General features: G+C 37.5%; 1 protein-coding gene across 1 annotated transcript; it reads right to left on the bottom strand.

The window, feature by feature from the left end:
* Positions 1-47,626: 47,626 nt before the first annotated feature.
* LOC128647613 (beta-1,4-galactosyltransferase galt-1-like) lies at positions 47,627-48,898 on the bottom strand. The gene has a single exon (XM_053700369.1). The coding sequence runs from the start codon at positions 48,896-48,898 to the stop codon at positions 47,627-47,629; it is 1,272 nt and encodes a 423-aa protein (XP_053556344.1).
* Between the last annotated feature and the right edge of the window lie 23,191 nt (positions 48,899-72,089).

The raw sequence follows: 72,089 nt of genomic DNA, 5'->3' as shown, positions 1-72,089 counted from the left end.
GGCACTTAAGGGCATAGACTACGTATGTAGAGTTACATGTAAAATACCCTGGGATCTTAAATTTCTTGCCTGTGTATGGGTGAGATATTTCTCCACCTTTAATTACGCTGTTACATTGTGCACACCCCAGACATGGAAAAGTTCCATTCCTAGGGGTACCCAAAAACGTTTGACCCTTGGTAGAGGTATTAACATACGCATGCACCAATTTTTTACCCATAGTATTGCCTTTACGATAAGCTGCTTGTGGGAATTCTTTAAATTCTGAAATCTCTGGACAAGCCTCCTTCAGCACAAACCAATATTTTTTAATTATATGAAAAATGCTCTTACTCATGGTACTGAAAGTACTCACAAAAGAGATCCTATTTGAATACCCTGTGTTTTAGCTACAGGATCAACAGTAGGATCTACCTGGATCTGATTAAGTTCATGTGGGCTATACCCTCTCTTGATGAATTTCTCCACCATTTGACCTGATCTTGCCTGACGTTTCTCTGGGTCACTGACAATTCTATTAACTCGTATGAGTTGGGACTTAGGTACGCTTTTGAATGTTCTAGGGGGATGAAAGCTAGATCTATGCAACAAAGTGTTGCGATCAGTAGGCTTTGTATATAAATCTGTGTCTAATTTACCTCCTGAGACATATACCATGGTGTCAAGGAACTCAATATTAGTGGTACTAGCTTTTGCACTAAATCTTAAAAATGGGACTTCCCTTTCTATATCACCTTTCAATATATCGAGTTCCTCTTGGGTGCCCCGCCACAAGATGAAGAGGTCATCTATATAGCGAATCCACCCTAAACACCTTTTCTGGAACAACGGATGAGTGTAAACATACTTTTCTTCCACCCAATTCATTGTTAAACAGGCGTAAGATGGGGCCACATTTGACCCCATCGCCGTCCCTTTCTTTTGTAGATAGAAATAATTGTCATACATAAAGTAATTGTTAGTTAATACCAGCTCAAGTAGCCTGGTCAGAAAATCACATTGTACATCACTGTAAAGACCACATTTGGATAGTGCATCATGTACACTCTCAACCCCCACACCATGGGGGATGACAGTGTACAATGATGCCACATCCCAAGTTGACAACAAAACATCTTGTAAATCATCATATTGTTGAATTTTAGATATAAAATCCAAGGTATCTTTAACATAGGATTTGCCAGAACTAACTAGAGGTGACAAAATCTTGTCTAGAAACTGGGCTGTAGGACTTAATACTGAGCCTATGCCCGCCACAATAGGGTCAGTTAAGCTCTTGTGAATTTTGGGCATCACATAAAAAACTGGAGTGACAGGATTCTTAATAAGTAAAAACTGGGCCAGTTTTTGACTGATGATATCATAACGAACACCCATTTCAATCTCTTAAGTATTTTAACAATATCTCTAAGGGGGTCACTATCCAGTCTTTTGTAGACATCAGAGTCACCCAACTGTCTCAGTATCTCAGTATTATATTTTGTAGTGTCCAGAATGACCAAGGCTCTGCCTTTGTTGGCCGGCTTGATGGTAATGTCTCTGTCATTCTGTAGAGATCTAAGGGCCTGATATTCTTTTCTGGTCACATTATAATTCCTTTGTTTCTGTTTGTGTTTGTCAACCACTGCTTTAAATTCAGTCTCCACAGTCTTAATGTAGGTCTCCACAGCTGGATTGTCCCCTGAGGGGTCAAATGTACTTTTACTATGCAGTCCCAGGTTACTGATATCAAAAATCTCTGAGTTGGAATCGAATGGGAGATTCATAATTGGCCTGGTGGGATTATTAAAGAAGGCCTTCAATCTAAGTAAAAGAAAAGAGAATGGTAGGAAACAGAGATTGAGGCAAAAATAATAATAATGAATATTGTAAATAGTATAGGCACAGTTCAAATTACAGATACTGAACTTAGGAGGAGCCTGTGGCCGGAGTTAATGCCTGCATTTATATTATAACATAAAAGTCATTATAGTAACAGTGTACATGAACAGACGATACCCATTAACATTCTAAAAGCCTTCAAGCACTCCGCCAAAACATGGGCGTGCAGAGCCGCTATCAGCTGCCAGTCAATAATATTTTAAGATTCCAATGTAGCAGCGTCTTTTTGTCCTATTTGATTCCTTCAGATCTTGGTTGGGGGTCTGTGAAGGTTTGAGCACCTATTTCCTGCAAATCCTGCAGTGTTACATATGGAGGGGATGACCCAGGAGTGCTGATCCTAACATCAACTCTATCTATGTGTTTACCCACCTTGGGATTACAGGGAGTGCAGAATTATTAGGCAAGTTGTATTTTTAAGGATTAATTTTATTATTGAACAACAACCATGTCCTCGATGAACCCAAAAAACTCATTAATATCAAAGCTGAATATTTTTGGAAGTAGTTTTTAGTTTGTTTTTAGTTTTAGCTATTTTAGGGGGATATCTGTGTGTGCAGGTGACTATTACTGTGCATAATTATTAGGCAACTTAACAAAAAACAAATATATACCCATTTCAATTATTTATTTTTACCAGTGAAACCAATATAACATCTCAACATTCACAAATATACATTTCTGACATTCAAAAACAAAACAAAAACAAATCAGTGACCAATATAGCCACCTTTCTTTGCAAGGACACTCAAAAGCCTGCCATCCATGGATTCTGTCAGTGTTTTGATCTGTTCACCATCAACATTGCGTGCAGCAGCAACCACAGCCTCCCAGACACTGTTCAGAGAGGTGTACTGTTTTCCCTCCTTGTAAATCTCACATTTGATGATGGACCACAGGTTCTCAATGGGGTTCAGATCATGTGAACAAGGAGGCCATGTCATTAGATTTTCTTCTTTTATACCCTTTCTTGCCAGCCACGCTGTGGAGTACTTGGACGCGTGTGATGGAGCATTGTCCTGCATGAAAATCATGTTTTTCTTGAAGGATGCAGACTTCTTCCTGTACCACTGCTTGAAGAAGGTGTCTTCCAGAAACTGGCAGTAGGACTGGGAGTTGAGCTTGACTCCATCCTCAACCCGAAAAGGCCCCACAAGCTCATCTTTGATGATACCAGCCCAAACCAGTACTCCACCTCCACCTTGCTGGCGTCTGAGTCGGACTGGAGCTCTCTGCCCTTTACCAATCCAGCCACGGGCCCATCCATCTGGCCCATCAAGACTCACTCTCATTTCATCAGTCCATAAAACCTTATCTTGAGATATTTCTTGGCCCAGTCTTGACATTTCAGCTTGTGTGTCTTGTTCAGTGGTGGTCGTCTTTCAGCCTTTCTTACCTTGGCCATGTCTCTGAGTATTGCACACCTTGTGCTTTTGGGCACTCCAGTGATGTTGCAGCTCTGAAATATGGCCAAACTGGTGGCAAGTGGCATCTTGGCAGCTGCACGCTTGACTTTTCTCAGTTCATGGGCAGTTATTTTGCGCCTTGGTTTTTCCACACGCTTCTTGCGACCCTGTTGACTATTTTGAATGAAACGCTTGATTGTTCGATGATCACGCTTCAGAAGCTTTGCAATTTTAAGAGTGCTGCATCCCTCTGAAAGATATCTCACTATTTTTGACTTTTCTGAGCCTGTCAAGTTCTTCTTTTGACCCATTTTGCCAAAGGAAAGGAAGTTGCCTAATAATTATGCACACCTGATATAGGGTGTTGATGTCATTAGACCACACCCCTTCTCATTACAGAGATGCACATCACCTAATATGCTTAATTGGTAGTAGGCTTTCGAGCCTATACAGCTTGGAGTAAGACAACATGCATAAAGAGGATGATGTGGTCAAAATACTAATTTGCCTAATAATTCTGCACTCCCTGTACAGCACCCACAATAAACAAACATTTTCTTCAAGGATACTCACCTTATTCCATCAATATGGCAAGTGAAACTGGTGTGTTTGCTTACACAGAGGAAGAGGCAGCACGTATTGCTACGCTCACAGTGGGACCCAGGGAGTTTCTCACGGCTCCTGACAAAGAGATACAAAAACGGGAACTTGAAAAATTGATTAAAAAACAGATTAACTTACAACTCCATTCGACAACACTAGCGGAATACTACAGAGTCCGCCGGATACCTAGAGGTATGCGCTCACCACTCCAGCCCACCTTCTTTGCTGACAACCCTGAGTTCTGCATTAAATATCAGCAGATTCTCAATAAATCCTCCATGGACATTATGACCTTAAATATTGAATTTTCCAATATGGAACTTAACACATTAGTACCCGCTATTGTCACACAGTAGAATAAGCTCCGGGAAACAACCAGTGAAGCGGAGTATGACAAATTCCTTACCGACATCAAAGACACGACCGATACCTTCAAACAGGAAGTGGAGGAAAGAAATCGCTGGAAGTTCAGGCGCGACGAACAAGATTACGCTACCGGAAGCATTTACAGGTGGAACCGCGGCAGGAGGAGATCAGGCAATACGTTTGCCAGGAGACCCAATTATTACACACGGCGGAATGCCGGATCCAATACTGGATCATCATCGGGGTCTGAAGGATCGATGACAGAGCCAAGTAATGCGGTTAACACTTCCACCCAGTCCGCTCCTTTTTTAGGGGCAGGGACAAGTACTGCAATCGGCGGAGGACCAGGAGAGGCAGTGGTGGGCTGAGGAGTGGACACCCGAGCGAGATCTTACCAACAGCGCAGGAAGAGGTAAATGTTGTTAATCTGTCTTCTAGGACATTAACTGTTCATGACATTTCTGTGCTCAATAAGGGGTTATCGTTTTGCCCCACTGAGGAACCTGACCCGTTTGCCCTGATGATTGACCTCACACGATTCTTTAGGTTACTTAGATTGAAGGCCTTCTTTAATAATCCCACCAGGCCAATTATGAATCTCCCATTGGATTCCAACTCAGAGATTTTTGATATCAGTAACCTGGGACTGCATAGTAAAAGTACAATTAACCCCTCAGGGGACAATCCAGCTGTGGAGACCTACATTAAGACTGTGGAGACTGAATTTAAAGCAGTGGTTGACAAACACAGACAGAAACAAAGGAATTATAATGTGACCAGAAAAGAATATCAGGCCCTTAGATCTCTACAGAATGACAGAGACATTACCATCAAGCCAGCCAACAAAGGCGGAGCCTTGGTCATTCTGGACACTACAAAATATAATACTGAGATACTGAGACAGTTGGGTGACTCTGATGTCTACAAAAGACTGGATAGTGACCCCCTTAGAGATATTGTTAAAATACTTAAGAAAGAGATTGAAAGGAGTGTTCGTTATGATATAATCAGTCAAAAACTGGCCCAGTTTTTACTTATTAAGAATCCTGTCACTCCAGTTTTTTATGTGATGCCCAAAATTCACATGAGCTTAACTGACCCTCCTGGCCGCCCTATTGTGGCGGGCATAGGCTCAGTATTAAGTCCTACAGACCAGTTTCTAGAAAAGATTTTGTCACCTCTAGTTAGTTCTGGCAAATCCTATGTTAAAGATACCTTGGATTTTATATCTAAAATTCAACAATATGATGATTTACAAGATGTTTTGTTGTCAACTTGGGATGTGGTATCGTTGTACACTGTCATCCCCCATGGTGTGGGGGTTGAGAGTGTACATGATGCACTATCCAAATGTGGTCTTTACAGTGATGTACAATGTGATTTTCTGACCAGGCTACTTGAGCTGGTATTAACTAACAATTACTTTATGTATGACAATTATTTCTATCTACAAAAGAAAGGGACGGCGATGGGGTCAAATGTGGCCCCATCTTACGCCTGTTTAACAATGAATTGGGTGGAAGAAAAGTATGTTTACACTCATCCGTTGTTCCAGAAAAGGTGTTTAGGGTGGATTCGCTATAAAGATGACCTCTTCATCTTGTGGCAGGGCACCCAAGAGGAACTCGATATATTGAAAGGTGATATAGAAAGGGAAGTCCCATTTTTAAGATTTAGTGCAAAAGCTAGTACCACTAATATTGAGTTCCTTGACACCATGGTATATGTCTCAGGAGGTAAATTGGAGACAGATTTATATACAAAGCCTACTGATCGCAACACTTTGTTGCATAGATCTAGCTTTCATCCCCCTAGAACATTCAAAAGCGTACCTCAGTCCCAACTCATACGAGTTAATAGAATTGTCAGTGACCCAGAGAAACGTCAGGCAAGATCAGGTCAGATGGTGGAGAAATTCATCAAGAGAGGGTATAGCCCACATGAACTTAATCAGATCCAGGTAGATCCTACTGTTGATCCTGTAGCTAAAAACACAGGGTATTCAAATAGGATCTCTTTTGTGAGTACTTTCAGTACCATAAGTAAGAGCATTTTTCATATAATTAAAAAATATTGGTTTGTGCTGAAGGAGGCTTGTCCAGAGATTTCAGAATTTAAAGAATTCCCACGAGCAGATTATCGTAAAGGCAATACTATGGGTAAAAAATTGGTGCATGCGTATGTTAATACCTCTACCAAGGGTCAAACGTTTTTGGGTACCCCTAGGAATGGAACTTTTCCATGCCTGGGGTGTGCACAATGTAACAGCGTAATTAAAGGTGGAGAAATATCTCACCCATACACAGGCAAGAAATTTAAGATCCCAGGGTATTTTACAGGTAACTCTACATACGTAGTCTATGCCCTTAAGTGCCCATGTGGTCTATTATATATAGGCGAGACCACCCAGAAGGTCAAGGACGGCTTCTGTCAGCACAAGTCCAGTATTGGCAATGAGAAATTGTCTTATCTTCCTGTCCCCTCACATTTTCTGGATAAAGGCCACCAAGCCAATCAATTAAGATTCATGGTGATTGACCATGCAAATAAAAAACCCAGAGGAGGAGACAGGTTGAGAGACTTATTGTATAGAGAGGCCAAATGGATTTGGCAATTAGACACCATGACACCTAAAGGACTCAATAGAGAGTTTGATCTCTTGCCATTAATTTAAAATACTTTTGTTTTTTAAGTATTCTGTTTTATATTTTTGTTTAACATTTTTATTTTTGATCCTATTATGCTATCTCTTGGCTCTGTGTAATTGCTTTTGATTTACAATTGTATTTAGTTGTTGGATCAATCCTCCAGTTAGTCTCTAATGGGTTAACAATTGAATTTTTCTTTGCAAGTGTGATGTCATATTGCACACGCCCCTTGTGAGCTTGGGGATTGGCCCTCCACTAATTGCCATGTGAATAAAGTCTTGTTCACTTTTCAGTATGTGTAAGCTTGAGAAAGAGGCAAGTACCCTCGAAACGTTGCTACTATTAAAGGTGTTTTCCTGTTGCTAAGAGTGCTACCTTCATCTTTTTGTCCTATTTGATTCCTTCAGATCTTGGTTGGGGGTCTGTGAAGGTTTGAGCACCTATTTCCTGCAAATCCTGCAGTGTTACATATGGAGGGGATGACCCAGGAGTGCTGATCCTAACATCAACTCTATCTATGGGATAAGCATAATGAAATCATAGGTACTAATTAATGTCTGGGATACACATAAGGCTATCCTACATACTAATTAATACCTGGAATAAGCATAAGGCTATACTAAATACCAATTAATGCCTGGGATAAGAATAATCCTATCCTGCGTACTAAATAATGTCTGAGAAAAGAATAAAGGCTATCTTACGTACTAATTAATGTCTGGGATATGCATAAGGCTAGACTATGTACTAATTAATGCCTGGGATAAGCATAAGGCTATCCTACATACTAAATAATGCCTTGGATAAGCATACGTCTATCTTATGTAAGCATACGTCTATCTCATCTTTTGAAGTTCACACTTCCGCCTCTTCTCCCCTATAGAGCTTCGTGTTGCAGTTATCTATTTGCCCCCTGGCCAAGCATCACAATTTCTGGACCACTATGAAGCCTGGCTTCCACATTTTCTCTCTTGTAATGTCCCTTCTCTCATTTTAGGGGACTTCAACATACCCCTTGATAAGCCTAACACGCCTGCTGCCTCTAAACTTCTATCCCTTACCACATGTTTAGGCCTGTCCCAGTGGACAAAATCTCCAACACACTGTGAGGGCAACTCCATAGACCTGGTCTTCACAAATGTCTGTGCTGTTTCCAACTCCCTTAACTTCCCCTTTCATCTCTCTGACCACCATCTACTAACTTTCTCTCTTACATTATCTGCTTCATCTTTGCAAGCCCCCAAAAAACTGCTACCTTACAGGAATTTAAATGACTTGGATCTCACAGACTTTTCCACTCAACTGAGTCCTCTGCTCTCTGACATTTCATCCCTCTCTTGTCCAAACCTCGAGACTCTACAGTATAATTTGGCACTAAAATCAACACTTGACAAAACTGCACCCTCCACTCTTCGACCTACATCAATCACTCGATGGCAACCGTGGCACACTAAACAGATAAGATATCTTCAGCGATGCTCACAGGATGCTGAACGGCAGTGCAGGAAATCACGCATCTGTGCTGATTTCCAACATTATAAATTCACCCTTAAGTCCTACAACTCTGCGCTCAGCCTGGCCAAACAAGTCTATTTCTCCTCCCTTGTGTCATCTCACGCATCCAACCCCAGAAAACTTTCCTCAACCTTTAACTCCCTTCTACGTCTGCCTGCCCCCCGTCCACTACCAACCTCACTGCTCAAATTATTACTGATCACTTCAAAAATAAAATTGACACCATTAGAAAAGAGATCTGCACCTCACACCCCTCAAACCCAGCAATCCTACCCACCCCTTCTAATAACAAAAACCTATGCTACTTCCCTCCTGTAACAGAGGAAGAAGTCTCTGCACTCCTATCCTTGGCTCAACTCATAACCTGCCCACTTGACCCTATTCCTTCATGACTTATTCCCTCTCTCTCTGCTTCACTACCCCCTACCCTAACTCATCTCTTTAACCAATCTCTCACTGCTGGCACATTTCCTGACACATTCAAGCATGCATCAATCGTACCAATCCTAAAAAAAGCCCTCGCTTGACCCTTCCACGCCTTCTAACTATCGACCGGTCTCCTTACTTCCCTTTGCTTCAAAATTATTGGCACAATTAGTCTATAATCGCCTAACTCAATTTCTCACAACAAACTCCTTACTTGATTCACTACAATATGGTTTCCGCCCTAAACACTCAACAGAAACTGCTCTTGCTAAAGTAACAAATGACCTGTTATCAGCTAAAGCAAAAGGCCATTACTCCTTACTAATTCTCCTTGACCTGTCTGCAACTTTTGACACAGTTGACCATCCTCTCCTCCTAAACATACTACATTCATTTGGCATCCAAGACGCATCATATCTTTCAAACCGCTCGTTTTCAGTTTCCTTTAACAACATATCTTGTGTTCCTATGCCTCTCTCAGTTGGGGTACCGGAAGGCTGTCTTGGGCCCCTTGCTTTTCTCTCTTTATACATCCTGCCTTGGAAAACTTATAGCCTCCTTTGGATTCCAGTACCACCTATATGCTGATGATACCCAAATCTATCTTTCCTCTCCTGATATCTCTCCCTCTTTACTCAACCAGATTTTTGACTGCCTCTCTGCAATTTTCTCTTGGATTTCTTCACACTACCTACAACTCAATCTGTCCAAAACTGAGGTGCTTCTTATCCCCCCCTCTTCGAGACATCCAACACCTGACATTTCTCTGATGGTTGGAGACTCTATTCTCAACAACTCACCCCAGGTCTGCTGCCTTGGGGTCACACGAGACTCAGAACTCACATTCAACCCACACATACAAGCGCTTACCAAATCCTGCCGTTCACATCTACGTAACATTTCCAGAATTCGTCCCTTCCTTACTCAAAAAACTACAAAAATACTTATTCATTCCCTCATTTTGTCACGCATTGATTATTGCAATCTACTCCTAAATGGCCTTCCAAAACACTGCCTCTCCTCCCTCCAATCTATTTTGAATGCTTCTGCTAGACTCATCCACCTATGTCGACGATCTACATCAGCTGCTCCGCTCTGCCAGTCTCTACACTGGCTCCCCATACACTCCAGAATACAATTTAAAGTATTAGCCCTAACCTACAAAGCACTCAACAGTCTAACTCCCAACTATATTTCCTCTCTCATCGTGAAATATTCCCCATCCCGTCCTCTTCACTCAACCTCTGACCTACATCTCTACACTCCTGTTATCTCTACGTCCCACTCCCGCCTCCAAGACTTCGCACGTGCTGCTCCTGTCCTCTGGAACTCTCTACCCCGCTCCATAAGACTGTCTCCAACCTTGTATAGCTTCAGTCGATCCTTGAAAACTCACCTATTCAGAGAGGCTTACCATCTCTCCTCCATCCCACATCCGAACCAAACTAATACATGTACATGAACTGCCTGACTCACTGCTACAAATACAACCTATGTAACAAGCTACCCCAACCTTATGTCTCTGCACCCTAAACCTATAGACTGTGAGCTCTCCGGAGCAGGGCCCTTTTCCTCCTGTACTAGATTTGTTTTTTTTTGTTATGTTTTGTATTTTATCACAAATCTTTGTCATTGTATACCCCTATCACTGTACCCAGCGCTACGGAATTTGGCGGTGCTATACAAATAAATGATAATAATAATAATAATAATAATAAAATATGTAATAATTAATGCATGAGACAAGCATAAGGCTATCCTACATTCTAATTAATCCTGGGATTAGGATAAGGTTATCCTATGTACTAATTAATGTCTGGGATAAGCATAAGGCTATTCTATGTACTAATCAAGGCCTCGGATAAGCATAAGGCTATCCTACCTACTAATTAATGCCTGGGATAAACATACGTATATCCTATATACTAATTAATGCCTGGAATAAGCAAAAGGCTTTCCTACATACTAATTAATGCTTAGGATTAGCATAAGGTTATCCTACGTATTAATTAAAGCCTTGGATAACCATACGGCTATCCTACGTACTAATTAATGTCTGGAATAATCATAAGGCTATCCTAAATACTAATCAATGCCTGGGATAAGCATAAGGCTATCCTACATACTAATTAATGCCTGGAATTAGCATAAGGCTATCCTCAATTTTAATTAATGACTGGGGATAAGTATACATCTATCCTACATACTAATCAATGCCTGGGATAAGCATAAGGCTATCCTACATACTAATTAATGCCTGGGATAATCATAAGGCTATCCTACATACTAATTACTGCCTATGTACTTATAAATGACTGGGATAAGCATAAGACTATCCTACTCCCAAATAATGCCTGTGATCAGCATAAGGCAATCCTACGTACTAATTAATGCCTGGGATAAGCATAAGGCTATTCTATATACTACTTAATTCCTGGGATAAGCACAAGGCTATTCTATTTACTAAATGAAGGGAGACTGGTGATCCAGATAGAGCATGCAATTTTAAGCAACTTTCTAATTTACTCCTATTATCATTTTTTCTTTGTTCTCTGGCTATCTTTATTTGAAAAAGAAAGTACAGAACCTTGGACAGCACTTGTTTATTAATGGATGAATGTATCCACTAATCAGCAAGAACAACCCAGGTTGTTCACCAAAATGGGCCGGCATTTAAACTTACATTCTTGCTTTTCAAATAAAGATACCAAGAGAATGAAGAAAATTTTCTAATAGGAGTAAAAGTTACTTAAAATTGCATGCTCTGCTGGGGTTCCGGTGGAGGAGGAGCAAAGCTCATGCTGCTGAGCTCTCTACTCCAGTCCCATAGCACCTGGCGGTAGGATTTTCGCGCCTCCCCATTCTCTGGGGCTGCTACCTGGATAGTTCGTGTCACCACCTCCGGGGCCCGCGCAGTGGAAATTCAACCCACTGACAAGCTGCTGAAAAGGACCTACAACCCGATTTTAGTCATTACAGCAATTGGGTTTATCATCAGCAATACCATTTATGAACAACCATTCCTCCCCTGGGATTGTTGCATAAAAAGAAAACGAGAGAGAGAGAAGTGTCTAATCTGCCTGAAACTTCTCTGGACCTGCTTACGCTTCTGTGTGTCACTACAAATCGCCCTGTTCCAAGTCTCCCTACCCCTCCGCTCCCGCCACGCCTGTTAAACTGCACTTGGTGTGCTCACCTTTAAAACTGGAAAGAAGAGGGACCGGCGGCTTGCTGTGAGAAGTACCTCTGCCCCCCGGTGATCGCATTCCGACCGCATTGCCTCCTCCCCCACCGGTGCTGCGTGGGAGGAGGCGCTGAGACTTGCGGCAGACAGGAGCTTGCTGCGAAAGGGCTCTTGGCACTCCTCCTTCCTCCCCCTCTCCCACCGATGCTGCGCGAGAGGGGGTGAGGGGAATTAAGGCTGCATATAGGTCCTCTGAATACCGTGGTGTCTGGTAGGAGTCCTTTTCGGCATCTTCCTGCCTCTTGGATCTACAACCTCGCTGGTCTCCCTCATCGGCTATTTACATAAGGAAAACCGGGCAGCGGAGGAGAAGGTGAGTCTCTCTAGATAAGGAGATAATTCTCCAGGTGGAAAGAGGAACTTGGGCCTTATAGAAGGAAGCAGGCTTATCTCACTTCCACATAAGAACGGGTACATAAATATTCCAATATAAAGAAAGGGAAGACAGGGGAGGAATAATACATCTGAGGATAACAAAATTATTTCTGTGTTAGCCTGAACAACCTTGTGCTGGGACATATCGAAGCAAAAAGGAAAAAAAAAGAAAAAAAAAAGGTTCTTTTGGTATTCATACAAGGGGAAACACAGAGGCCTAGATTTGGAGTTTGGTGTTAGCCGTGAAAACCAGCGTTAGAGGCTCCTAACGCTGGTTTTAGGCTAACTCCGGTATTTGGAGTCACTCAAAAAAGGGTCTAACGCTCACTTTTCAGCCGCGACTTTTCCATACCGCAGATCCCCTTACGTCATTTGCGTATCCTATCTTTTCAATGGGATCTTTCTAACTCCAGTATTTAGAGTCGTGTCTGAAGTGAGCGTTAGAAATCTAACGACAAAACTCCAGCCGCAGAAAAAGTCAGTAGTTAAGAGCTTTCTGGGCTAACGCCGGTTCATAAAGCTCTTAACTACTGTACTCTAAAGTACACTAACACCCATAAACTACCTATGTACCCCTAATCTGAGGTCCCCCCACATCGCCGCCACTCGATTTATTTTTTTTAACCCCTAATCTGCCGACCGCAAAGCGCCGCCAGCTAAGTTATCCCTATGTACCACTAATCTGCTGCCCCTAACACCGCCGACCCCTGTATTATATTTATTAACCCCTAACCTGCCCCCCACAACGTCGCCGCCAGCTACCTACAATAATTAACCCCTAATCTGCCGACCGCAAAGCGCCGCCACCTACATTATAGCTATGTACCCCTAATCTGCTGCCCCTAACACCGCCGACCCCTATATTATATTTATTAACCCCTAATCTGCCGCCCTCAACGTCGCCTCCACCTGCCTACACTTATTAACCCCTAATCTGCCGAGCGGACCGCACCGCTATTATAATAAAGTTATTAACCCCTAATCCGCCTCACTAACCCTATAATAAATAGTATTAACCTCTAATCTGCCCTCCCTAACATCGCCGACACCTAACTTCAAACATTAACCCCTAATCTACCGACCGGAGCTCACCGCTATTCTAATAAATGTATTAACCCCTAAAGCTAAGTCTAACCCTAACACTAACACCCCCCTAAGTTAAATATAATTTAAATCTAACGAAATTAATTAACTCTTATTAAATAAATTATTCCTATTTAAAGCTAAATACTTACCTGTAAAATAAATCCTAATATAGCTACAATATAAATTATCATTACATTGTAGCTATTTTAGGATTAATATTTATTTTACAGGCAACTTTGTAATTATTTTACCCAGGTACAATAGCTATTAAATAGTTAAGAACTATTTAATAGCTACCTAGTTAAAATAATTACAAATTTACCTGTAAAATAAATCCTAACCTAAGTTACAATTAAACCTAACACTACACTAGCAATAAATAAATTAAATAAAATACCTACAATTACCTACAATTAAACCTAACACTACACTATCAATAAATTAATTAAATACAATATGTACAAATAACTACAATGAAATAAACTAACTAAAGTACAAAAAAAAAAGAACTAAGTTACAAAAAATAAAAAAATATTTACAAACATAAGAAAAATATTACAACAATTTTAAACTAATTACACCTACTCTAAGCCCCCTAATAAAATAACAAAGACCCCCAAAATAAAAAATGCCCTACCCTATTCTAAATTACTAAAGTTCAAAGCTCTTTTACCTTACCAGCCATGAACAGGGCCCTTTGCGGGGCATGCCCCAAGAAGTTCAGCTCTTTTTCCTGTAAAAAAAAACATACAATACCCCCCCCCAACATTACAACCCACCACCCACATACCCCTAATCTAACCCAAACCCCCCTTAAATAAACCTAACACTAAGCCCCTGAAGATCATCCTACCTTGTCTTCACCTCACCAGGTATCACCGATCCGTCCTGGCTCCAAAATCTTCATCCAACCCAAGCGGGGGCTAGACATCCATCATCCGGTGGCTGAAGAGGTCCAGAAGAGGCTCCAAAGTCTTCATCCTATCCGGGAAGAAGAGTAGATCCGGACCGGATCTACTCTTCTTCCCGGATAGGATGAAGACTTTGGAGCCTCTTCTTTTCATACAGATAATATACCTGTATCACTCTCTATAAATCACACTACCAACGGGCCTTGAGCTCTTTGCACTTTTTGGGCCCTTGGAGCCTCTTGACACAAGTCTCCCACTTCTCTTGCACTGGCACAACCTCACTCTCTTTTAATTAATAATCTTAACACTACATATCACACTTACAATTCCCCTTCCCCCTTTTTTTTTTTTTTTTTGTTTTATTGAACTTCACCCTCACTCCCAATCACGTGGTACATGGATAAATTTCTTTCTAACTCTCTTAAAACCCCTTCCCCAAATATGGCAGGGAGGCATAGAGACAGGAAACTCAAGAATACACAGGACCCAGTTACTGAACATCAAACAAACCCTATTAATGCCGCAGCAATACCAGAAATTCTTAACATGCAGACACTAGTGACTAACATCGCGGAGGCACTTGCTCCTAAATTTGAGTTACTTAAATTTGAAATTAAACAAGATATCTCCTCCTTAACTCAAGAGGTAAGGCAATTCTTGAATAGACTGCAGGAAGTAGAGCAGAGGGTCTCGGATTTGGAAGATCAAGCAATTTCACATTGTGCTAAAATTGAGACCTCAACTAAAAATTTACAAAAAATGATGGATAGGCTAGAGGATCTTGAAAACCGTTCCAGACGGAACAATTTAAGAATAATTGGCCTCCCTGAAAGTAAACAATTTGAAAATCTTGATACTTTTATATCTGACACACTCATTAAAGCTTTAAAGATCCCATCCACACACCCACCGATTATAGTTGAAAGAGCCCACAGAATAGGTGCTCCCCGCTCAGACAGTAATAATAGTAGCAGACCTAGACCTGTAATCGCAAAACTACTTAACTACAAAGATAAAAACTTACTACTGCAGTATTTTTGAAAAAATCAACCAATTACTATAGAGGATAATAGGATCTTGATCTTTCAAGATTTTTCGGCAGATACAGCCTTAAAGAGAAGAGAGCTGGCCCCGATCTGCTTTAAATTCATCCAACGGGGTACAGAGCGGCCTTGATCTATCCCTCTAAAATTAAAGTGGTAGTAAAGGGGACAACACATATTATTGAGAATGGCCAAATTGCAGAAAATCTTTTTAAGACCCTAGACACATAAACACATGTTATAACTTCGGCTTATTTTTTTTTAGCATCTCTGAAGATAGGTGTATGGCGAAGGTAGCTATAGGACTGGGGATTGGGAATCCCCTGTTTCTTTTTCCTGTGGTTTTTTTTTATTATTATTTCTTCTCCCACCCGGTTCTCTCCCCCCCCCCCTGCTCCCCTAGCCTTCTTTATCTCTTTTTATGTCTTAGAGAAATATGACGCATAAACTAGATAATCTTAAAATTGTATATTGGAACGTAGGGGGAATTTCCTCCCCCATTAAACGGAAGGCAATTTTGACTCATTTACGGAAAGCCCATGCTGATATTGGTCTTATACAGGAAACTCACTTAAATTTAGAGGAATCACTAAAATTAAAATCATCCTGGGTAAAAGAAGTTCTTGTGGCTCCGAGTTTTGGAAAGAAAAGGGGGGTCGCAATACTTATAGGTAAAAGAGTCCAAGTGGAGATTTTACACTCTGAGGCCGACCCCGGGGGGAGGTAAGTCGTGGTTAAACTGAAAGTAGGTCAGGCAAAATATACTTGTAATTTGTAACGTTTATGGTCCGAATAAAACTGATCCTGAGTTTTGGGATCTACTACAAGTCAAGCTCCTTCTTAGCAGCGAAGGCCACCTAATCCTGGGGGGGGACTTCAATATGGCCCCCAATGTCCTATAGACAGACTCAGAAGAGACACTATGCTTTTGAAACAAAAGAAAGATAGCCTTGATTTTAAAATGATTAATAAAATTAAACAGATCCTTCCTTTACGAGACATCTGGAGATCTCAGAATCCTGATACCCAGGATTTCACATGTCTATCTAAGGCTCATAAAACTCTATCTAGGATTGACCTGTTTTTAAACGACGATCGTCTAAGTTCTGCAAAGGTAAAATCAGAGATAATGCCAATTTTTCTGTCAGATCACAGGCCTATTTCCCTCTAACTTAATTTTGCTCAACCGAAACTAAAGACCTTGCGATTCTTTTTTCCTTATTATTTTTTCACTGATTTGAAATTTAAGGAGTGGCTTAGGAATAAATTTAAGGAATATGCTCAATTTAACAATAACTATGGAACGTACAGATATCTTCTGGGAAACTGCTAAAGCAGTCCTCAGAGGGGAAATTACTGCATATTCTGCTATACAAAATAAGAGAAGGAAGGCAAGAGAGAAGGAAGTTTGTAACTCAGTGATCAATTCATATAATCTTTATTTACTTGAAAGAATTCCCTTAAATTGGGCAAGATATATACGTGCCAAAGCCGCAAGAGATACTTTCTATTTAACTCAGGAAACTCACAACGAGCTTAGACTGAAAGCCAAATTGCATAGATTCGGTAATAAGTCTGGTAAAATGTTAGCCAAATTAATCAAGAACGAGAACAAAAAACCCAATATTGACAAAATTCAGCATAGTGGGAAATATCTATCTAAGCCTGAAGAAATCTCAAGTACGTTTCATCAATATTTTCAAGAACTTTATACTAGCAAGGAGTTTGACATAGAGAAAGCGACTGAATTTTGGAGTAAAATCACATTCCCTATGGCTACTTCTGAAGCAATTGACAGACTTAACTCCCCCATTACAAGGGAAGAAATTGAAAAAACAATCACCAAACTCTCTCTTAACAAAGCGGCTGGGCTGGATGGATTGCCCAATGAGTTCTACAAAATTTTATCATCAGAGATAGTCCCTTATTTGGGTAATTTGTATAATGATATCTTTATTAATAATAAACAGGCTACATCTTCTTTCTCGTCTTCATTTACTACTTTGATTTTAAAAGAGGGGAAGGACCCTACACGCAAAGAGTCTTATAGACCAATTGCACTGTTAAATTCGGACTACAAAATCCTTTCATCAATCCTAGCAACTATGCTTCAGTCTATCCTATCCAAAGTAATCCACCCGGAGCAAGCTGGCTTTCTTAACAATCGCAACTCTTCAGCAAAAATTAGGTAATTACTTGTTACTATGGAATATATCCAGGGAGTGTCTCCACAGGGGGCGGGAGGGAGGACTTCCCGGATCTGGCCATTTTGTCAATTGATGCAGAAAAGGCTTTTGACTTAGTAACCCATAAGCATATAATCTTCTCCCTAACAAAGTTTGGGATTGAGGGTAATCTCCCTAAGTTTGTGGAGAATTTATATAACCAATCTTTTGCAAGCCTGATTATTAATAATGACATCTCTTCCCCAATTGCATTGAATAGGGGCACTCGCCAGGGTTGTCCTCTTTCCCCGCTCCTTTTCAATGTAGCCATAGAACCTTTAGCAATTATGATTAGGAGCTCTCTGGAGGGTATAAAAATCTGAAATTATGAAATGAAAATCGGACTATACGCAGACGATTTACTTGTCTACCTTTCCAACACGGCGCAAAATATCCCAAAGCTCTTGCAGATCACTGATCATTTTGGTGCATTTTCAGGGTATAAAGTAAATGCTACAAAATCTGAATTAGTCTGGCTTAGAAAAAACACTAGAAGTAACATATTTATTTACCTTTCAGAGTGGTTACGGAATCAATGAAATACTTAGGAATCAATATCCCAATCAGTTTAAGGGATCTATATAAAGTAAATATAACCCCAATGTTAGAATATTTTAAAGAAAGGCTCAAGGCTTGGCAATATCAGGTCGGTCAGCTTTACTCAAAATGGTACTCCTTCCAAAGCTGCTTTACATCCTACAGAACGTCCCAGTAATCCTATTCAAAAAAGATGTACGGTCAATGAATTCATCAATTGGGCAATTTATCTGGCATGGGAAAAGATCTAAGATAGCCCTTTCTAAACTGGCAGTGCCAAGAGAGCTGGGAGGCTTGGCATTGCCAAATTTAAGATCCTATAATTTATGTTTCCTAGCCCGCATAGTAGCGGACTGGATTTCTTCCAAGAACTATGTTCTAAACAATGAACTCGAGCTAAACATATGTGAACCATATTCACCAATAGCTTTGGCGCACTTGGAACCTAGAGATCCCCCAATAAGCATTAAAGAACTTAAATTCATTTTGAATCCGCTTAAAGCATGGTTCAAACTAACCAAATCTTTTTCAATAAGCTGTATAGCATCAAAATACCTTCCTTTAACCAGAAACCCGAATTTCCAACCAGGCCTTGACTCTTTGGTATTCAATAGATGGTACAATAATGGTCTGGATAGGGTTATTTACTTAATTGTATAAATGTAGTGATGAAAGACAGCACCTTTTTCTATCTGGGGCACAGGAAAGGGTTAGGCAGACCCCAATGTAAATTTCAAAGAAGTAATTTTCCAGCCTCCAGTAAGATTTAAAAGACCTTTATTAATCTCTTGCAGGGTCCATCATATAAACAACGTTTCAAATCTATACTCGGTTGTTAAAGGGACATTATACACTCATTTTTTCTTTGCATAAATGTTTTGTAGATGATCTATTTATATAGCCCATAAAGTTTTTTTTTTAAATAAATGTATAGTTTTGCTTATTTTTAAATAATATTGCTCTGATTTTCAGACTCCTAACCAAGCCCCAAAGTTTTATGTGAATACTGTCAGCTACCTTCACCAGCTTGCTCCTGTTTGTGTAAAGGGTCTTTTCATATGCAAAAGAAGGGGGAGGGGGGGAGTGTCTTATTTGCCACTTGCAGTTGGCTTTCCAGCTGCCTTTTCAACAGAGCCAAACTGACAGCTTCTAAGTAAGTTTTTAAACCGTTTTATACTGTATTTTTATATCAGTATCTGTGCATCTTATTCTTTATAGTAGTGTCTATTACATGCAGTTATATGAAAATGAGTGTATACTGTCCCTTTAATCTATGTCTATTGAATAGTGTACAGGTGTGCCTTTTATACCTGTCCAACATCTATTAGATCACACAATAGCGCCATCTTGTGGTTAAAATTTAAAATTACCATCCCTCCCCGACCCACTCTATCGCGGGTCTCTTGGGGGCCTTAGCAGACTCACATCCCCTGGAGTGGAAGGCACTAAAGATTCGGACTGTAGAGGATTTGATCTCGGATACGGGTTTACTCTCAGTCACTCTTTTTCAAAGCAGATTTTCCCCCTCACCCCTGATGAGTTTTGAGTTCTTTCGATTACGAAACTTTCTGCGTGTTTGGGGCTTTACCTCAGGACCTCTAAGATCCCGAACTTTGTGGGAGAAGCTTTGGGATGCAAAATATCTCGCCCCAAGGGTGTTCTCTCTGGCTTACTCCGCCCTCATACAAGCACCTATATATAACAAATCTTTCTATATCATGCATTGGGAGGGTGCTTTACATTTTAACGCTTCTGAAGAGGATTGGAGGTCTGCAACCCTATTAACTAAAAATGCGGTTCATAGTACTACCTATTTTGAACTTTATTTTAAGATCCTGACACAATGGCATTACACTCCCTTATGCTTATTTCAGATCTCCAAAACAAATTCTTCTATGTGTTGGAGGGGATGTGGCAAAGTGGGATCCCCTGCCCATATGTGGTGGGAGTGTCCTAAGATTCAGAGAATCTGGACCAGGGCATTCTATTACTGCACCAAACTAGGTTTGGTGGAATCTAATCGGCCAGCTGTAGCACTATTTCATTTATTCTCTGACACGATACCTCGACACTTAAAATACCTGTGTATATATATTTTCATGTCTGTTAAGCTAAATATCGCTAAGGCATGGCTCCAATCTAAGGGCCCTAGATGGAGCCAGATTAAGTCTACAATGGCACATATTGAAACTATGGAATGCGCGGTCTTTGCAGCTAACAACAAAATCCAGATTCACTGTTTATGTTGGGAAGCCTGGCGACAATGCCTAGAAGGAGAGATTATCACATGCTAGCAATGCTTTGTGCCTTATGTAGTAGGATTATAGATGACACCAGACATAGGGTGTGGAAGCCAGTCGCCGGTGGGTTCTCCTGTAGGGATCCGGAGCTTTTGGGACATTTAGAACTAGAGACGGGGAGTCACCCTCCCACCCGCCCTCCTCACCCTTTTTTTTTCTTTTTTTTTGTTGTCTTCCCCTTCCTTCCCTTCTTCTCTTTTCCTAAACTATGTGCTATACATTTGTTGAGTTGCTCTTTTTCTCGCTTGATATTAATAACCAACTCGTTAATTCATGTCTATATTATATAGTGTTGTCTATTGACTGTTAATGAACCGTTGTGTTCAGTACTACAAAAGTAAAAAATTGTATGAGGTTTGTCTTATTTTGGAACTCTACACATGATATAATATCGTCTAATTTTATTCTGTCATTGGAAACTATTATATAATATGCTACTAGTGACCTGTAACTGATAGCTACTGAGCTCTTACTGTATAATGATGTTTCCCGTTGTTACATGAGTTTAGCCTGTAATTGTATTTGCATGTCATTTTATCATAAACCTCAATAAAAAATTATTTAAACAAAAAAAAAAAAAAAATTAAAATTACATGTGATAAAACCAAAAATAAAGTACTCAGTGTTTTTCAATTTTTATGTTAAGAATTTTTTTTAAATCTATTCCTCTAAATTTTTTTGTATTTATCACATGAATGTTAAAACCAAAAATGTTATACATATGCAAATAAAACCTATACACGTAATTAAATCAGAATCAAAATTGCTACTACAGATAATGCTACAACTATCAATCAGAAAAATAATGACCATTCAAATTCTTTATTGAGACCTTCAGGTATCATTGTGTTTAATTTATTTATCAAAAACATCTCCCTTCTTTTAAGTAATTGGTCCCTGTCACCTCCCCTCCTGGGTCTGTCAACTTGTTCAATGACTTGAAATCTAAGTTGACTGATGTTATGACCCATGGAGAGGAAGTTACAGGAAACAGGAGCTTCAGTATTATTATTTCTGATATTGGATTTGTGTTCAGTAATTCTAGTTCTTACTTCCCTACTCGTTTCTCCTATATAAATCCTGGCACACGGACATTTGATGAGATATATAGCATATGTGCTTCTACATGTCAGATATTTCTTTATTGGATATTTGGTCCCCTTGGTGGGATGAAAGAAATTCTTCCCCTTTATTATGGAGCTGCAGTGACTACAATGTAAGCAAGGATAACAACCTTTATTGTCAGATCCTATTGTTGTTTGTAACGTTTTCTTTTTACTACCTATGTCTGCCCTTACCAGTAAGTCTCTCAAATAATTAGTTTTTTTGTAGGCCACCATAGGTATATTTTTGAAGTCCTCAACTTGGGGATTACAATCTCTGAGTATGTGCCAGTACCTATTTATGATGTGTGATATTTTTGATCCTAGGGTATTATATTGAGTTACAAATATCATTCTATTTTCTTTTGTTTTGTGTTTTGTGGTATTGTCTTCCTTGTTTTTGAAATACTTTAGTTGTTTTGTAATTAACTCTTCTTTTGAATTTATCTGCCATTTCATTTAGTCTTACATCACATTTCTTTTCATCTGTTACTATTCTTTTCACTCTTTCAAATTGACCTTTAGGTATGGCTTCTATTGTCTTTTTCGAATGGAAACTGTCATATTGTAATATTTTCTTTTTGTCTGTAGGTTTCACATACAAATCAGTTTTTAAAAAGCCTTGTTCAATATATACAAAAGTGTCTAAGAAGGCTACTCCTGTTTCCTCCATGTTGAGTGTAAATTTTAGACCAGCAACAGATAAATTGAGATGTTGAACAAATTGCAATAGGCTACCAGTGTCACCCCACCATATGCCAAATATGTCATCCACAAATCTCCACCATGCTGCACCATATTGTAAAAATAATGGATGTGAGTATATAAATTTTTCTTCTATGTGGGACATAAAGATGTTGGCATATGTTGGGGCGACACTGGAGCCCATTGCAGTGCCTTGCTTCTGCAGAAAAAAGGTGTCTTGAAATAAAAAATAATTTTGATATAAAATAACAGATAATAGATCTATTAGAAATTGTATTTCTTTCTCATTGTATTTATTATTAACTCTTAATGTGTTAGTTACAGCCTCAATGCCACTGGTGTGCTTAATTGATGTATATAAGCTGGTAACATCTAATGTGTATAGAATACATTTGTCTCCAACCTGTCCAATATCTTTAAGTTTGGTGAGAAAATCATTAGTGTCTTTTAAATAAGATGATGTATCTAACAAGAAGGGCTGTAATACCTTATCTAAAAAAATAGCAATTTTCGAAAAAATAGAATTTACTGCTGCCACTATTGGGCGGCCTGGGGGGTGAAATTTATCTTTGTGTATTTTGGGTGAAAAATATATTACAGGTCTGACTGGTTTTTTTTCAATTAAACATTCTTTGAATTCAGTTGTAATGATACCATTTTTAACTGCTACATTGGTGATATATGTTCTATTTCCTTACCTATTTGTTTTGTGGGGTCTCTAGTTAAAGGTTCATATACTGTGGTGTCGTTTAATTGTCTTTGTATCTCATTCACATAATCAATTTTGTTTAGTAACACTACCGCCCCGCCCTTATCTGCATCCTTTATTATAATTTCATTGTTGTTTTTTAACTTGTTAATGGCATCTTGTTGTTTCCTATCAATTTGCACTAGTTCTCTCTTTTTGTTTCTTTTTAATAAGTTTTTCACTTCTTTTTGAACTAATTTGGCAAATGTGGCTACACTGTGTTGTGTGGGCGGATTGAATTTGCTCTTTCCTTTAATACCAAATGTTTTGGGATTATTGAATCTTATGTCCTTTTTTGTATCGTCAATTTTAGTTACTACAGATGTTTCTGTCATATTCTTAAGTGTAGAAAAATGTACCTTAAGTTTCAATTTCCTGAAAAATCTCTCTAAATCTTGTTCTATAATAAATTCATCATGCATGTTGGATAGGCAATACGATAAACCTTTGTTTAAAATTGTATATTCTGTTTCTGACAAAGTATAATTGGAAATGTTGTGAACCAAGTCATCCTCTATGGCTTCTATATTACAGTGCAACTCAGTATTACTATTAACCATAGTGTTAGCATTTAAATTAGTATGTACATCGTTCAAATTTAAGGTGCTAATATCATGAGTAGTGTTGCTTATTAAAGTGCTTTTCAGATTTAAAGTGCTAGTGTCATTAACAATGTTGTTAGTCAAAGTGCTTTTCAGTTTTAAAGTGCTAGTATCCTTTATAACATTATTTTCTAAAGTGCTTTCATTGACAAAATTTATAGTGCTTCCTTCATTATTTACATTCAATATCAAATTTTTAGTGTTAGTGCTCATATCACCATTGTGAGTATTTATGCATGTTCGATAATGAGAGTCTTTGATTGCATTTTCTATTTCGTTAAATTGTCCATCATTTCTTTGGTGAGTTTTATCTTTTAAATGTCTATACACTATGTGTTTAGGTACATTTACTTTACCCATATTGGCTTCATCTTCGTGTGTTATATTCTTACTGTGCCTTGTTTGTTCGTTGTCTGCGGTAAGAATAGTGTGCCTTTGGTTTTCGAGTTCCGTTTTTTCGATATTTTCTTTTTGTTGGGGATGTTCTGTCTGCCATATATTATTGCCTCCTTCCTCTGGTGTATCCTGTGGCTCCACTCCGCTGCTCAATAGCGGTATTGCCCCCGCTGGTATCCTCTCGTTCGCCGGGCTCTCTGTCGCACCGGTTGTGACGTTGAATGGTATGCGCCTCTTCCGATGCTTGCGCCCGGCGCGGTGTGATCTACGTCTGAATCCTCGGTTAAAAAACCGACAGACGATTCTGAACCACTACCGCTGATGTCATCCTGAGCCGGGCGTTTTCTTGCTTCTCTCCTTCGGTCTCTAGTTTCGGCGTTGGGGGGTCTTTGATTGCTGCTTCTCTGTCGCCACTTGTAAACATTGCCGGATGAATAATCCTGCTCATCTCGTATGAATTTGGATCTTTTGCGGCTCTCCAGTTGTTTCCGGTAATCTTGTGTTGATTTCTCCACCTCTTTAATTAATTTGTTATATTCATCCAAAGATATATTGTGAATTAGTTGTTCTTTTTGTTCATTTATGATTTCTTTATATTTGTTGATTTCTTTTTGTGCATATTCAACAGTCCATGTAATTAAATCATATGAACATTTGTTGAGGATACTTTCAAATTTTTCACAATAATCTTTTCTCTCTGAAAATAGTGTGGGGCAGGTAGACATCCTCAATCCTCTAGGTATCCTTTGGACTTTATGATATTCACTCAATGTTATGGCATGCAGTTCTAAAATCATTCTTCTCTTGCTATTTTTTCAAAGTTTCTGCTTGTTGCTTCCCCAGATATAATTTGTAAAAAGTCTCTGTTACCTGATACTGTAGCATATACCTGTTGAGCTGATTCCTCATCATAAGCAAATGTTTTAGGAACCACTTCAGTTATCTTTTCAACATTTTTTTCAGCCATTTTGCTTGATTATTCCTCTGTAGATGCAGGTACTTTCAAGGCTCCAAAGTAGTATAAATGTAGTGATGAAAGACAGCACCTTTTTCTATCTGGGGCACAGGAAAGGGTTAGCCAGACCCCAATGTAAATTTCAAAGAAGTAATTTTCCAGCCTGATGGGTCATAACATCAGTCAACTTAGATTTCAAGTCATTGAACAAGTTGACAGACCCAGGAGGGGAGGTGACAGGGACCAATTACTTAAAAGAAGGGAGATGTTTTGGATAAATAAATTAAACACAATGATACCTGAAGGTCTCAATAAAGAATTTGAATGGTCATTATTTTTCTGATTGATAGTTGTAGCATTATCTGTAGTAGCAATTTTGATTCTGATTTAATTACGTGTATAGGTTTTATTTGCATATGTATAACATTTTTGGTTTTAACATTCATGTGATAAATTCAAAAAATTTTAGAGGAATAGATTTAAAAAAAATTCTTAACATAAAAATTGAAAAACACTGAGTACTTTATTTTTGGTTTTATCACATGTAATTTTAAATTTTAACCACAAGATGGCGCTATTGTGTGATCTAATAGATGTTGGACAGGTATAAAAGGCACACCTGTACACTATTCAATAGACATGATTAAGAACCGAGTATAGGCTTGAAACGTTGTTTATATGATGGACCCTGCAAGAGATTAATAAAGGTCTTTTAAATCTTACTGGAGGCTGGAAAATTACTTCTTTGAAATTTACATTGGGGTCTGGCTAACCCTTTCCTGTGCCCCAGATAGAAAAAGGTGCTGTCTTTCATCACTACATTTATACTACTTTGGAGCCTTGAAAGTACCTGCATCTACAGAGGAATAATCAAGCAAAATGGCTGAAAAAAATTTTGAAAAGATAACTGAAGTGGTTCCTAAAACATTTGCTTATGATGAGGAATCAGCTCAACAGGTATATGCTACAGTATCAGGTAACAGAGACTTTTTACAAATTACATCTGGGGAAGCAACAAGCAGAAACTTTGAAAAAAAATAGCAAGAGAAGAATGATTTTAGAACTGCATGCCATAACATTGAGTGAATATCATAAAGTCCAAAGGATACCTAGAGGATTGCGGATGTCTACCTGCCCCACACTATTTTCAGAGAGAAAAGATTATTGTGAAAAATTTGAAAGTATCCTCAACAAATGTTCATATGATTTAATTACATGGACTGTTGAATATGCACAAAAAGAAATCAACAAATATAAAGAAATCATAAATGAACAAAAAGAACAACTAATTCAAAATATATCTTTGGATGAATATAACAAATTAATTAAAGAGGTGGAGAAATCAACACAAGATTACCGGAAACAACTGGAGAGCCGCAAAAGATCCAAATTCATACGAGATGAGCAGTTATTCATCCGGCAATGTTTACAAGTGGCGACAGAGAAGCAGCAATCAAAGACCCCCCAACGCCGAAACTAGAGACCGAAGGAGAGAAGCAAGAAAACGCCCGGCTCAGGATGACATCAGCGGTAGTGGTTCAGAATCGTCTGTCGGTTTTTTAACCGAGGATTCAGACGTAGATCACAACGCGCCGGGCGCAAGCATCGGAAGAGGCGCATACCATTCAACGTCACAACCGGAGCGACAGAGAGCCCGGCGAACGAGAGGATACCAGCGGGGGCAATACCGCTATTGAGCAGCGGAGTGGAGCCACAGGATACACCAGAGGAAGGAGGCAATAATATATGGCAGACAGAACATCCCCAACAAAAAGAAAATATCAGAAAAACGGAACTCGAAAACCAAAGGCACACTATTGTTACCGCAGACAACGAACAAACAAGGCACAGTAAGAATATAACACACGAAGATGAAGCCAATATGGGTAAAGTAAATGTACCTAAACACATGGTGTATAGACATTTAAAAGATAAAACTCACCAAAGAAATGATGGACAATTTAACGAAATAGAAAATGCAATCAAAGACTCTCATTATCGAACATGCATAAATACTCACAATGGTGATATGAGCACTAACACTAAAAATTTGATATTGAATGTAAATAATGAAGGAAGCACTATAAATTTTGTCAATGAAAGCACTTTAGAAAATAATGTTATAAAGGATACTAGCACTTTAAAACTGAAAAGCACTTTGACTAACAACATTGTTAATGACACTAGCACTTTAAATCTGAAAAGCACTTTAATAAGCAACACTACTCATGATATTAGCACCTTAAATTTGAACGATGTACATACTAATTTAAATGCTAACACTATGGTTAATAGTAATACTGAGTTGCACTGTAATATAGAAGCCATAGAGGATGACTTGGTTCACAACATTTCCAATTATACTTTGTCAGAAACAGAATATACAATTTTAAACAAAGGTTTATCGTATTGCCTATCCAACATGCATGATGAATTTATTATAGAACAAGATTTAGAGAGATTTTTCAGGAAATTGAAACTTAAGGTACATTTTTCTACACTTAAGAATATGACAGAAACATCTGTAGTAACTAAAATTGACGATACAAAAAAGGACATAAGATTCAATAATCCCAAAACATTTGGTATTAAAGGAAAGAGCAAATTCAATCCGCCCACACAACACAGTGTAGCCACATTTGCCAAATTAGTTCAAAAAGAAGTGAAAAACTTATTAAAAAGAAACAAAAAGAGAGAACTAGTGCAAATTGATAGGAAACAACAAGATGCCATTAACAAGTTAAAAAACAACAATGAAATTATAATAAAGGATGCAGATAAGGGCGGGGCGGTAGTGTTACTAAACAAAATTGATTATGTGAATGAGATACAAAGACAATTAAACGACACCACAGTATATGAACCTTTAACTAGAGACCCCACAATACAAATAGGTAAGGAAATAGAACATATATCACCAATGTAGCAGTTAAAAATGGTATCATTACAACTGAATTCAAAGAATGTTTAATTGAAAAAAAAACCAGTAAGACCTGTAATATATATTTCACCCAAAATACACAAAGATAAATTTCACCCCCCAGGCCGCCCAATAGTGGCAGGAGTAAATTCTATTTTTTCGAAAATTGCTATTTTTTTAGATAAGGTATTACAGCCCTTCTTGTTAGATACATCATCTTATTTAAAAGACACTAATGATTTTCTCACCAAACTTAAAGATATTGGACAGGTTGGAGACAAATGTATTCTATACACATTAGATGTTACCAGCTTATATACATCAATTAAGCACACCAGTGGCATTGAGGCTGTAACTAACACATTAAGAGTTAATAATAAATACAATGAGAAAGAAATACAATTTCTAATAGATCTATTATCTGTTATTTTATATCAAAATTATTTTTTATTTCAAGACACCTTTTTTCTGCAGAAGCAAGGCACTGCAATGGGCTCCAGTGTCGCCCCAACATATGCCAACATCTTTATGTCCCACATAGAAGAAAAATTTATATACTCACATCCATTATTTTTACAATATGGTGCAGCATGGTGGAGATTTGTGGATGACATATTTGGCATATGGTGGGGTGACACTGGTAGCCTATTGCAATTTGTTCAACATCTCAATTCATCTGTTGCTGGTCTAAAATTTACACTCAACATGGAGGAAACAGGAGTAGCCTTCTTAGACACTTTTGTATATATTGAACAAGGCTTTTTAAAAACTGATTTGTATGTGAAACCTACAGACAAAAACAAAATATTACAATATGACAGTTTCCATTCTAAAAAGACAATAGAAGCCATACCTAAAGGTCAATTTGAAAGAGTGAAAAGAATAGTAACAGATGAAAAGAAATGTGATGTAAGACTAAATGAAATGGCAGATAAATTCAAAAGAAGAGGTTACCCAGAAGAGTTAATTACAAAACAACTAAAGTATTTCAAAAACAAGGAAGACACTACCACAAAAGAAAAAACAAAAGAAAATAGAATGATATTTGTAACTCAATATAATACCCTAGGATCAAAAATATCACACATCATGGGGGGGCAGAGCCAACGTCCGGAGTGAGCAGATGTGCATTGCTTGAGCTCCTGGGCCTCAACTCAGGAAAAATGCTTATATTTTAATCAAAGATTGACTTAAATATATATATGAGCTGTTATTAGTCAGCCGGTCAGCAACAGATATTCTATCTAAGCAGATTTCTGCATCTAACTGGTTATTTTTCACTTTATACTGGAGGAAGGTGTCTGGGCCTACTGTCACTACTTCCGACTCTGGCTGTAATTGAAAGCTACTAGCAAAATGGAGGATAGTGTGCTTCTACATTCTCTGCTGAAAAACCTAGAACAGCAGATGGAAAGCTGCTTCTTTGATATTTCAGCCACGCTGCGATCGACGATGGGAGGTATCTCTGACTACACTGTACCTGGTGAGAGGCCTGAGGGCGCACAGCTCGAGTTACTTCAGGATGGCGTGTAGTGCCTTACCCTCCCCCTCAGCCGAGTATTTCTGCCGCAGCTTTGGGAGACATGTCGCTGGCATATGGAGCCCCGTCTCTCCCCGACAACATTACAATTACAGCGCACGTCCCTACAGTGTCAGACAGGTCCCTAGCTGAACTTCGCAGCGAAAGCAAGCCTAAGACGCCTCACCTGCTGATTAGGAGAACGAACGTGGATTGTAACTTACCCAACAGCTCTCCCACACGCTTGAAAACCCTGCCTTTAAGAGTACTGGGTGCTGAGCTCTGGCTAAAGATACCTTTTCAACAGCTGCGCATACCGCTTGGCATTTCAATCACCTGGGCTTGCATCCAAAACGCACCCGATAACAGCCTTCCTGCCAGCACTTACGGCATGATGTTAGTTGCTCAAATACCTTATGTGATGCGGATTTTGCCGACCAAGATGGTAGATGCTCTGCACCTCACTGACCATAGAAATGGTGTAGGCTAAGCGAAGCGCAATTTGACCAGCGACATACCTACCGACAGTTTCTATGATTAACTTTATACCCCCTCATTTTCTGAAAGATCTAGCAGTTTGTTTCCCCTTATACGCTTCCTGGATGGGTATCTAAATGGTCTCTGTGCTGGAGGAGGCTGGAGTGATTGCTGAGACTTCAATAGACATTTATCGTTTCAGAGATTATTACCCCTATGACCTCTTTACAGCTGGGGGTCCCACAAGTATGATTTATTGTCATACACCAGCGAACTGCCAGTTTACCATGTTTTGCTATACCTATGGGTTGCTGTCTCCAGCGGCAACCCATGTTTATATAGAGCTCCTCTTTAGAGACATTGACCCTTTATCAATCATATAGCTATTAACAGTTCTGTTACATAATGTTTTCCTTCTTCCTCTACACCTGTGTTTATTGTAGCTGATTGATTTGTAGTGAACATGGAGTAAGTTTCTAAACAGTTGCAGAGGGAATGGGCTCCTCTTTGACAATTGCCCCTATATCTCATAAAGGTGCATAAATTAAGGCGGTAGACGAGGCCAGGGCTCCAGTCTCTTTAATATAAAATGTTTAGTTTTCTATTTGCTCTGGTTCTTATACTGATCAACAGAAGCCTAGATAGCTTTATTTATTAAATAAAAGGGTTGGAGGTGTGGGATTAATACTCTATGTGCATAGGTTAAATATTGCTTTTCTTAATTTAGGAAAATGTCCACTGCAGGATCACAACAACCTCCATCTATATTTCTCTAGGTGCTTGTGACAAGGCGTTATGCTAGATATCTATCTTATAGTGCACAAACATTGAACACCGCCTAATAATTTATATAGTGATTAACATGTCATCTACCCTAACACTTTGTAGAATAGTTTCTTTTACATATGTACTATTCTTCTAAGCATTTCACATGGTTAATGTTTGATAAATTACCATAAGCTAACTAACTCAATGCCTATTTTCTCAGCTTTCAAATTTCTGGGATATAGTATAAGCCCTCGCCATTTTCACACATATTTGCCTGTATATCCAAGCAGATACAGGGACTATTTGTACAGTAGTTTTGATACGGTCTGAGAACATATTACGCACTTTATGCTGAGGTTTTATATGTTTGATTATTTTACTATTGCTTGACACAAGTTTTGAAGGCAGAACCTTACCTTCACAAAGTTTGCAATACTCTATCTGGGGTAAGGTGAACCTTTTTGGATAGCCACTAGATTAGACTATTCATCATCACATAGGTTGCGTCACCTGCTGTACTGTCTAAGATTACATATTTACCATAGATTCCATTAGATGTCCCCCTAAGCCTAAATTATGACAGTCAACACTAGAAGTCTCCACTACCCTTTGTTGCAATATGTTTTATGTTCTATGTATATTATGCAAAACCTCAATAAAAAAATATTATTAAAAAAAAATATATATCACACATCATAAATAGGTACTGCACATACTCAGAGATTGTAATCCCCAAGTTGAGGACTTCAAAAATATACCTATGGTGGCCTACAAAAAAACTAAGAATTTGAGAGACTTACTGGTAAGGGCAGACATAGGTAGTAAAAAGAAAACGTTACAAACAACAATAGGATCTGACAATAAAGGTTGTTATCCTTGCTTACATTGTAGTCACTGCAGCTCCATAATAAAGGGGAAGAATTTCTTTCATCCCACCAAGGGGACCAAATATCCAATAAAGAAATATCTGACATGTAGAAGCACATATGCTATATATCTCATCAAATGTCCGTGTGCCAGGATTTATATAGGAGAAACGAGTAGGGAAGTAAGAACTAGAATTACTGAACACAAATCCAATATCAGAAATAATAATACTGAAGCTCCTGTTTCCTGTCACTTCCTCTCCATGGGTCATAACATCAGTCAACTTAGATTTCAAGTCATTGAACAAGTTGACAGACCCAGGAGGGGAGGTGACAGGGACCAATTACTTAAAAGAAGGGAGATGTTTTGGATAAATAAATTAAACACAATGATACCTGAAGGTCTCAATAAAGAATTTGAATGGTCATTATTTTTCTGATTGATAGTTGTAGCATTATCTGTAGTAGCAATTTTGATTCTGATTTAATTACGTGTATAGGTTTTATTTGCATATGTATAACATTTTTGGTTTTAACATTCATGTGATAAATACAAAAAAATTTAGAGGAATAGATTTAAAAAAAATTCTTAACATAAAAATTGAAAAACACTGAGTACTTTATTTTTGGTTTTATCACATGTAATTTTAATTTTTAACCACAAGATGGCGCTATTGTGTGATCTAATAGATGTTGGACAGGTATAAAAGGCACACCTGTACACTATTCAATAGACATGATTAAGAACCGAGTATAGATTTGAAACGTTGTTTATATGATGGACCCTGCAAGAGATTAATAAAGGTCTTTTAAATCTTACTGGAGGCTGGAAAATTACTTCTTTGATATTTACTTAATTGACAAGGATAGAAAGTGTGTCAAATCCTTTGAAGAGCTGAGGAGTGAATTCAATTTGCCAAACAAAGATTTTTATGCGTACCTGCAGATAAGGCATTTTGTTGTAGATCTTGTCCATAAGGTTGGCTGGAGCAGGACCTTGGGCAAATTAGAAAATTGGCTAATAATAACTAAAAATTGCTCCATGTCCATTGCTCCCTGTTATTATATGTTGGGCCTTAGCAGAGGCTCCCCTAGTATGGAGAATCTGGCCCTGACTTGGAATACCCTAATTCCACATAGTAACATTGAACCAAAAACTATTCAACTTTCAATGAATAAAGTAATAAAAATGACCCTTTCTTCTAATTGGCGAGATGCTCATCTAAAACTTTTGGACAGGGCATACTTTACCCCGGAAAGGGGCCTCAGAGTCCGAAATCAGGAATTTAATAAATGCCCCAAATGTTCTTACTTAGCTGCTGATCTAATTCATATGTTCTGGCATTGCCCTAGATTGAGAAATTTATGGAGCAAGCTAGAATACTGGCTTAAGAATAAACTAAAAATTGAACTAATAGCTTTTTCACTGTTCCAGATCATACTTTGCCTAAAATCTGAAGATGGATGTCAGCCTAATGAGAAACTAGTTAACTTGTCTATTCTGGCTACTAGATACTTGGTATGCAAAAAATGGAAATCGAGATCAATACCAACCAGCTCCGAAATTAGGAATCACTTAAAGAAACAATGTGTTTTAGAACAAAAAAATACAAACATAGATAATGAAATTCTTTGATAAATGGGCACCGTTCATTAAGATTTTCCCTGAGAGAGAAATTGATTATTTGATCTCTCCATTTAAGAACTCGGAGATAGTCCTGTTGGGTATATGGTGATCCAGTGAGGGTTAGAGAGAATCGGGATCTCCCCCTCCCCTCTCCCTTCCCTTTTTTCTTTTTTTCCTTTTTTTTTTTCTTCTCTTTTTTTCTTTCCTTCATATAAACAATTAAAAACCCCAACAATGAGTAACAAGTAAATAGACAGATAGTTCAGTTCAATCCACTGTGTATATGACTTGTAACATACATTTCATGTTTGTCTGATATTGTTTTCTTTTTTTTTTTTTTTCTTTGATGCTAGCATAACATGTCTGATAACTGAAATATTTCATACTCTCTGTTATTATGGATCTTGTATTCATTGCTGGATATAAATAAATAATAAAAAAAAAATTGCATGCTCTATCTGAATCACAAAAGAAAAAAAATGGGTTCAGTGTCCCTTTAATGTCTGGGATAATCATAAGGCTATACTATGTACTAATTAATGCCTGGGATAAGCATAAGGCTATTCTATTTACTACTTAATTCCTGGGATAAGCATAAGGGTATCCAATGTACTAATTAATGCCTAGGACAAGCATAAGGCTATCCTACATACTAATTAATGCCTGGGATAAGCATAAGGCTATTCTATATACTAATTAATGTCTGCGATAAGCATAAGGCTATACTACTTACTAATTAATGCCTGGGATAAGCATAAGGCTACCCTATGTAATAATTTGTGCCTGGGATAAGCATAAGGCTATCCTACATACTAATTAATGCCTGGGATAAGCAAAAGTCTATCCTACATACTAATTTATGCCGCTGATAAGCATAATTCTATCCTCCTTACTAATTAGTGCCTCAGATAAGCATAAGGCTATCCTACGTATTAATTAATGCCTGGGATAAGCATAAAGCTATCCTACGAACTAATTAATGCCTGGGATAACCATAAGACTATCCTACATTCTAATGCCTGAGATAAGCATTAGGCTACCCTATGTATTAATGCCTGGGATAAGCATAAGGCTATCCTACTTACTAATTAATGCCTGGTATAAACATAAGACTATCCTACATACTAGTAAATGCCTGGGGTAGGGGACTACATACTAATTAATGCTTTAGATAAGCATAAGGCTATCCTACGTACTAATAAATGCCTCAGATACGCATAAGGCTATCCAACCTACTAATTAATGCCTGGAATAAGCATAAGGTTATCCCGATTCCTATGTACTAATTAATGCCTTGGAAAAGTATAAGACTAGCATACATACTAATTAATGCCTGGGATAAGCATAATGCTATCATATGTACTAATTAATGCCTGGGATAAGCATAATGCTATCATATGTACTAATTAATGCCTGGGATAAGCATAAGGCTACCCTGTGTACTAATTAATGCCTGGGATTAGTATAAGGCTAACCTACATACTAATAAATGCCTGGGATAAGTATAAGGCTATCCTATGTACTAATTAATGCCTGGGATAAATATATGGCTATCCTACATACTAATTAATGCCTGGGATAAGCATAAGGCTATCCTACATACTAATTAATGCTTGGGATAAGTATAAGACTATCCTACATACTAATTAATACCTGGAATAAGCATAAGACTATCCTATGTACTAATTAATACCTGTTATAAGCAAAAAACTATCCTACATGCTAATTGTAACGTAAGCTTCTGTGACTTTTGTACTTGGAGAGGACTGCAGGCCATCCTCCTCCCCACCAACTATGGACCCTGGAATTTTGGGGGATTCTGTGATTTGGGAGGCGGGTGCCCAGGGAACATTTGAAGTACTTTTACCCTGGATTCACGTTTCCCCCAAATTCCCAGAAATTCTGAGAACTGAAGGGCCCTGATACAGAGTTGGGGTTCCTGTGTTTTTTTGGAGTATAAGGTGACAGTGTTTTTTAAGGGTTTTTTGTGTGTTTTTTTTATTTTTTTAGATTAGGGTTTGGGCACCAAAAGAGCTAAATTCTGTTTTAAGGGCAATGTCCTTTTCAGGGCAATGGGTAGATTAGGTTTTTTTAGAATTAAGTTTTTTATTTTGGGGGGTTGGTTGGGTGGTAGGTTTTACTGTTGGGGGGTCTTTGTATTTTTTTCAGGGAAAAGAGCTGATATCTTTGGGGCAATGCCCCACTAAAGGCCCTTTTAAGGGCTATTGGTAGTTTATTGTAGGCTAGGTTTTTTTTATTTTGTGTGGGCTTTTTTATTTTGATAGGGCTATTTAGATTAGGTGTAAATCTTTTTTATTTTGGATAATTTTGTTTGTTATTTTTCGTAATTTAGTGTTTGTTATTTTTTGTAATTTAGTCTTTTTTATTTTTGTAATTAGATAGTTTGTAATTTTTAGAGTAGTGTTGGTATTTTTTTAATGTGTAGTTAAGTTTTATTTAATTGGCAGTTAGTTTAATTTTAGTTTAATAATTATATTAGTTTAATTGTTAGTTTAAACTTAGTTCTTTTAATTTGACAGGTAAGTTTTAATTTAATTTAAATTAGGGATTTTGTACAAGTAACAGATACGTGTGTATCCTATGCTACCAATAAGGAATACACAACATCAAAATGTATCAACTGTTCCATGAATTTTGTGGTCTATCTTGAAGAATGTAATCGCTGCAGAAAACAGTATGTGGGCCTCACGACAAGGGACGTGAGGTCGAGGATTAGAGAGCATCTCAATAATATAGAGAATGAGTGAGAGAGCTCGGCACTTGCCTCCCACTTTATAAATTATCACAATGGTAATGTAGATTCCTTTAGATGGAAGACAATTGAGAGAGTACTATCCCCAAAAAGGAGAGGAGATAGGATTAAGTTGTTGTATCGTAGAGAGGCATATTGGATCTTTACACTACAGACGAGAATCACAAATGGGTTCAGCTCTGTGTTTGATCTGCTAATTCACTGGGAATAGTAAACCTATCTTGTTTGAAGATGTACATCTATTATCAGTATATACCCCTACCTGCTTGACATCTAATAATACAATCGTTATCTATTCTTATAAATCATAGTTCTGTTAAGCTTTTTGAATGTAGTTTTCCCTCAGTTAAGTATAATACAATAAACAAATATGGCTCTATATGACATGATAGTGTAAACCAATACATGAATTTGCAATGAAAACTTTAGACATATATAAAATACATAACTATGTGTTATAGAATAATACAAATAATTTGTTATTTGAGGACAGTTAGTGCCGATTCTAATATTTCCAGTCCGTTAAGATCGAGTTAAGCAACAAAATGCAACAAATGTAAAATGTATAACAGAATATGATTATTAACTGTGTAAAAAGTGAATGTTTAATAGCTTTCTTTTCTAGAATAGTATAGATCTATGTGCTGTTAACTAATATCTAGTGAGAGATCTTGAGTGTTATAGTTTAACATTTTGCACTATTACACCAGTTAATAATATTTTGCACTATTACATCAGAGAATGTTAATAACATTTTGCACTATTACACCAGATAATGTTAATAACATTTTGCACTATTACACCAGGTAATGTTAATAACATTTTGCACTATTACACCAGATAATGTTAATAACATTTTGCACTATTACACCAGATAATGTTAATAACATATTGCACTATTACACCAGATAATGTTAATAACATTTTGCACTATTACACCAGGTAATGTTAATAACATTTTGCACTATTACACCAGATAATGTTAATAACATTTTGCACTATTACACCAGATAATGTTAATAACATTTTGCACTATTACACCAGGTAATGTTAATAACATTTTGCTCTATTACACCAGATAATGTTAATAACATTTTGCACTATTACACTGAATAATAACATTTTGCACTATTACACCAGATAATGTTAATAACATTTTGCACTATTACACCAGATAATGTTAATAACATTTTGCTCTATTACACCAGATAATGTTAATAACATTTTGCACTATTACACCAGATAATGTTAATAACATTTTGCTCTATTACACCAGATAATGTTAATAACATTTTGCACTATTACACCAGATAATGTTAATAACATTTTGCACTATTACACCAGGTAATGTTAATAACATTTTGCACTATTACACCAGATAATGTTAATAACATTTTGCACTATTACACCAGATAATGTTAATAACATTTTGCACTATTACACCAGATAATGTTAATAACATTTTGCACTATTACACCAGATAATGTTAATAACATTTTGCACTATTACACCAGTTAATAACATTTTGCACTATTACACCAGTTAATAGCATTTTGCACTATTACACCAGATAATGTTAATAACATTTTGCACTATTACACCTGATATGTTAATAACATTTTGCACTATTACACCAGATAATGTTAATAACATTTTGCACTATTACACCAGATAATGTTAATAACATTTTGCACTATTACACCAGATAATGTTAATAACATTTTGCACTATTACACCAGTTAATAACATTTTGCACTATTACACCAGTTAATAGCATTTTGCACTATTACACCAGATAATGTTAATAACATTTTGCACTATTACACCAGATAATGTTAATAACATTTTGCACTATTACACCAGATAATGTTAATAACATTTTGCACTATTACACCAGATAATGTTAATAACATTTTGCACTATTACACCAGATAATGTTAATAACATTTTGCACTATTACACCAGATAATAACAGTTACATGCTTTTGTTATATATTGTTATCTTTACATCTTGTAATATACCAAGGTCCATGTTGTATACATATTAATTAGTCTTGCACCTTTGTTCCTTTAAAAGGAACCTAGTGGCATAGTGATGTTAACTATGATTACGGGAGTTACCTGAAACGCGTCAGTGACGTCATTAGGGCCGAGGTCGTAGCCTCAGATTTTAGTATGGCAGGTTCACTTACTTGCTAGTGGTCTATTGCCGTCTATTTTTACTTTTTGGAATAAAGATATACCTTTTATACAGTCACAGTGGAGCCGGTCTGGGGGATCTTTTGTTCATCTGTTTGTACCGTTCATTAACCTCTTAAGGACATATGACGGAATGTTTCCGTCATAAAACAATTGAGAAAACTGAAAGCTGTGTCCTTAAAGGGTTAAGGAAACCTGTAAGGCACCTGGAGCTCTGTTTACGGAGTGTTAGCACGCAATCAGCGGTCTGGCTGTGTTGATGAACAGCAAGCTGAATACATCAGGTGAGACGCCGGGGGCACTTTCTGTGGAGCACGGCTTTGAGGAAGAGTACAATTGAATATCATCGTTATTATATGATACTCTGAAACTGTGTTTTATCATGTTTTATATATGATCGTTTGGAATCATTGGCAACATTTGAGCTTCAAAGCATAAAACTAACATTTATTATAGACTGTCATGGTTTCCCCGCCTCATCTCATACCACATATGTGTACGAGGGATAGCTGCTTTCGTGTTTGTGAACTTTTTTATTGTAATTTTAATATAAAGTTAGGGGGGCGTTAGGTTTAGGGGTTACTAGTTTAATTTAGTTTATTGCGATGTGGGGGGCTTTTGGTTTAGGTGTTAATAGTTTACTTTAGTATATTTCATTGTGGGGGGCATGCGGTATAGGGGTTAATAGGTTTATTATAGTGTCGGAAGTGTAGGGCTTAATAACTTAAGTAACGTGTGAGCGGATGGCAAATTAGGGGTTAATAATATTTGAAAAAAGGATAATCAGCTGCACTAGCGGTGTAGTAAGTAAAAAATCCAAAATGTATTGATACGGTTTAAAAACAAGGTACAGGCAGGCTAAGCAGACATAACATCCTAAGGTAGCCTGCCTGTACCTTGTTTTTAAACCGTATCAATACATTTTGGATTTTTTACTTACTACACCGCTAGTGCAGCTGATTATCCTTTTTTCAGTTGTTGTTCCTGTGGCAGAACCGGCCACACTTTCGGCTTGCACCCCCTGTGGCTTCACACCTATTGTCTTCCCCCTGTGACTTCCGGTGGTGTCTACAGCCAGCGTCGGACTGGAGCGGCAGTTTTCATGGATGTTAATAATATTTAAATAGTGTTTGTGATGCGGGAGTGTGGCGGTTTAGGGTTAATAACTTTATTATAGTGGTGACTATGTCGGGGAGCAGCAGAATAGGGGTTAATAGTTTTTTTTAGTAGCGGCGATGTAGGGAGCAGCAGATTAGGGGTTAATAACTTTAATATAGTATATGCGATGCGGGAGGGCCTCATTTAAGGGTTAATAGGTAGTTCATGGGTGTTTAGTGTACTTTGTAGCAATTTAGTTATGAGTTTTATGTAACAGTTTTGTAGCGTAAAACTCATAACTACTGCTTTTAGATTGAGGAACGGATCTTGTCGGTATAGGGTGTGACGCAGGTTTTTTAGCCTCACCGCAAAACTCGTAATGGCAGCGCTATGGAAGTCCCATAAAAAACGTCATTTTTACGTGTGTGGGACTGACGTACAGGCTAAAAGGCTTGCGGTACAGCTATACCAACAAGACTTGTAATGGCTGCAGTCCGGTTTTAATGCTGAAATGACAATTTTTTCAGCGTTAAAACACAAACGTACATTATTATTGTAACATCATATGATCAAATATCTTTAGTAAAAATTTATAAGTGAAGCCTTTAAGGGACAGTAAAGGTTCAAAATAATGTTATAATGGTTAGTCACAGCATGCCCGGTCGCACTATTGGAATAAATATAGCTTGCTCCCGCTCTGGTCTAGTAGCAAAAAGTATACTGAATACTCTCCAACAAACTGCCTATTGATATCTGCTAAGGAAAGCTCACTATAGCAAGCTAACCCTTCTCTCTCTCTTCTGCTTTCAGGTATGTGCATTGGGTCTATTGTACTCTGCCTCACTTTCTCTTTTGGTATGTGAATTAGGTCCTACTTCATCTCCTGCTAAATTCACTGTTCTCTGTGGCTATTGTACTCTGTCTAACTCTCTCTTTAGTCTGTGGCCCCTATTTATCAAGGTCTGGCAGACCTGATCCGACAGTGCGGATCAGGTCCGCCAGACCTCGCTGAATACGACAAGCAATACGCTCGCCGTATTCAGCATTGCACCAGCAGCTCGCAAGAGCTGCTGATTCAACGCCGCCCCCTGCAGACTCGCGGCCAAGCAGGGGGTGTCAATCAACCCGATCGTACTCGATCGGGTTGATTTCCGGCGATGTCTGTCTGCCTGCTCTGAGCAGGCGGACAGGTTATGGAGCAGCGGTCTTTGTGACCGCTGCTTCATAACTGCTGTTTCTGGCGAGCCTGCAGGCTCCATACGGAGCTTGATACATATGCCCCTCTGTCTGTAGTCTGTGAAATATGTTCTGTATTTACTGTCATGATATCCTTATTGTTTTTTTATATGTGATGTTCAAACCTTGTCAATACTTGTTATAATTCCTAAATGTATAAGTTCACTAATGGTATAACCGCACCCTCCTCCAAATTCTACTGTTTGTTTATTTTATCATATCTTATAATCAAACTTTCCCAATTGGCCTTTTGACTGTCTTTCATCATGTTATTAAAAATGTAGTGGACTCAGCTGGATGTTCTGTCCTATAAATCTAACACTTCTATGGGGAAGCATTGCTGGGGTGTAGCATTGCTGGTTTAGTTATCATTATTATAATATCATATGTTCCCATCTCTTAAGTGAGAATTTATAAGTGAGGCATTAAGAATTATGCAAAATAATTATACAAGAATTAGAACAAGGAGTGAGCAAGGGACAAGGCAAGAAGTGTTGTATTACTGTGTTTTATGTGTTTCACTGTTTCCCTTTTTGCTACCTTACATTAGCCCATCTCTTTAACCCTCAACTCATTTGTGTTCACATGAACTTCACACACTCCTAAACTCTCTCTCTCTCTCTCTCTCTCTCTCTCTCTCTCTCTCTCTCTCTTCTCTGTACCTCATCCCAAAACATCCCAAAACATCCCTCATCCCAAAACAGTCTCATAACTGCAAATCAGTATCTCATCTTATGTCAATCTCCCTCTTGCTCATACTAGCTTCTGGAGATATATACCCTAATCCTGGTCCCCCACAACTTCCTAGCCTTGCACATCCATGTGCGCCTTTCCATAGACTTAGAAAACAAAACTCTGGTAACCTTACTAAAATTCCTCTTGTCTCTAAAGCCAACACCCCCTTCCCTTGTGCACTCTGGAACTCTCACTCCATTTGTAACAAGCTTACTTCTATCCATCTTTATCTCCCACTCCCTCAACCTTCTGGCTCTCACAGAAATCTGCCTCTCTCTCTCCTTTAGACACAGCATCCACTGCTGCCCTGTCACATGGGGTCTCTAATTTAGCCACACTTCTATGTCTGGAAATAGACAGGGCGGTATAGTAGGTATTTTACTTTCCTCTTTTTGCACCTTTCAAAAAATAAAACCAATCTCTTCCCTCATATTTTCCTCATTTAAAAACCCACATAATTTGCTTATTCTTTCCCTTCTCCATACATGCTGCCGTCAATGCTACATGCTGCACTCAATTTCTAGACAATTTTGCTGCCTGGCTACCTTATGTCCTCTCCTCAGACACCCCTGCCCTTCTTGGGGACTTCAACCTCCCTGTTGATAATCCCCCTGCCTCCTCTGTAAAACAACTTCTGCAACTCACTTCCTCTTTTGATCTGTCAAAATGGACTTACACTCCTACTTACAAAAATTGAAACTCCCTTCATTTGATTTTCAGATATTAATGCACTATCTCAAACTTTACAAACTCCCCTTTTCCTTTATCTGACCATGATCTCCTCACTTGCAATGTTATATTACAGCTTTCCCTCCCTACTACCCCTCACACCAAACTCCACAGAAGCATTAATTCACTAGATCAGCAACAGCTCTTTAGCGCTCTCAAACCTCTCCTCTCTTCCATTGCCTCCTTTTCCTGCCCTGACCAATCTATCTGCTTCTACGGTTCCACCCTTACATCGATCCTTGACAATTTGGCACCTCCTACCATAGCTTGGAAGCTCATCCTCAGTCCTAGAATACTCCTCTGACATGCCACCTACTCAGATGTTCCCGTACTGCTAAGCGACTCTAGAGTTCAGCTGACTTTTTTCACTACAAGTTCATCTTCAACTTCTACTATTTTGCCCTTAACCTTTCTAAGCAAGATTACTTCTCTACTCTTAACTCTTTCTTCAAACCCAAAATGTCTGTTCTCCACTTTCAATACTCTTCTCTGTTTGCCCCCACTTCCTTATACAACTTCTCTGTCAGATCAAGATTTTGCTAGACACTTCAATAACAAAATCGACTCCAGAAACAAAATTATCTCTCAACATACTACCAGTCTCCCATCCCCTCATAATCTTTCAATCATCCAAAACCCACAAAGACATAAAATCAGCTCTTTCACCCCTATTACCGAGGAAGACGTTTCTGCCCTTTTAGTGTCCTCTCACCTCACTACATGTAACCTCACAGCTACTCCTCTAACTCTCTCCTATACTTACCCCTATACTCATACACATTTTCAACCTCACCATCAGCACCAGCATATTTCCCTCATCTCTAAAACCTGAACTGCCCAAACCTATCCTCTAAAAAACTTCTCTTGATCCAACCTCTCCATCTAACTACTACCCTATTTTCCTCCTCCCCCTTGCCTCAAAGTTTATTGAAAATCTAGTATATGCACATCTACCCCATTTACTTACATTAAACTCCCTCCTTGACCCACTGCAATCTGGATTTCATCCCCAACACTCCACAGAGACAGCAATCATTAAGGTTACCAATGACCTATTTACAGAAAAATTGAAAGATCTGCTAATCCTCCTTGATCTTTCTGTAGCCTTTGATACTGCTGGTCACCATCTTTTGCTCCAAACCTTCCTTTGGCATTTGTGAAACAGCACTTTGTGGTTTTCTTCCAACTTGTCTAACCAGACCTTTCGTGTAACCTTTTCTGGGGCATCCTCTGCCCCTTTACCACTTTCTGTTAGGGTACCGCAAGACTCTGTCCTTGGTGCCCTTCTCTTCTTAATCTACACATCATCATTATGTTCCTTAATAAAGTCCCACAGGTTTCAATATCATTTGTATGCTGATGACACCCAAATCTACATCTCTGCACCAGACCTATCTCCTTCCTTGCTAATGTGTATCACTAACTGTCTTTCTCATATCTCATCCTGGATGTCCTCTCACTACCTTAAGCTAAATCTCTCAAAAAAGGAGCTCTTTAATTCCCCCCTTCTTTCAAAATATCCACCCCCCCATTTTTCTATAACTGTCAATAACTCCATCATTACCACTATCCTGCATGACCGATGTTTTGGGGTCACATTTGACTCAGATCTCTCTTTCAATCCTCACATTCAGTCTTTGGTCAATTCCTGCAGCTTTCACCTTAAAAACATCTTTAAAATTTGACATCTAGTTCAATCCGATTGGCCGATCCAATCAGCCAATCAGATTGAGCTCGCATTCTATTGGCTGATCGGAACAGCCAATAGAATGCGAGCTCAATCTGATTGGCTGATTGGATCAGCCAATCGGATTGAACTTGATTCTGATTGGCTGATTCCATCAGCCAATCAGAAAATTCCTACCTTAATTCCGATTGGCTGATAGAATCCTATCAGCCAATCGGAATTCGAGGGACGCCATCTTGGATGACGTCCCTTAAAGGAACAGTCATTCGTCGTTCAGTCGTCGGTCCGGATGGATGTTCCGCGCTGGATGTCTTCAGGATCCTGCCGCTTCGCTCCGGATGGAAGAAGATCGAAGATGCCGCTTGGAGAAGATGTTTGCCGGTCCGGATGTCCTCTTCTTGCCGGATAGGAGGAAGACTTTGGAGCCTCTTCTGGACCGGATTATGGATCGCCAACCCCCGCTTGGGTTGGATGAAGATGTTGGAGCCAGGACGGATCGGTGATACCTGGATGGTGAAGATAAGGTAGGAAGATCTTCAGGGGCTTAGTGTTAGGTTTATTTAAGGGGGGTTTGGGTTAGATTAGGGGTATGTGGGTGGTGGGTTGTAATGTTGGGGGGGGGGTATTGTATGGTTTTTTTTACAGGCAAAAGAGCTGAACTTCTTGGGGCATGCCCCGCAAAGGGCCCTGTTCAGGGCTGGTAAGGTAAAAGAGCTTGTAACTTTTTTAATTTAGAATAGGGTAGGGAATTTTTTATTTTGGGGGGCTTTGTTATTTTATTAGGGGGCTTAGAGTAGGTGTAATTAGTTTAAAATTGTTGTAATATTTTTCTTATGTTTGTAAATATTTTTTTATTTTCTGTAACTTAGTTCTTTTTTATTTTTTGTACTTTAGCTAGTTTATTTAATTGTATTTATTTGTAGGAATTGTGTTTAATTAATTTATTGATAGTGTAGTGTTAGGTTAATTGTAGGTAATTGTAGGTAGTTTATTTAATTATTTTATTGATAGTGTAGTGTTAGGTTTAATTATAACTTAGGTTAGGATTTATTTTACAGGTAAATTTGTTATTATTTTAACTAGGTAACTATTAAATAGTTCTTAACTATTTAATAGCTATTGTACATGGTTAAAATAATTACAAAGTTGCCTGTAAAATAAATATTAATCCTAAAATAGCTATAATATAATTATAATTTATATTGTAGCTATATTAGGATTTATTTTACAGGTAAGTATTTAGCTTTAAATAGGAATAATTTATTTAATAAGAGTTAATTTATTTTGTTAGATTTAAATTATATTTAACTTAGGGGGGTGTTAGTGTTAGGGTTAGACTTAGCTTTAGGGGTTAATACATTTATTAGAATAGCGGTGAGCTCCGGTCGGCAGATTAGGGGTTAATAATTGAAGTTAGGTGTCGGCGATGTTAGGGAGGGCAGATTAGGGGTTAATACTATTTATGATAGGGTTAGTGAGGCGGATTAGGGGTTAATACATTTATTATAGTAGCGCTCAGGTCCGCTCGGCAGATTAGGGGTTAATAAGTGTAGGCAGGTGTCGGCGACGTTGAGGGGGGCAGATTAGGGGTTAATAAATATAATATAGGGGTCGGCGATGTTAGGGGCAGCAGATTAGGGGTACATAGGGATAACGTAGGTGGCGGCGATTTGCGGTCGGAAGATTAGGGGTTAATTATTTTAAGTAGCTGGCGGCAACGTTGTGGGGGGCAAGTTAGGGGTTAATAAATGTAATACAGGGGTCGGCGGGGTTAGGGGCAGCAGATTAGGGGTACATAAATATAACGTAGGTGGCGGTCGGCAGATTAGGGGTTAAAAATTTTAATCGAGTGGCGGCGGTGTGGGGGGACCTCGGTTTAGGGGTACATAGGTAGTTTATGGGTGTTAGTGTACTTTAGGGTACAGTAGTTAAGAGCTTTATGAACCGGCGTTAGCCAGAAAGCTCTTAACTCCTGCTATTTTCAGGCGGCTGGAATCTTGTCGTTAGAGCTCTAACGCTCACTTCGGAAACGACTCTAAATACCGGCGTTAGAAAGATCCCATTGAAAAGATAGGCTACGCAAATGGCGTAGGGGGATCTGCGGTATGGAAAAGTCGCGGCTGAAAAGTGAGCGTTAGACCCTTTAATCACTGACTCCAAATACCAGCGGGCGGCCAAAACCAGCGTTAGGAGCCTCTAACGCTGGTTTTGACGGCTACCGCCGAACTCCAAATCTAGGCCATAGAAAACAGATCTTGTGCGCTTAAACAGCTAGACACTTTCACACTGGAGTAATGCTGACTAACTATGATAAGTGGTGTGTTTAAAAAATAAATAATAATAAAGATACACTCTCTTCACTTCACGGCAATAATGAAAAAACTCTCTTCACTTAATAAAAAACAAGAAGTTTTACTTAATTAGTACAATCAATTCCAATTACACATTAAAAATTAAACATAAAAAATTAAACATTAAAGCCACCGGTGGTGTAGGATTATACCAATTTTCAAACTTGTAGAATATCTTAGTACAATGATTAGCAATATAATATATAAAGTGCAATAATGCAACTAAATAAAGGGCATCTAATACATGCACAAGTAAGACAAAACGTGTCTCCACTGTCTGTTTTTAACAAACAACAAGACGTATATAAGAGCAGATAAAAAACACTCCTATTAGGAGAGAACAGTAAAAGTCTTATTAAGTGTCTCTTTTTAGATAAGTGTCTTAGAACTCAAAATTTGGTAATGTTCCAAGTTAACAGGCTCCAGTCTGATCAGAGTGTGACAGAAAAATCCGTAGTACAATTCGATATCAGAGTATCTTCAAGTGTACACCTTCCCACCGTTCTTCACAGATCATAATCTCTTTATGTCTACCATTGTATGTTGTGACAAATCTCACTTTGTTGTCAAAAGTATCTGTTTTCTTTTTTGGTATCAGTAGGCTCTGTCTATTAGTGTGTAGTGCTCGATGATAAGCTTTCTTAATCCCTTATAAGTGTATCCTCTTGACTTAAGTCTCTGTTTGAGTTCCTTGGATCTTAAAGACAATGAGTGACATAAGATGAGATACAGGTTTGCAGTTTTGAGAGTGTCAATGTGGCACAGAGAGGTGAGAGAGAGTTTAGGAAAATGTGAGGTGAACATAAAAGAGATGGGCTAATGAATGTTTCAGGTGGTGAGGGGAAGTAGTACATGAATAATATAGTTTTTTGTGGATACAAGATGTAGCAAAAAGGAATATTAGTACTGTATATGGAGCATGGATTACATGTTAATAATATGATTGTACTCAGTAGAAACAGGACTGGCACATGTAAAATATAGGGCTTATAAAAAATCAAAATGGAAAACATCTCATCGCAACTGATAGATAGTGCTCAACTTCTTGTACAGAGCGGCTTCTTTTTGATGAAAAATACCAGTAAACACAGATGGGGAACAGTATGTACCTGTGCAACTGGATTTCTTATAAAGTAAAGCCATATGATCATTTCTGGTTAAGAGGAGAATATAAAATAACAAAATCAATGTACTGAGTTGTCCTTAGTGATGAGACAAGATTGTTTTTTAGGTGCAGCTGCTGTTATTTTCCATGTTTGATGTTAACATTTTAAATCAATAGACTAAAACTATATAGCACTCATGTGTTTAAGTGAATATTAATAATTAGACTGTCTACCTTCTCCACTATGAGCGCACGGTATCTCCAGAGAATGTTATCTTCAATAAGAGACTCTGGGGCAAGTTCCGGTCACACTGTAACTATATAGATCTCATGTGTTTAAGTGAATATTATTAATGACACCATCTACCTTCTCCACCATGAGCGCATGGTATCTCAAGAGAATATTGTCTTCAATAAGAGACTCTGGGGCAAGTTCCGGTCACACTGTAACTATATATATCTTATTTGTTTAAGTGAATATTATTAATGACACCATCCACCTTCTCCATCATGAGTGCACGGTATCTCCAGAGAATGTTGTCTTCAATAAGAGACTCTGGGGCAAGTTCTGGTCGTTCTGTTTTTCTGCAATGAAAAAGAATTCCAACTTCACTGTTAAAATCTGTAGATTTTCCAACATACGTCAAAACTCTGTGAATTGAGATCTGAAACATCTTCCTTGGGTTTATTATCATTTTCCGCTTATCGAAAGCTTTGTGGTTTAAAGGTTCTCTATAGTTGTGAAGAAACATATTCACCCCAGGAACATTATTCCACTTGTTGTCAATAGCGCCATTAATATGTGCTGGAAAAACATGATTGCTGAAACGGAAGACACTGGTATTTGGATGTTTTTTCTTAAGACTTAACAATAGTGATTTCCAGTCACGATGACTTGTTGGAAGAATAATTTCATCAATGTCATTTAGAAGAATAAACTGACTTTTAAACATGTTTCTATATATACAATCATTTAGTGCTGCAGCTTGACCATAATAACTAATTTGACTGTTTGGATCAGAGGAGTAATTCCACATTGCAGATGTCCGCAGGTATCTGTCTATTGGCCACGTTACTACATCTAGGAACCCTTCTTTAACATAATATTGTAAGACCTTCTCAACATTCTCATGGCATCCGTTCTTATAAATCGTTACTCTATTTGCTCCAAGTAGTTTATACATCTCAAAGCTCTGAATCATCTGTAATACATTATTATACTCTCCATATAGCGCAGAGATACAGACGGTAAAGTTTGCAGAGAATGGTCCAACAACACGATTTTTTACCTCAAACCTAGGAACATAGTTAGTCATTTGTGTTTTGGACCAATGAACAGACACATACACATAAACACAGTTAGGAGGCTCCTCACACAGAAGATCTGCTGTACCATATGGAAATCCGTATCTTTCAATATGAAGGTCTATTTGTGCCGCAACAAGAATATTATCCTTGTTTGTGCAATGAAACCTGCAATAAAGTTCCTTCACCGACTCATGGATTATTGCAAGTACTCGCACTGATTCAGTTATTCGAGAGTCATAATAGGCAGAGATGATGTAGGTCTTGTTATCTCCAAGTGCTGTTATCGACTTGCTGCTAATATCAGCATTATCTCTTCGAGTTACATTCTGTTTAGTTTGTTGCTGACGTAGGTAGAATGAAAGAGTTAAAAAACTACAAATCACTAAACAGCACAGGAAGATTGTGAGCTTCAGAGTAGACAACATGCTTCCAACAGAAGATCAAAGCTGTAAAAAGGAAAGAAAGTGTTATTTTACAGAAAAAGAAATTCCAAAGAAAACAATTTTAGAATATAATATCATTTTACTGACTTTGATAACCCTAGTGCTGTATCCATAAAGAAAATCCCAAAAACCTTGGTCAAGAGCTTATAATTTAATTTTTAAACTAAAATAGACAAATTCAGTTAAAAAGTATTATATATTAGAGTTGTGCACGGGTGAAAAATTCAGTTCGGCCAAATCTTTCGGATCCAACATTAAAAAATGTCATGGCCAGATAACAAGTGGAGTGTTATTTAACACTTCCGTTCGAGCGTTAACTGCACTAGAAGTAAACTTTTTGTGCATGTCAGGTTGCACTTGTATTATGAGTTGAAGATAAAAATCTATCGCTCACATGATAACCAGATGCGCACAAAAAGCTGAACTTACAGTATCACTTGCAGAATATAGACAAAAACTTATAGTGTTCTGTGCCTCGTGTCAAAACCGCACAAGCTCACTGGAGGTGAATGATAGCCCAACACAATCGTTCCCAATATAAATATACAAAGTGCAAAGTAGGAGCGTCGTATTCATAAGAAGAGTGGCTAAAGTGCGGCGTAGAAATGTATTATATATGCAAGTGTAACTTTATATAGAACATGCATACAGTACCTGGCAATATGTCTGACCATGTTCAGTTACAGGATACGCAAATTATATCAGTTATATTCAATTATATGCAAGAACACATGCTTGAGAAACTTAAGAATTAAGCAATAGAGAAATAAATCATAAAGGATCGTGCACAGTGTGCTAGAAATAAGTGGTTTGTGAAATAAATGTCAAAACAATATAGCTACTTGTATATAAAAAAGTAACATAGATAAAAAGGAAAGAAAAAGAGTGCCTAAGGGCTACTTTGTAGCAATGTGAAAAATGCAACACTGTCTATTGTAGATCACTGCATGTGCTAACAAACTTTCAGCGTTAAGGCTCTTTTTCACTACCGCTGGTATTACAAGTCTTACAGGTATAGCTGTACCGCACACCTTTTTGGCCGTAACGCAACGTAACTACCGCAGATTTCAAAAAGTCCTTTTTCAATGGGACTTCCATAACACCAGTATTACGAGTTTGCCTGTCCGGCCAAAAAGTGAGCGGTACAGCCTATACCTACAAGATCCATACCGTAAACTGAAAGTCAGTAGTTATGGGTTTTATGTTACAAATCTGTACCATAAAACTCATAACTAAAGTGTTACAAAGTACACTAACACCGATATACTACCTATTAACCCCTAAACCGAGGCCCTCCCGCATCACAAATACTAAAATAAATTTATTAACGATAATCTGCCGCTCCCGACATTGCCGCCACTATTATAAAAACATTTACCTCTAAACCACCGTACTCCTGCATCGTAAACACTAGTTAAATATTATTAACCCCTAAGCCTAACCCTATGTCTAACCCTAACACCCACTAACTTTAAGATAATTAAAATAAATCTAAATAAAAATTACAGTCATGAACTAAATAATTCCTATTTAAAACTAAATACCTGTAAAATAAACCCTAAGCTAGCTACAATAAAACTAATAGTTACATTGTATCTATCTTATGTGTTATTTTTATTTCACAGCTAAGCTTTAAAAACTATAAGTGGATCTTCGGGGGTTAGCGTTAGGGTTTATTGGGTGGGCTTTATTTTTAGCTTAGGGTTTTGGCTGAAAAAGAGCTAAATGCCCTTTTATGGGCAATGCCCATCCAAATGCCATTTTCAGGGCAATGGGGAGCTTAGGTTTTTTAGATAGGATTTTATTTGGGGGGTTTAATTGTGTGGGTGGTGGGTTTTACTGTTGGGGGGTGTTTGAATTTTTTTTTACAGGTAGAAGAGCGGATTTCTTTGGGTCAATGCCCCGCAAAAGGCCAATAGAATGCGAGCTCAATCTGATTGGCTGATCCAATCAGCCAATCGGATTGAACTTGAATCTGATTGGACTTGAATCTGATTGGCTGATTCCATCAGCCAATCAGAATTTTCCTACCTTAATTCCGATTGGCTGATAGAATCCTAAAGCCAATCGGAATTCGAGGGACGCCATCTTGGATGACGTCCCTTAAAGGAACCTTCATTCTTCAGTTGGACGTCGGAAGAAGAGGATAGATCCGCGCTGGAGGTCTTCAGGATGGAGCCATTCGTCATCAGATGAAGATAGAAGATGCCGCTTGGATCAAGATGGTTGCCGGTCCGGATCTCCTCTTCTTCCTGGATAGGATGAAGACTTTGGAGCCTCTTCTGGACCTCTTCAGCCGACGCTTGATAGAAGACTTCAGCCGGATTATGGATCGCCAGCCCCTGCTTGGGCTTGGATGAAAACTTCGGAGCCAGGACGGATCGGTGTGATACCCGGTGTGGTGAAGACAAGGTAGGATGATCTTCAGGGGGGTAGTGTTAGGTTTATTTAAGGGGGGTTTGGGTTAGATTAGGGGTATGTGGGTGGTGGGTTTTAATGTTGGGGAGGGTTGTATTTTTCTTTTACAGGCAAAAGAGCTGAATTCTTTGGGGCATGCCCCACAAAGGGCCCTTTTAAGGGCTGGTAAGGTAAAAGAGCTTTGAACTTTTTAAATTTAGAATAGGGTAGGGCATTTTTTTTATTTTGGGGGGCTTTGTTATTTTATTAGGGGGCTTAGAGTAGGTGTAATTAGTTTAAAATTGTTGAAATATTTTTCTAATGTTTGTAAATATTTTTTTATTTTTTGTAACTTAGTTCTTTTTTATTTTTTGTACTTTATTTAGTTTATTTAAATGCATTTATTTGTATGTATTGTATTTAATTAATTTATTGATAGTGTAGTGTTAGGTTTAATTGTAGGTAATTGTAGGTATTTTATTTAATTTATTTATTGATAGTGTTGTGTTAGGTTTAATTGTAACTTAGGTTATGATTTATTTTACAGGTAATTTTGTAATTATTTTAACTAGGTAACTATTAAATAGTTATTAACTATTTAATAGCTATTGTACCTGGTTAAAATAATTACAAAGTTACCTTTAAAATAAATATAAATCCTAAAATAGCTACAATATAATTATAATTTATATTGTAGCTATATTAGGGTTTATTTTACAGGTAAGTATTTAGCTTTAAATAGGATTAATTTATTTAATAAGAAATAATTTATTTTGTTAGATTTAAATTATATTTAATTTAGTGGGGTGTTAGTGTTAGGGTTAGACTTAGCTTTAGGGGTTAATACATTTATTATAGTAGCGGTGTGGTCCGGTCGGCAGATTAGGGGTTAATAATTGTAGGCAGGTGGAGGCGACGTTGGGGGTGGCAGATTAGGGGTTAATAAATATAATATAGGGGTCGGCTGTGTTAGGGGCAGCAGATTAGGGGTACATAGGTATAATGTAGGTTGCGGCAGTGTACGGAGCGGCAGATTAGGGGTTAAAAAAAATATGCAGGTGTCAGCGATAGTGGGGGCAGCAGATTAGGGGTTAATAAATATTATGTAGGTGTCGGCGGTATTAGGGGCAGCAGATTAGGGGTACATAGGGATAACGTAGGTGGCGGTGGTGTGTGGTCGGCAGATTAGGGGTTAAAACATTTTAATAGAGTGGCGGCGATGTGGGGGGGCCTCGGTTTAGGGGTACATAGGTAGTTTATGGGTGTTAGTGTACTTTAGAGCACAGTAGTTAAGAGCTTTATAAACCGGCGTTAGCCCAGAAAGCTCTTAACTACTGACTTTTTTCTGCGGCTGGAGTTTTGTCGTTAGATTTCTAACGCTCACTTCAGCCACGACTCTAAATACCGGCGTTAGAAAGATCCCATTGAAAAGATAGGATACGCAATTGACGTAAGGGGATCTGCGGAATGGAAAAGTTGTGGCTGCAAAGTGAGCGTTAGACCCTTTCCTGACTGACTCTAAATACCAGCGGTAGCCCAAAACCAGCGTTAGGAGCCTCTAACGCTGGTTTTGACGGCTAACGCCAAACTCTAAATCTAGCCGTAAATTTCCTATAACTTTATATTTGCTATAACTTTTTATTTCCTATAACATTATATTTCTTATAACATTATATTTCCTATAACATTACATTTCCTATCACATTATATTTCTTATAACATTATATTTCCTATAACATTATATTTCCTATAACATTACATTTCCTATCACATTATATTTCTTATAACATTATATTTCTTATAACATTATATTTCCTATAGCATTATATTTCTTATAACATTATATTTCCTATAGCATTATATTTCTTATAACATTATATTTCCTATAGCATTATATTTCTTATAACATTATATTTCCTATAGCATTATATTTCCTATAGCATTATATTTCTTATAACATTATATTTCCTATAGCATTATATTTCTTATAACATTATATTTCCGATAGCATTATATTTCTTATAACATTATATTTCCTATAGCATTATATTTCTAATAACATTATATTTCCTATAACATTATCGCCTAGATTTAGAGTTTTGCGTTAGGGTTAAAAAGCAGCGTTAAGGGGTCCTAACACTGCTTTTTCCCGGCCGCTGGTATTTAGAGTTTCCTTAACGCGACTACAAAATTGTTTAACGCTGAAATCATTACCGACATCACAGACAGTCGTCCCTGTGGCTGCTGTTTGAGGAAAGAGAGCTTCCCCCTGGGTATCTCGTTGGTGAGTACTTGTGCACAACATGGTTAATTAGTTAGACAATTGCCACTGTAGTCTTAAACTGTTGTTAGTGTAATGTGCAAAATGGGCAGCTATAGGATGCGATTTAACCATTTAAGTGTCTTTCCCCAAATGTCTAGTTTTAGCTCCAAACACATATGTAGCATGTCTTAGCTTGAATGGACAGATAGAGAATGCAATGTAACCATTTAGTTGTCTTTCACCAAATTTCTAGTTTTACTTTTAAACAGATATGTAGCATGTCTTAGCTTAAATGGACGGATAGAAAATTCCATTTAACCATGTCATTGTCTCTTTCCGCAAATGTCTAGTTTTAGCTCCAAACAGATATGTAGCATGTCTTAGCTTGAATGGACAGATAGAGAATGCAATGTAACCATTTAATTGTCTTTCAACAAATGTCTAGTTTTACTTTTAAACAGATATGTAGCATGTCTTAGCTTGAATGGACAGATAGAGAATGCAATGTAACCATTTAATTGTCTTTCAACAAATGTCTAGTTTTACTTTTAAACAGATATGTAGCATGTTTTAGCTTAAATGCCCAGATAGAGAATGCAATGTAACCATTTAATTGTCTTTCAACAAATGTCTAGTTTTACTTTTAAACAGATATGTAGCATGTTTTAGCTTAAATGGACAGATAGAGAATGCAATTTTACCATGTCATTGTCTCTTTCCGCAAATGTCTAGTTTTAGTTCAAAACAGATATGTAGCATGTCTTAGCTTAAATGGACAGATAGAATATGCCATTAAACCTTTTTTTTTAAAAAAAAAGTTTAGCAAAGGTCTGGTTTATGCGAAATACGCATATGTAGCATGTCTAAGCTTAAATGGGCTGATAGAGAATGCGATTTAAACATATATTTTTTTAATGAAAATGTTTAGTTTAGGGGATTTTTGTGTACACAAATGAAAAGTATTTTAATATAATAATTATAAATAAAATAGTAATATTTGTCATTTTGTTATGTTCATAATTTATAGGTGATTCTGGTTACATGAGCCGGCCTTGGCTCATTACGCCGTTGCGTAACCCCACTGATGAGGCCCAGGAGCGCTACAATAGGGCGCACAAGCGGACTAGGGCTGTAGTCAAGAGGATGTTTGGGCTCCTCAAAATGAGACTCCGATGCCTTGACAGGTCAGGATCATTACAGCCTGCAGCTGTTATGTTTAAGTATGAACTAGTACCCTTGTTCTTGCAGGACCACTCAGTCTCACACCTTACCTCGGGTTCACTAAGATCTAACTTGTGTGAACCCTGTTATGCTCATAGATCTGAGGGTCACTACTGTAGGATACAGTGTGAAGATGGTATACAAGAGAAATGGAATGAGCTAAACAACAATATAGTATGGTAATGTAGGATAACTCGAATTCCAGAGTTTAGAGAGAAGCTTATTCACTTCCAAAATAGTTGCAGACTCGCATCACACACATATAAAATATTTACATAGCTTGCACACACACACACACACTTTAGTTAGAGTTGTGCAAGGTAGGTTCATTGGTTATTTACAACCAGAGACAAGATTTGCAGTTGTGAGTAGTTGCTGGGTTAAAGTCAGTTTAAGCACAAAAAGTTCATCAGAGGTTAATGCAAAATGGAGCAGTACTTTTAAGCAAAATGATAGATATGGCAAAAGTCACTGTGCAAGTCACTGAAATGAATCACAAGCGGAAAAGTTGATGAAACAGATAGTGCATGAAATAAACTGGTTAATAGCTTGGTATGGCAGGTAAACTTGATTACTTGATTACTTGAGGCAAACAGCAACAAATGACATGAGAGGCAAGATATCCTTATTTGTATATTGGTAATACAGACCGGTAATCCTGATGATAGTATATACAAACCGACTTCCCAAATAGTATCCTCAGCGTGGAGCAGAAGCGGAGTTACCGGAGAAGTAATGCAGACAGCGTGTGCAGAGATTCAGTGAGAGTGTGTGGCGGCTGCGGTTTCACCTAGTGACGTCACACGCCAACGGACCAGCATGCGAGTGAGCAGGAAGCAAGCAGCAGCGTGAGAGACAGGAACAGAGATGAGGTGCTGCAATACCGCAAGTCTTGAGTAACAGAAATTAGTATCAGTAGCAGGGAATCCCAACTTAGACAGGAGGGAATGGCTGGGTGCGTAGCGTTCAGGAACAGTGAGTGACTAAACAAATTACCAAGCAACGTTCAACACTAGGTGGAGCCTTAAATAGCAGTATGGTAATTAGTAGTTAAAGGTACAGAATGGTAAAACCCTGACAGAACTCCCCCCTCAAGGAGCCGCTCCGCGGATCAAGGACCAGGACGGTCAGGATTTCTCCGGTGGTACAAAGAGAGGAGTTGGGGGGCAGAGAAGTTAGAGGACGGCTCCCACGAATCCTCCTCAGGAGCATAACCCTTCCATCTTACCAAATACTGTAGTTGATCATGAAGGTATCTGGAGTCCAAGATAGAATCAATTTCATATTCAACATCATCACTCACTTGAGGAACAACAGAAGAACTCTGTAAGTTACCCCTGACCAAGGAGTAGGGTTTTAACAAGGACACATGGAATGTTGGATGTATCTTCAGAGTAGATGGTAATTGAAGAGTCACAGCATTAGGATTAATTACTTTAATAATCTCATATGGACCCAAATACAAAGCACCTAATTTTTTACTGGGAATCTTTAAACGTAGGTTTTTTGTACTAAGCCAGACCTTGTCGCCAACAGCATAATCCGGAGGTTTAGATCTGCGTAAGTCATAATGATGCTTCTGGGTGGTTTGTGCCTCTTCTAGAACTGTTTTTAAGGAAGCAAAACCATTAGCAATTGAATTGACTGTATCGTTTACCATTGGTAGTGTAGAATCAGACGTACAGGTAGGATGATATGATGGATGAAACCCATAGTTGACGAAAAATGGTGTGGTTCTCATAGAGGAGTGTAGTGAGTTGTTATGAGCAAATTCGGCAGTGGCCAACAGTGAGTGCCAATTATCTTGTTCTAAAGTACAATAGCAGCGGAGATACTGCTCAAGTGACTGATTAGTTCTCTCCGTTTGCCCATTCGTCTGGGGATGATAGGCTGAGCTGAGTCGTCTACAGATGTTGAGGGTACGAAATAGCTGGGTCCAAAACCTAGATGTGAATTGTGACCCCCTATCCGTAGTGACAGATTTGGGCAATCCATGAAGTTTCACTATGTTGTTTAAGAATAGAGAGGCAGTTTCTGAAGCTGTTGGAAGACCCCTGTGGGGGATGAAATGAGCCATTTTAGAAAACAAATCAACCACCACTAATATGGTGTTGAAATTTGATGAAGATGGTAAGTCCACTATGTAATCCATGGCGATATCTGTCCAAGGTCTGTCTGGGATTGGAAGCGAAAGAAGGTAACCATAAGGGCGATTATGTGGGTGTTTCTTGGTGGTACATGTGGGACAACTTTGTACATATCGAGTGACTGTGTCAATCATTTTGGGCCACCAATAATCTCTCTTTAATAAATGCAATGTTTTATGAACTCCAGGATGACCTGCTAATAGTGAGTCATGAGCATAACCAACAATCTCTTCCCTGAGAACTTCAGGTATATACAGTAGATTGTCATGGTAGTACAAACCATCCTGATGTTTGCTTAATCCAAGTTGCTGTAAAGATGAGTCCTGAGACAAATGTTGTTTTAAGGTGGTTTTGAAGCCGGTAGTCAAACAGATTATTCTATCTGAGGGTATGATAGATTCAGGTGTTTCTATATGCAAAGGTTTCGGATCCTTTCGAGAAAGAGAGTCTGCCTTGAGATTTTTGGAGCCGGGCCTATATGTTATGATATAATCAAATCGTGAAAAGAAAAGACTCCACCTGACTTGACGTGAAGTCAAGGTTTTGTTAGATCTCAGAAATTCAAGATTCCGATGGTCAGTGTATATCAGAATAGGGTGTTGTGTTCCTTCCAGAAGATGTCTCCAGAACTCTAGGGCGGATTTGATAGCAAGAAGCTCCTTATCACCAATACCATAATTCATTTCTGCAGAGGTCATTACTCTGGAGTAGTAAGATATTGGGTGAAGAGGTTCCGTAGGAGACTTTCTTTGAGAAAGGATTGCCCCAAGAGCATACTCGGAAGCATCAACCTCCAGGGTGTATTGACAACTGGGATCTGGGAATTGTAGAATCGGAGCTGTAATAAATTTCTGTTTCAGACTAATGAAAGAATCTTCTGCTGACTGATTCCAAACAAATTTTATATGTTTACGTGTTAAGTAAGTCAAGGGTTGAACAATATGTGAAAACCCTTTAATGAATTTGCGATAAAAGTTTGCAAACCCTAAAAATCTCTGGATTTCTTTCTTGTTACGGGGAGCAGGCCAATTGGTTATAGCATCCAGCTTGTTAGATTCCATGGAGATACCTAAAGGTGATATGTTGTATCCTAAAAAGGAAATTGTATCTGTATTGAATATACACTTTTCCAGCTTAGCGAAAAGACGATGGACTCTTAATCGTAGTAAAACCTGCTTCACATGAGACACATGTTTTTCGTATGACTCTGAGAATATAAGAATGTCATCCAGATAGATGACAATACATACATCTAAGAGATCATGAAACACATCATTTATGAAACACTGAAATGTCGCCGGTGCGTTGCATAAACCAAACGGCATTACAGTGTATTTATAAAGGCTGTAACGTGTACGGAAGGCTGTTAACCACTCATCCCCTGCTCTCATCCTAATCAAATTGTAGGCACCTCTAAGATCCAGTTTTGTATAAATAACAACACCACGTAACCGTTCAATTAGTTCAGGAATGAGAGGCAGGGGGTATCTGTTTTTCTTTGTGCATTTGTTAAGTTGCCTATAGTCAATGATTGGACGGAGACTACCATCCTTATTCTTAACAAAAAACATAGATGCTCCAACGGAGGATGTGGAGGGTCTAATTAAGCCTTTTTTCAAGTTATCATCCAAATAGTCTTTCAAATGAGCTAATTCTGGCTCTGAAAGAGGATATATATGTCCTATAGGTATGGTACTGTCTGGTATGAGATCAATAGGACAATCATACGACCTGTGTGGTGGTAGTGTGTCTGCCTCAACCTTATCAAAAACATCACTAAATTCTTTGTAACAATCAGGTAGGCCATTGACAGATAAGTGGTATAAAGAGTGTTTGGTAAAACATGAATGTTTACAAAATGATGAATCAAAGATCACAGACCCTTCACACCATGAAATAGTGGGGTTATGTCTTATTAACCAGTTCAAACCAAGTATCATAGGATATACTGAAGTGGGAAGTACATCGAAAGACAACTGCTCAATATGACCAGACTTAGTTATTACAGTAATAGGGATGGTGTGATGTGTTATGGGACCTGAACTGAATAGTGAGCCATCAACCAAACATATAGCAAGTGAAACACTCTTTTTTATTAGTGGGATCTTATTTTTAACAACAAAGGAAATATCTACAAAATTCCCAGATGCGCCAGAGTCAACTACGGCCTGTACGTCTATCTTCCGATGATGCCACTGTAGGGAGAGAGGAAGGGACAAATGAGAATTGAAATCATGTACCATATTGATTATATGATAACTAGGAGGTGTCTTACCCTTCTTTTGGTGAAGAAGTAACGGACAATCCTTAACAGTGTGATCTTTATCGGCGCAGTATAAACAAAGGTTCAATAATTTGCGCCTAGCTTTTTCTTCTGGTTTTAGAGGACCACGGATCACTGCTACATCCATAGGTTCATCAAAGGACCTTGCTGGTAAGGTTGAAGGCGTAGCTTGATAAGTGGATAATTTTCTGTAGCTTGCATCACTGAAGGATCTTTCAGATTTTCTTTCCCTTAACCTTCGGTCTATACCTATGCTGAGTGTCATGAGGGCTTCTAAATCATCAAGAATGATACCACGTGCAAGCTCATCTTTTATTGCTTCACTGAGACCTAATCGGTATTGATTCCTTAAAGCTGGAGTGTTCCACTGAGTGTCCGGTGCCCAACGTTTGAAATCCGTGATATATTCTTCCACGACTCTTTTCCCTTGACGTAAGGACCTAATAGCTGTTTCTGCTGTGTTCTGTTTATTGTGATCCTCATAAAGCAGAGACATGGCAGAAAAGAATGCATCGAGAGAATTTAAGATGGGATCATCTTTTTCATAATAGGCATTAGCCCAAGACCTGGCCTCACCACGTAAGAATGAGATAACGGTTAATACCCTGACCCTATCTGTTGGGTATGATTTAGGTTTCAGAGTAAACATCAGTGTACAAGAGTTCTTAAAATCCCTAAACAAAGCTCTCTCCCCAGATAATTTTTCAGGAGGGCTAATTAAAGGTTCAGCTGAGTTTTCAGCTACAGGAGGCTTACTGGCAAGATGGTCATTTATGAATTTTCTGATGTTTTGGTTCTCCAAATGTATCTCCCTTAGTCCCTGTATCATGTGATCCATACTTTGAGCTAGGGAGCCAACCCTATTGTAAAGCTCTGTTATATCCATTAAACAAGGTTGTTTTTATAGGCTTGGTAATATGTTATGTTTAAGTATGAACTAGTACCCTTGTTCTTGCAGGACCACTCAGTCTCACACCTTACCTTGGGTTCACTAAGATCTAACTTGTGTGAACCCTGTTATGCTCATAGATCTGAGGGTCACTACTGTAGGATACAGTGTGAAGATGGTATACAAAAGGAAATGGAATGAGCTAAACAACAATATAGTATGGTAATGTAGGATAACTCGAATTCCAGAGTTTTGAGAGAAGCTTATTCACTTCCAAAATAGTTGCAGACTCGCATCACACACATATAAAATATTTACATAGCTTGCACACACACACACTTTAGTTAGAGTTGTGCAAGGTAGGTTCATTGGTTATTTACAACCAGAGACAAGATTTGCAGTTGTGAGTAGTTGCTGGGTTAAAGTTAGTTTAAGCACAAAAAGTTCATCAGAGGTTAATGCAAAATGGAGCAGTACTTTTAAGCAAAATGATAGATATGGCAAAAGTCACTGTGCAAGTCACTGAAATGAATCACAAGCGGAAAAGTTGATGAAACAGATAGTGCATGAAATAAACTGGTTAATAGCTTAGTATGGCAGGTAAACTTGATTACTTGATTACTTGAGGCAAACAGCAACAAATGACATGAGAGGCAAGATATCCTTATTTGTATATTGGTAATACAGACCGGTAATCCTGATGATAGTATATACAAACCGACTTCCCAAACAGTATCCTCAGCGTGGAGCAGAAGCGGAGTTACCGGAGAAGTAATGCAGACAGCGTGTGCAGAGATTCAGTGAGAGTGTGTGGCGGCTGCGGTTTCACCTAGTGACGTCACACGCCAACGGACCAGCATGCGAGTGAGCAGGAAGCAAGCAGCAGTGTGAGAGACAGGAACAGAGATGAGGTGCTGCAATACCGCAAGTCTTGAGTAACAGAAATTAGTATCAGTAGCAGGGAATCCCAACTTAGACAGGAGGGAATGGCTGGGTGCGTAGCGTTCAGGAACAGTGAGTGACTAAACAAATTACCAAGCAACGTTCAACACTAGGTGGAGCCTTAAATAGCAGTATGGTAATTAGTAGTTAAAGGTATAGAATGGTAAAACCCTGACAGCAGCGTCCTGCATAATATTGCACAGCGAGCTGGGATGCTGCAGGCCGTCCAGGCGCCCCGACACCTCCTCCAAGATGAGGAGGACAACCCTGTTCTAGAGGGGCCATTCCGGGAAGAGGGGCTCAATGTCAGAGCAGACATCATCAACCGCCACTTCAGACGGTAAATAATAGAAGTTAGATAGGAGTATTGCCAATATCTGTGAATTATAGGGAAATGACAAGTATAGAATTGTGCAAATATGTTAGGATTGTCAAATGATTAAAATGTTTTAATTTATTACTATAGGTGATGCTCTGGTCATTGGGTCCTGTAATGACTTTGCCACCTGGTTTTTAAAGACAACATCAGCTGGTAACTATAAATAATGTATGGACTGTGGCTGGCAGGAATTTAGCACAAACAGACATCATATGGCATACATTATCCAAACTAGTATTCAGTTTACACATAACTTGAATTTGGGATACTCATAAAGGGATCCTCTAGCAAGACTGTGGTTCAAAGTCAGATTCAAAGTCACACATTAGAGGTTAGGTCTGCTCAATATGACTCATATTCACACTTTATTGGTAGAACATAACACAAGATGCTACACACGCTTAGTAAGCTAGTGACAGAAATCGTTTCAGAAATGGGGGGTGGAAGAGGTGTGAAGAAATAATTAACACACTTGTATTAATTGTTTGTTTTTCACTTTCTCTGCCATTAGGGAGATGACTTCATCTAAAGACTGAAAGTGAAGAATTCAAGACTGAAAGTGATGAATCCCAGACTGAAAGTGAAGAATCCAAGATTGAAAGTGAAGAATCCAAGATTGAAAGTGAAGAATACCAATGTGATCATGTTTGGCATTGTCTTTCAAATGTGCTGACCTTGAAAACAATACAAAGACACATTCACATGGTAAGTGGCAACAATTTGATGGACTAAGGCTGTGGATGCATCCTATTGGAGACACTTAGATGTTTATTTTTATTTTAGATGGTATTTCACAATCCTCATTTGAAAATGATGAATAAGACACCTAATGAAGATAAACTGTTATTTTCAAGATAATTGACTTTCAAAGACCATGCATACAGGTTGGTTTGCACAATGCATGCTAGTTAAGAATCACAGGAGGAAGAATGTTTTGAATTAGGAATAGTTACATGTCCTCGATTACAATATTTTAATTTTACATACATTACCCCTACTTTGTGCTACAGAGGAATCACATTCTGACCAATCAGACAAAGGAATACATTTTAGAGTTGATATAGAGGTATATTATTAGAAGGGACATCAAATATTACATTTATGTTCAGCATACTATATAAATTTATTTTGAAGATGGTATATGCATTTGTTAATATTATATTTTAAAATGCTGATATTTAAATGTAATATTGATGAGACAGTATAATGTAATTTTAAATAATGTATATTTTTTGTACAAAAAAATATCTATTGTTTAACAAATAGAAATGTTGGAGCATAGACACAAGATGCAATTTAAATTCTTTTAATGAATTTTTAAAGACATGTGTTAATGAAATAACTAACTATATGTTTATATTTTTTTATTTTTTTCAGAGTTTCATCTGTAATTAATTACCCTATTTTATTTTTCTATTTATTTTATTGTCAATAAATATTTTTTATTTAGAAGAAATCTTTTTGTTTTTAAATATTATAAGAAAGCTATCCATCTAATCTGATAATTAAAAAAAAAATACCATGACTGTTAGTCTATTTGACAAGCACATGCCTGATCTAAAAACTTTCATGTATTGAATTAATAATATAAAAACGGCTTATTCAGATAATGTTAAAGTCAAGTATCTTTTTAAATTAATTTTGGATTTAAATCCATTGATGTTTTTATTGTGTAATTTATAGATGTTAAAATTAAAAAATGTTTCTGACGAGGATATGTAGTCTAAATTAGACAGAACAACTTTGTTCTTTCATTTTTAAGAAAGGAAAGTGGGAAAGTGGTTAACTTACATCAAAGTGACCATTTTTTAATTTTTTTTTTTGGATAATCTCATGTATCTTCCTTAGGTATCCCAATTTTTTGGGGGTTTGTTTTTTAATGTTTAAAATTGTTGTGAAATGTAAAATATTATTTCATTTTTAGACCAAGCTAGTTATTGTATGCCATATCGATGACTTTTCTGTTCTAGGGGAGTAATTTTGAAGGCTCATTTAACTATAGCTAGCTCATAATATAATTTATTAAAATTATTCATGTTACCTCTTGTATAGATATCACATACCTATATGTATTTTCATTCCCCTTTAGTTTCTTTATACAATGTTAAAGGGACACTGAACCCATTTTATTTTCTTTCGTGATTTCCATAGAGCAGGAAATTTTAATCATCTTTGGAATTGACTCATATTATCAATATTTATTTGTTCTCTTGCTATCTTTCTGAGAAAGATAAGGCATTTAATATTTTGGGCTTTCATAAATCTGGAAAGCATTTTTTGATTGGTAGATGAATTTAGAAAACAATCAGCAAGGACAACCTAGGTTGCTCACCAAAAATGGGAAGGAATATGAACTTACAATCTTGCATTTCTAAAATATCTATCAAGATAATTAAGAAAATATTATATCTGAGAAAATTCGAGAGATGATTAAAATGTCATGCTCTATCTGATTCCCAAATTAAAATATTTGGGTTCAGTGTCCCTTTAAATCAACATATTCCTAATGTTTTTGTACTTAAAAGGACATTAAAAAAAATATCATTTAGTGAATTATAGACATAACAAATGTTATTGAAACAACATTTAAATGGATTATTAGTATTTAATTTGATTCATTCTTTAAATATCCTTTTTTTTACAAATATCAATGCACATGGCTTAGATAATGATATAAGGCATCTATGTGCAAACAACAATTAGCATAAAAAATGCCCATATAGCTATGCTTTTAAGCCAAGATTCGAAAATTGAAAAAGATAATGGTAGACAAAAATAAATTATAATGTTGTTTGAATATTCTATTATCCCTCAAAATTATGACAAACATATAGCTTAATGTCCCTTTAAGGGGAAGCTGGCTAAATACACCCATTAGAACATATTTCATTCACAGTGGGTCAAACAATCCAGAAGTTTGAGAAAGGGAGGTGCCTAGGTTTATGATCATCAAAGCATTATTTTGAAATATCTACTTAAAGGGACATGAAACCCTAATCTCTTCTTTTGTGATTTAAAGAGTATGCCATTTTTTAAATCTCCAATTACTTCGATTATGTCATTATCTTAATTCTCTTGACATACTTTTCGTGAAAAGCATAGCTAGATAGGCTCAATAGTTGCTGATTGGTTGCTGCACATATATGCCTTGTGTGACTGGCTCTTCCATGTGGATTGCTATTTATTCAATAAAGGATATCTAAAGAATGATGCAAAATAGATAATAGAAGTCAATTTGAATCTTGTTTAAAATTGTCTTCTCTACTTGAATCATGAAAGAAAATATTTGTGTTTAGTGTCCCTTTAATTGTTGCTGGCCAACAATACATATTTTCAAGGTTTACACAGATTTTTTTTGGAGCAGGATTGCATATCAGCTCATGAAAGGGACGGAAAATTAACAACCTAATTCTGGAATATGTTAAAAAATATAATTTAAAACATTAACATTTAATTCTATCATCTATTTTAAAACATTATTTTATGGTTATTTGCTTTAAAAACATATCTAGATATGCTCAGTAGATGAAGATTGGTGGATGCACAGAGATGCCTTGTGTGATTTGCTCAAACATGTGCATTGCAATTTCTTCTGTTAAGGATATATAAATAAAAAGATAAATGGAGTTACATTTAAAAGTCTAAAAATGTATTTTTTATCAGGATCATTTTTTTAAAATATTTTTGTGTAATGTCTCTTTACAAATAAAGACGCCATTGCACAATAACATATATGAGCAGTTCAGACAAATACAAGCTCAAGGTTTATTTAATAATAAGAAACAAACATGTAGTTTAACATTTATAAACAGATTATCCAAGTTACGGACATTAGAACCAGAAATTACGCATTTCAGAAATGTTTTGTGGGCAACGTATCTGGCAACACGAGATTCGCATCTTTAAATATTCTAGTCTAATGTCATGCAATAGCACACAATCAATGTGCATTATAAATACATTTAATAGAGCAATGTCAATACTTCACAATAAGTCACAAAATTAATTTAATGAACAATAAATAGATACAATGTAAAATTGGTATTACTAAAACGTATTTGTATTAAAGAAACAGAACGATATTAAACATAGAAATGTCTACAACATTTAATAATGTGACAGGATTTTATTTTTGAAAATTCAAACATTAATATTTAATGGATCACGTATATATATTAAATCTGCGTCACACATATTCACATAACAGCCCCATGAGTTACAAATAAGTCTACATGAAAAAATGTAGTAACAGCACCCCTAGGAGGTATGTGTATGGAAGTTATGAGATATGAAACATTAAGGAACGGTCAATCAGAGTTCATCACACAAACACAACTTGAGTCAGGATGGTCTCACAGACATTCTAACAATATTTCAAAGTTTTATCCAATCAGATGTACAGATACCATGTCCCATGGTGCATCTCATGTTTACTTCACCATATAAAAGTCCATTACATGTTGCCATCTTTGTCAGTTCTCTAATGCCTGCAGGCAGTATATATTATTTGTATACATATATTCTACAACCCAGGTTCACCAAGCAGGAGAGTGATGCACTGGTCCATGCCGTACAGGACTTTTATCCACAGCTGTTTGGGAACAAGGAGGTTGACAGATGCGCATGTTAAGAAGGCCCTCTGGGCGGCTATCACCAATGCAGTTCAATTGGTGTTGGGCGTCCAGAGGAGCCAGGATCAGATCATACGGGGATTCGGAGATATGAGGTTGCGATTGCACAAAAAAGTCGACCTCATAAGGGAGTGGGTACAAGCCCATAAGAGAGGTAGCAAAAAAAAAAATAAGCCCCAGCGGAAACTCTACCTAATCCCTTATGAGGTGACTTTATGCAAGCTCCTCAGTCTCCGGGTCCCCAGCAGATTTCGATCCTCTCCATCCTCGGCCACCTCTTCTTCCCTCCCAGCTGCTGGATCACAAAGTCCGGACCCGGGGGCCAGTGCAGCTGCTTCTCCGTCCGGTGGCCTGGGAGGAGAATCTGAACCAGGTAACTATCCAACTTCATATAATATATTAATATTTGATTAAACTTTTAAGAAATGTGTATATAGTCAGATATTCAACCTATATAGATCTCACAACATACTCTACATATGATGTTTAGATATCTGAATTTAGATTAGTCACACAGGAAATAGGAATGATGTTTCTTGCGCTCTACAGAATATGCGTCACAGAGCGAAAAGGGAATTGCTCATCCGTGAAATCACTATCATCCGCCATTTCATACATTAACTATTGAATCCTAACCCAGTTAGAAATATTCTTTGTTATTGTTCAATATTAACACATATACGATTTGCATCTCGTAATACACCCAATTGCAAATATATTTGAAGTCTTTATGAAATGATACTCATCACACTACTCTATCAAAATTAATTTAGATTCACGGATGCGTAATTCTGCTTGGAATCATTGCGCAATGATCACGAAAAATAGAATTGCGCACACACGTGAACATGTGTTTGCTGTAACTGGCATCGCTTTACACATGTTGGTCAAATCACGGATGCGTAATTCCGCTTGGAATCATTGCGTAATGATCACGAAACATAGAATTGCGCACACACGTGAACATGTGTTTGCTGTAACTGGCATCGCTTTACACATGTTGGTCACATCACGGATGCGTAATTCCGCTTGGAATCATTGTGCAATGATCACGAAAAATAGAATTGCGCACACACGTGAGCATGTGTTTGCTGTAACTGGCATCGCTTTAGACATGTTGATCAAATGTATATGTTAATTATTATATATGTGAAGAATACAGTATCCTTATTTTCAATCTTCTACATTCCAAAAAATATACTAGCAAAATCTAAATAAACAATGAACTATGTCCATCAATTGATGAGAATGAAAGAACACAACAAATGAATTAAAGCTACAGTCAACAACATAACAGATTGAAAATAAGAGTACAGGATATATTTTTGATGTCATTAATTGAGGAAACAATGAACTCATGTGAATAAAAATCGATTATTAGTTTGTCACTGATTTTTTTTAAAAAGAAAAGGTTTTCAACATGGCCTGATTTGTATTAATGATATCCAATCCTCATTTAATATTTTACAGATCTGGATGTTGGTGCTGGAACCTCAAGCCAGGGCTTGTCACAGTATGGTATGTCTCATTTTAATTGACATTTATCTTAGAAACATGGACAGAACATTACATAATACATCCACATTGATCGATATTTATATGGATCCTCAAATTCTATTTTTTTAATATTTTAAATTAAGAATCACAAATCCAATTTTGGATCACATTGTAATACAAATCTAAAAATTGGACTATTTGAAGATATCCCTTCTATTCTTGATATCTTATCATTTTACTGTAAGATTATTTTAATGGCCAATTTATATTCTTCCCCTGTGTATTGCTTGATATTATTGGGATACATTTTGACCACATTCACACATTTTTGCATATGTTTCGATTTTTAAAATATACATTACATATTTTTATTGTTTTGAGTCATTTAAGGGACATGACAACTAAATTTTACATTTAATGATTTAGACATGTGATTTTCCTGATTTTTAGAAACATTTGATTAGCTAAATTGCTTCAGTCTATTGTTATTGTTATTCTAAAATCATATGTAGGTCGTTTTGGGTTAAGCAATGCATTACTGGGATTAACCGGCTGTTTTTTTATGCATAAATTGTCCTATTTTCATATGTTCAAATCATGTGTTCAGATAACAGTAGTACATAGTTGCTCCTTTCAAAAAAGATTATAACATAATGAAGCAAACAAGTCCAAAATAAGTCTATTATCAATTATTAACAAATCGCATGCTTGATTTTAATGCAAAAATTATCCAATTACACATTTGGAGCTTCATGTCCCTTTAAGAGAGGATAATTAAATAATCTTGAGGATATCCTTAAATAACATATTAGATTGTAATTGCATGCTCCATCCCATTCATTACATCAACATATGGACTTGAGAATTCATTAACAGCGACATTGTCAAATCAAGATCTTTAAATTATTACTGTTGTCATTCAGATAGAGCATGCAATATTAATCAACTTTATAATTGACTCCTAGAATCATATTTTCAATATTCTCTTGATAAATGTATTTGAAAAGCAAGAATGTAAGTTTATCTGCGGGTCCATTTTTGTTGACCAACCTGGGTTGTTCTTGCTTATTGGTGGATACCTTCAATGACCAATATTTATTGATAACAATAATTGCTTAGCTGCCTTTAAGATTAAAAAGTTGCCAAATAAATATTATAATAGGAGTCAATGTAAAATTATTTTTAACAATTGGAAAAGTGAAATCACTGATTGTAAAAATGTATGTCAGTGTCCCTTTAATAAACAATAGATTAATTCATCCTTACATTCTTTGGATGAAACAATATTGATATATAATTCACATATTCACTGTTGGACTTACTTTATAGATATAAGCATACTCTAACAGCACCATGATTACATATTTTGAAAAATAACTTCTGTTTGGTATTGTGATCAATATGTGTTGTGTCCTAAACAAGATTACTGTACATTGCAGAAATGGCTCGATGTGCCACATGGCTTTGTTTATATTTGTCGACAGTTGTTATTCCAAATGTTGTTTGTGTGTATTCTTTGAAGAACATTGATCAATGGGTATATTTAGATATGCAATAGAATCATATGAGATGAATTTTATGTCTAATATAGTCAGAAATTAAACATATGTTAAATACATCTTTTTATTCACAATCCCCTTGATTCACTCATGCATTTATTCTTCATATTACTGCTCTATTATTCACATTTCTATGTTGATTATTCTTATAAATCGATACAGATGTGATTTAGTGATGTCCAAACTGTGTTCACTAATATATATCTATATCATTCATAGAGATAGTTGTTGTGGGAAGCCCAGAGGGATCCAGCACCGACACCGAGCTGCCTTTGCAGTCTTCTGGTAAGTCCATTGACTCATTTCTATGTCATTGAAGGTGTATTGTTAATCAATATTATGATCATGATTCTGATGAAGCATTACATTTGAATCAAACATATAATTTACTCCTCTGATTATATATCAATTTTATTTTAATATTGAAAGATTAAGATCTCAAAGGTTCTTAGTCTACACCTTTGTTCTTCAGAAGATGGATAGCATATGTTTGTTTTGATTTTCAATTTTGACAGCAATCATCAAGTGATACACACATGAGAACTCTTAAATGTTCCATGTACTCTGCTTTTGTGATTTCAAAAATAATACAGACAAAAAAATGAAAATATGAATCATTGAGAATAACAAATCTAATGTCATTTGTATGCTCCATCAAAATGATGTAAATCATAACTTTGGCTATGTATATCTTTAATGCAACATTGATGTGTGTCTTTGAGCAACAGTAACATATTTTATAATATCTGATCTTTTATAAAATATTTTTTTTATTAAGACATATGCATTACAGTCATAATGAGAGACATTATATATCAACATTGCACGAACAATGATAACATCAAATAGAACTTTTACAATGATAAGATGGTCTCAATGTAGTCCTGGTTATATGATGTGGAAGCTTAAACCTCACTAGTCCCATCAAAGTCCAATGTCTTTTAGTACAAGCAGGAAGACAACAATTAAATTCAACAGTAATACGTAATTATGGCATAGTAACAATCAAAAAATAACATGTGGTTGGCATATATTAAGATTAACTTATTTTAAGGAAATATGAATTAACAGATGAGATCAACTTGGTAAGTTGGTACATATTTAGAGATCTTCATGAGTATTATATCTCTGAGTAAAGATAAGAAGAGAGGAGAGACAAAGTATAGAAGCGGAAAAAAGAGAGAGAAAGAGAGGAAAAAATGGGGGGGGGGAGGAAACATCAAAGGGAGGAGGGGAGGGGGATTCACAGTTAGATAATGTATAAATGCAATTCTCAGTGACCAAGGGTATTAACCATACTACCATATGTCACCGGAGTTCAGTATCGGAATCAGCTGAGGTAAGGACCGCTGGGTCTAGAGAGAACTATACAGGGCTGTAGTCCCAGACCGAAATATGAAGGTCTTCAGAGCTATGTATGTGAGAGACATATGCTTCCATTGATTTGAGATATGTTAAGATGTCCATGATTTGTTCCCAAAGTGGAGAGGCTGACTGCAAACACATCCTGACAATGGATAACTTGATCGCTTGAAACAAATATGCTAGAAACAAATAGACACAGAACAGTTTCTGTGAGAGGGGTAGTTTTGTGGAGAAGATGTGGAACAAGCCCACACTGGGTGTAGTTGGGATTAGGATAACCTTCTAGTTGCAATAATGAATTGCCTTTTGCCATAATGGTGAAATAACCGGACAAGACCACCAAATGTGGGCTGGGGAGCCCAGAGCATCGCAGCCTCTTCAGCATTTGGGGGAGTTAGTGTGCGATATTTTAAATAGGCGGACCAGTGTCATGTGCCACTGCAGTAATACCTTAAGGAAAAGTTCATAGAGAGTGACACAGTGTACCGCTTTTTTAGTCAATCGAATTGCTAGGTGCCAAGTTAGTGGTTCATGGGTTATAGTCAAGGAAGATTCCCATTGCTTTATCGGCGAGGATTTATAAAAGATTGGAGAGTGGAGAATATCCTGATAAGAAGACAATAGCAATTTTTTAAATGGTATTTTTAAGTCCCATTTCATCTCCCATTTAGTTTTTGATCACAGGGGATCTCTGTCAAAACCCCATGTTTTGAGGAAGCTCCTCAATCTCCAAAATTCAAAGTGTAGGAGTAGAGGCGGGTTGTATTTCTTAAAAAAAGCTTGATATGAGAGTAATTGGGTCCCTTCGTATAGGTCAGATACATTGATAATATCTAGGTCCAACCACAGAGTGTCCGGTAATGCCAAAAGAAGCCCCTTTATCCTGTGAGATGGGATGGATGGGGTGCCACTGTGGGTAGGTTGTGGATTTTGTCCCAAAATTTCAAGTTGGAAACTATGATGGGATTAACCAAATTAGCCTGCGGCCTAGCATGTTTAGGAAGCCAAATCAGATCTTCGAGAAAAATCCCTGGTGGGAGTGAGGCCTGTTCTAGCTCTGCCCATTTACTATCAGCTGACATGCCCCATTGTGTCACATGGGCAAGGCGAGCAGCTTCGTGGTAGTAATGGATATTAGGGGCATCCTAATAGCGATTCTGGGGACTTTTTTTACGCCAGATAAATTTATTACATTGCTGTTGGAATTTGCGAATCAAGGACATGGATATTGGGATGGGCAAAGATCTGAATAGGTAGGTCATCTTAGCTAAAAGACTCATCTTGAATGCAGCAATGCGGCCCAACCATGACAATGATGGTACATTCCAGGCCTACGTAGATGCTTCTATTTCAGACAGTAAGGGAGAGAAGTTCATGGAGAGAATAGTGGGGATGCTATGTGATAAAACCACACCAAGATGTTTGATATGCGAAGTAGACCAGTGAAATTTATAACGCCTCTTCAATTCAGTTAGGGTGTCCTCAGGTATATGAATAGCATAAGCCTCCGTTTTCGAGATGTTAAGTTTATAGTAGCTAACCAAAGCAAACTCCTCTAGTAGTGAAAAAAGATGTGGTAGAGACGTGACTGGGTCCGAA

The sequence above is a fragment of the Bombina bombina genome, chromosome 2 (assembly GCF_027579735.1).
Source record: "Bombina bombina isolate aBomBom1 chromosome 2, aBomBom1.pri, whole genome shotgun sequence".
In the NCBI taxonomy this organism is placed as follows: Eukaryota; Metazoa; Chordata; class Amphibia; order Anura; family Bombinatoridae; genus Bombina; species Bombina bombina.
The sequence above is the reverse complement of the archived record's forward strand: the minus strand, read 5'-3'. Positions and strand labels throughout refer to the sequence as shown.

Coding starts and splice junctions, on each gene's coding strand:
- LOC128647613 (XM_053700369.1), bottom strand. CDS start 48,898: ATGTTGTCTACTCTGAAGCTCACAATCTTCCTGTGCTGTTTAGTGATT.